Below are 72,089 nucleotides of genomic sequence, written 5' to 3' on the forward strand. Positions count from 1 at the left end.
ATCGATTAGAGGTTATATGATTTGAGATGCCACAGTCAAATAACCAAGTTGAAGGAATACATGTTGTGACATTTGGTATAGGAGTTCTTGAATCACGGATACTGATGGTAGTACTGTTGTCTTTCAGAAACTTGGATAATTACTAATAATCTTGATTCTAATGCCCTACAATGTTACATAACTGGCAAAAACTATTGTTGTAGGTGTGTCGGCCCCTATGTGCTTGAGATGTTGTCCAACATGAGCGATTTGTTCCTCTGTTGTTGCGTCTGCCACCTCTCTGTGAAGTAGAGGTTTCAGATGGGATACCGATAGTGTTTTCTAAATTTATTGAAAATCGCTAAATTTAAATAAGGATTAGTTGATTCTACTTTATTTCAAAATAAAGTAGGGGATCATTTGATGCTCGTTCAAATTTATGTCGATGATATTATCTTTGGTTCGAATGATCCTTCATTATCTAAGGCATTTGGGGAATTAATGAGAAGTCAATTCGAAATGATCACGCTGCATAAAATTAATAAATTTTTGGGTTAAGTATTCGTCAAAGCAGGGAACAAATCTCTATCAGTAAAGAGAAATATACACGAAACTTGCTTGAAAGGTTTGGCATGACAAATAGCACAAAAGTCAAAGTACCTATGGTTGTCGGCACGTGCTTAAGTCCTTCGTTGGATGAGCCTATTGTGGATCTCACGATGTATAGGTGCATGATTGATTCGCTTTTGTATTTAACTGCAAGTCGACCTGATATTATGTTTATTGTATCTAATTGTGTCAGGGAGGAATCGAATCCAAGAGAACCCCATTATAATGTAGTCAACAATATCTTATCTTACGTCAAACATATAGTTTCGTTAGGCTTGCGGTATCCATCGAAGACATGAATTTTTATCCAAGCGTTTTCTGATGTGGACCTAGGTCAATGTCAATTGGATCGAAAGAGCACAACTGGTGTCAATTTCTGGATGGGAAACTTGTGAGTCGGCAATTAAAAAAGAATACTTGTATTTCTATTTCGACATCTTAGGCAGAATATATCGGTATTGTTGCATGCACATCACACGTGATTTGATTTCAAAGCCAATTGCGAGACAATGCAATCAACATGAACAAAATACCTTTATACTCCGATTCTCAAAGTGAAATTCACATTTGTTATAATCTAGTCCAACATTTAAAAATGATACATATTGCTCTTCGTTATCATTTTACCAAAGACCACGCTGAAGATGGAGACATTGAAGTCCATTTTTTCAAAACAATAGATCAATTTGCTGACATTTTCACAAAACCTTTAGATGAAAAATCATTCTTAAGGATTTTGAATGGATTGGGAATAATGAAACATGTTATGTTCCATATTTTTCTTGAATTTCACTTGAACATTTGTTTTACTTACTTCCGATTTCCTTTATTACTTTCGTTTACTGGGTAAAACTTTCGTGTGTTTTATTCACTTTCGACTGTTGGTGTTCTATTTAGAGGTTACTGCTCATGTTAAGCGTTCGGCTGCATTTGCGTTCGACTTCATACTGAATCGTTCAGTATAGGATTTCAATTCACATCTGATGCAAGACCTTCGACGCACAACCTTTTTTTGATGACTATTAACTTATGGGTCGAAAGTATCTAGGTAACGTTTTAAAGTTCTTTTTTTTGGTTTTTCAAAAATCAAAAATGCAAAGAGAATTTCTTATTTTTGTTTTTGCTTTTTTCAAAAATAAAAAATCCAAAAAGATTTTCTTTTATTTTTGTTTCTATTTTTTTAAAAGAAAAAATCACAACTCCAAAAACATTTTCTTAAATTTGTTTTTTCTTTTAAAATGAAAATATATTTTCGTTGGAATCTCAATGACCAACATGATGCTCTTTCGCATGCTACATGAGAATAATCATGAAGGAAACATGTATCACTCAAAACTATGTACTAGTTAAGTGTCCCTAGAAGCATGATGCGTCATGTTGTCGTTAAAGCCTCAAAGACTTTTTGGAATGAGATTTTCATTTGATTATCTCCTCTGAACTTTTGTTACTTATAGTCATCACCAACCATACTTGTTTTTTACTACACTAGTCATCCAAGTAATTTTGCACAACAAAATCACACTTATGTTAAGTTGTGATCTTAAGTTAAATTAAATCCACCTTCGAAACCAAAAGAAAAAGAGTCCATTCGATACTCATCAACGAGTATTCGATTATAATTCAGGGGACACCAACAAGCAATTATTCATCTCTCTTCATGTCGAATGATACTCACTATTTTTTATTAATGCTTCTACCTCATTCTTTGACACACAAAAAAATAGAAATCCTTGAGGTTTTTCGTATTACCAACTCAAAACCTAGATTTCGCATTCTTTGGCACATGATTTCGCTTAACAATCCCATAAGCGAATACGCCCAGCCTCCATGCAGACAAAATTGCCTTTACTTGGTAACGAAACTTGTGAAGGTTCTTATCCAACTAAGAAAAGCAAAAGATCCATGTGTTTGGAGTTTCCTGTTTGGGATAGCTCTGAGATGTTTGACAGGAAGAAGCTCCGAGCTCGACAATGCCAAGCTTGAAATATATATTTTGTAGTGTTAGGGTTATACTATGGTCTTAATGTTGATTATGCATCACCCTTATAGGAAGAATTTGGAATCTCAATCTCTGACACGAAACTAGCAACAAGAGTATCAAGTGCTCAGTTTTGGGGACTTATTTTGAAAGAAATTTACAATTAGGAAAATATTCTCATTCCTGATGGAATTGAATCTGATGAATTTCCAAAAATAGCTGGTCCAAGGATTTCTATGGATGATGTTAATGTCTTTCCCAATGTTGTTCGAATTCCTAATTCGATGCTTAAGTTGGTTGACCCAACTGATCCTTTGTTGATCAATTACTTGCTTTCGATTGATTCCACCACTACAATGACTGTTTTACCACCACGGTTACTCAAAAAGAGTCAAAATATCAGAAGAAGAAACATGTTGAGAAACAACCCGAAGTAACAAAGGAGTTTGTAAAATACATCAAACCTACAAAAACAGGGGTTCTCAAAAGAACTAAGAAACCCTCAAAAACAACTTATGATTCTGCAATCCCAAAACCAACTCAAGAGCCTGAGCCAATGGATGAGACAGTTGCACACAAGGTGTCGAAACTTCTGTTCCAAGTGCAGAGACAATTCCACAGTAAAGTGAACAAGATGGGAAAAAGGGTGATTAAAAAAGATTTAAGAACTTATAGTGTATTCGAAAGGGAGTTATTATTCATGAGATTTCATGTCCCAGTTCACCAGCAATAAAGAAGCATCAAGCTATCGATGTTGAACAAAAGATAAAGAAGACAAAGAATGTTCGTGGTGGAGTTCTACATGAGGAAGTAGCAGTCGAGACTGAGAATGATAATGATACAGAAAGATCATACATTCGAATCGAGGATTCTTTTATAGATTCACCATGAAAATATACTCATGTCAAGTTGACTTTTGAGGAGACAAGGATTCCTAGTGTCACTGTAAACGTATCTGATACACATAACACACCAATTCGAGTGATTAGCAACAAAAAAACGTCCTTGAGAAGGCTTTAGTCAAACCATCCGGGGTTTCGAATACTGATTCTGGTCAGGAGGTGGTCGAAACTCCAGACATCACTATGCACTTATCTAATAGGACAGAAATGTCAACATAGACGAAGACATGATCAATAACGAATCTATTATCACAACTTCCATTACAATTTCAATAGTTTTAACTCCACTAACATCACCCATTCTTACCTCTGTTTTTGATTCTCCTGTCTCACTAACACATTTTGGTGTTATGCAAGAACCTGTCACCACTCTTTTCTCCTCTTAATCAACTGAGAAGTCCCTTTAAGGTGATGAAGCTGATGAAGAAGATGTCATGGTTTCGTTAGCCGATATTCAATTCAATCCAGAAGAAGAAGATATTCCTAATGAACTAATCATGTCATGTAAATAGGACAAAGTTTTAAACTCAAATATCAATTCTCTTCTCTAAATTACAATAGATACTAAAGGGAAGAGTTATGTGACTAGGTTCAAAATGTATTATTTGTTGAAAGCTCAAGAATCATGATTGTGAAATCTTATTGAGGGTGTAGAGCAGAAACAAGCAGTCTGATTGGTTGTTCATTCAATGTGTTTCGATTATGAAGTTCAAAATCTTTGTGATGTGGCATAGGAATGTCATGAACATTTTGTCGAAAATGTGAATGTAACGAAGGCGTCTCTTGAACTCAAAGTCGATGTGATTGTTGGTGCCGTGAGGTCGCTAAAGTTTGGCCTTGACTTTCTTGCAAGTCAAGCCCTGCTCCACAAACCATGCTATATCGCTTCATGCAAGGCCACCAACAATCTTAACAAAGATCCATATACATCTTCGTCACCCCGGGATGAATGGAGAATCTCGAATTGTGAGCCTCCACCATCAGAACTTGGTGCACCTTGCCCCAATATGGAACCCAGACCCTCCCGTGCAAGGTCAATAGTATACGGCTATCATAATCGAACGAAGCCACCTGAACAACAATTTGCTCACACTTCCGGTGCTCTTCCTTCATAGCCTCAACCTATGCCTCACGAGTCCGCTCCAACAACGGAGTAACCACGGTCATCCTCAAGCATAGATCTCGGATCGGAGCCGCGACTGTCTTGCGGTTGCGTGCATCAGCCACCACATTCGCCTTCCCAGGGTGGTACAAAATCTCACAATCATAATCCTTCATCATATACAACCAACGATGCTGCCTCATGTTCAGGTTCAGATGATGCATGAAATACCTTAGGCTCTTATGGTCCATCTAACTAGTACAACAAACCCCATAGAGGTAGTTGTTGGATTAGTGTCCAAGTCTATAACTATAATTGGTATATACTTCACCTACCCGACATGGTCCATTTGGGTTGCATGGAATCATGCATTTGGATAGACTAAAATGAGAGAAATAACACTTAATGTTTATTAATATATTATAAGGTATAATTTATTAAAAAGATTATTTAATTATTATTGATCAAGAACTAATCTAGAATTAATTAAGTGATCTAAAGAAGACTAATTAAATATATGGGTTGATTGTGTAAATCATCCATACTTGTATAGTGGGCTAATGCTCCATGGATTATCAAGTTGGGCTAAAACCCATAGGATGCTCCATGGATGCTCTATGGTGTATTTGAACCCATGGATCCAAGGAAATGGAAAGCCATGACAATTAGGGTTTATCCTATTTGTAACAACTATATAAGCATCATATTCTTGTGCAAAAATCGGCCACTATGTGTGTATGTAGAGGCCAAGCCGATTTCATGAAGTGTTGATTTCTCTCTAAGTTAGTCCAAGTGCATATGATGTTGTGTGACCCATTTGAGGTGTCACATTTGGGGCACTAGGCTCTTGAGCTCCATGGAATCAAGCACCAACAAAGAGGTGTTTATTTCTACTAGTTTCTATATTACTTGTACTTCATAATATGCTAGTTAGGATAAATACCTTGGAAATTTATAGTTGCATCTATAATAGAGAAAACATAGATCCAAGGTATTTAGGGTTGCACGTACACCATAGGAGTGTTAGAATGCTCAAAACCCAACAGTGGTATCAGAGCCTAGGCTTGTTTTCTTTATACTTGATGCAAATTGCTAAAAAAAATCGATTTTCTGCCCACTGCACAGTTGACTCGCCGAGTCTATCATGGAACTCGACGTGTCCATGCCTTTCTTTAACCAACCCGCCGAGTCAGTTCATGCACTCGACGAGTTGGCAGCCCAGAGTGCAGATTTTCGGGTTTTGGTGCTGAAATTGGTCTAGAATCATTACCTTTAACTGTTTTGGACTTATAAAACCCGTTTTTTTAATGTGGTAATGATTATGTTAAACCAATTTCAATGATGTAATCAAAGTTTCAAATTTTTATATATGTTTATGTAATTCTTGAAAATTGTTGATTAGGAATATTCATGCTTATGAGTTTTTGTTAGATCATAGGAATTATGTACAAATTGTTTTGTTAGTATAATTCTTGATCTTAATGAAATTGTATGGACTCCATAATTTGTCCTCAAATTATGGATTACCAAAAGTTTTTTTGTGTTACCTCGTTTATGAGTTGATTTAGATTAATAAAAAAAATGTGTGTTGGTTATTTTCAATCCATATTAATCTAAAAGGACTTCACAAAATATGTTTTGCTAATAATCATCATGTTAGTGGGAGCATGATTATTATGTTAAGTGTTGCGAGTTAGGAATGTTAATTATATAAAACAAAAGTTTCAATTCGGGTTTGAAAGGTTGTTTTTCTATAATTAAAGGAGATGATTTTATACTTCATTCCAATTCTACAAGCTTAGATTGAGATATTAATCAACTTTCATCAAGGATATATATGAATGTTATGTTGGAATGGTTCAACATAAGGACATTCCATATATGTTGCGTTCTCAAAATTCGATTATGATTACAGCATATCTCTTTATAGTTCGAATTCTGACAGCATGGCAAATAAAAATTTTATACCATGAATCATGTCCCATATGCTTTGGATATAGGTTCGACTACATGTGCTATAATATTTATCCATTCTAAATTTTCCAAATGCTTAAGGCATTAAGAGGGAAAAAGGAATAGAACTGGATATGACTAAAATGATTAAGCAATTGTCGAGGACAATCTGAGGTTTACCGAAGATTGGTTACTCATGGACAATTGGAAGTATAGAGTAAGGACCATATTGACAAATTCTAAAGGAGGCAACACTTATTCAGAAATGATAGTCAAAATGGCAATATGGAATTTTTTCAATAGGTGGAACTTATTCTTTGAATCTGTGCAACATTAAAGAACTTAATGCAAAGAAGTATGTTCAAAGGAATGTACTTTGAATTTGAGACTTCATTTCCATGGAATTGCTTTCCATTGGAATACTTTGTAATGTCTATTGCCAAGTCTTTGTGACTTCTATGCATAGTCATTACAAGGGGATCATTGCAAATAAGTTTAGAATCTAACATATTATAGTAGATGGCAAGAGTTTGGTATTCTTACATTTGCAATAAGGATTGGAATTTTGAAACAAACATCATTGAAATATTGACAATTGATCTATTTCACAAAGAGAAGACCATATGTAAACATTGTGTGCATACTTTGAGTATGTCATAGCCATTGTTTGGACGAACATAGTATGCATGCTTGGTACATGACATGACTATTGTTTCAATTCAAGTATTAAGTTGATAAATCGATACAATGAATAATGAGTAATCAATATGGTGCTTAGATAAAAGAGTTTTTATTTACACTCCAAGTGTTGAGGCCATACAAAATTAGTATTCTTTCTGTGTTTCACTTTGCATGTTTTGACATCCAGAATAATTAGATCATTCTTCCCGAATAATTAAGTAATTCAAATCATCCCCAGACGGTCATATGTTGGAAGTAGATATGAATCAAGACTGTCATGAATCTGGCTTGTAAGATTTGTCTAATGTGCATTAGACATAGCAAGAGTTGCTACAACATTCATGAGTGCTCGTAAGTTCTGAGTATTGGATTCTACCCACGCTCATTTGAATCACTTCATGGATTTTATCACGAGTGAATCATGAGACGATAATATCTTTTATTCTTCAAACCTAGAGATATGAGTTGTTGACTATGAGTTGGTTATACATTGATTGCACGAAAACAAATTGGTAACTTGATGTTATACAACGTGCCTTTGTGTATTATTCAACAAGTAGTCAGTACAACCATATGAGTCGAAGTTTATCTATTCCTTTTACCCTTAATGGGATAAAAGCGATATTTGTGGGCCCCTCGATGATTTAGTGATGGCACCCCTAAGTGCTTCGCCAAGCCTGGACTGATTTGATTTGTTCAATTAGTCGGTCATCATAAATCGGAAATCGGGAGACAACAAATGGACAGAGAGAATGATTATAATCCATGTCTCAGTCCATATCATATCTAGAATGGAAGAATATATGATAACTTATCTAATGGACGCGTCATTGATTTGTTCAGAATTTGGCAACAACTTTTAAGAGTTACGATTGTTGATCGGGTTGTGAAGGCGTACTTGCAATAATAGTTATTAGACTTATCCAAGTGGGAAACCGTTGGATTAGTGTCTAAGTCCATAACTATAATTGGTATATACTTGACCCGACCCGGCATGGTCCATTTGGGTTGCATGGCATCATGCATTTGGATAAACTAAAATGAGAGAAATAACACGTAAGGTTTATTAATATATTATAAGTTATAATATATTAATAAGATTATTTAATTAGTATTGATCAAGAATTAATCGAGAATTAATTAAGTGATAAAAAGAAGACTAATTAAATATATGGGTTGATTGTGTAAATCATACACACTTGTATAGTGGGCTAATGCTCCATGGATTATCAAGTTGGGCTAAAACCGATAGGATGCTCCATGGTGTATTTGAACCCATGGATCCAAGGAAATGGAAAGCCATGAAAATTAGGGTTTACCCTAATTGTAACAACTATATAAGCATCATATTCTTGTGTAAAAATTGGCCACTATGTGTGTATGAAGAGGGCAAGCCAATTTCATGAAGTGATGATTTCTCTCTAAGTTATTCCAAGTGCATATGATGTTGTGTGAACCATTTGAGGTGTCACATTTGGGGCAGTAGGCTCTTGAGCTCCATGGAATCAATCACCAACAAAGAGGTATGTATTTCTACTAGTTTCTATATTACTTGTAGTTCATAATATGCGAGTTAGGATAAATACCTTGGAAATTGATATGTGCATGTATAATAGAGAAAACATAGATCCAAGGTATTTAGGGTTGAATGTACACCATAGGAGTGTTAGAATGCTCAAAACCCAATAGTAATGCCACCAAATCTTTAGGGCGAAACCCCCCCCCCCCCCCCAACTGTAAATCATGCGTCGTAAAATTCACCTCATGCGTCTTCAGCTGCCTCAAAGCGTAAGTGATCATGCCACCCCGCTACATCAACACTGCACTAAAATCGTGATTGAAGCATCACAATAGACCACAAAATCATCGAGACCCACCAGCAAGGTAGGAAGCGGTGCTCTGGCCCCCAATGAAATGTCTCCGACTTCTTGCTCAGTTGGTTCAATGGAATAGCAATCTCGTAGAAACCATGGTTGAATCTCGGATAATAACCAGTCAAACCAAGAAAACTCCAAATCTCATATGGAGACCTTAGAACCTCCCACTACATCATGGCCTCGACCTTGGATGGATCGACTAGAATACCCTTCCAAATGCTTAGGGCATTAGGAGGGAAAAAGGAATAGAACTGGATATGACTAAAATGATAAAGCAATTGTTGAGGACAATCTGAGGTTTACCAAAGATTGGTTACTCATGGACAATTGGAAGTATAGAGTAAGGACCATATTGACATATTCTAAAGGAGGCAACTCTTATTCAGAAATGATAGTCAAAATGGCAATATGGAATTGTTTTCATAGGTGGAAGTTATTCTTTGAATTTGTGCAACATCAAAGAACTTAATGCAAAGAAGGATGTTCAAAGGAATGTACTTTGAATTTGAGACTTCATTTCTATGGAATTACTTTCCATTGGAATACTCTGTAATGTCTATTGCCAAGTATTTATGACTTCTGTGCATAGTCATTACAAGAGGATCATTACATATAAGTTCAGAATCTAACATATTATAGTAGATGGCAAGAGTTTGTATTTTTACATTTACAATAAGGATTGGAATTTTGAAAAAAACATCAATGAAATATTGTCAATTGATCTATTTCACAAAAAGAAGACCATATGTAAACATAGTGTGCATACCTGGAGTATGTCATAGCCATTGTTTGGACGAACATAGTATGCATGCTTGGTGCATGACATGACTATTGTTTCAATTCAAGTATGAAGTTGATAAATCGAAACAATGAATAATAAGTAATCAATATGGTGCTTAGATCAAATGGTTTTTATTTACACTCCAAGTGTTGAGGCCATACAAGATTAGTATTCTTTATGTGTTTCATTTTGCATGTTTTGACATCCAAAATAACTAGATCATTCTTCCTGAATAATTAAGTTATTCAAATCATCCCCAGTCAGTCATATGTTGGAAGTAGATATGAATCAAGACTGTCACGAATCTGGCTTGTAAGATTTGTCTAATGTGCATTAGACATAGCAAGAGTTGCTATAACATTCATGAGTGCTCATAAGTTCTGAGTATTGGATTCAACCCACGCTCATTTGAATCACTTCATGGATTTTATCACGAGTGAATCATGAGACGATAATATCTTTTATTCTTCAAACCTAGAGATATGAGTTGTTGACTATGAGTTGGTTATACATTGATTGCACGAAAACGCATTGGTAACTCGATGTTATAAAACGTGCCTTTGTGTACTATTCAACAAGTAGTAAGTACAACCATATGAGTCGAAGTTTATCCATTCCTTTTACCCTTAATGGGATAAAAGCGATGTCTGTGGGCCCCTCGATGATTTAGTGATGGCACCCCTAAGTGCTTGGCCAAGCCTGGACTAATTTGATTTGTTCAATTAGTCAGTCATCATAAATCGGAAATCGGGAAACAACAAATGGACAGTGAGAATGATTATAATCCATGTCTCAGTCCATATGATATCTAGAATGGAGGAATATATGATAACTTATCTAATGGACGCGTCATTGATTTGTTCAGAGTTTGGCAGCAGCTTTTAAGAGCTACAATTGTTGGTCGAGTTGTGAAGGCGTACTTCCAATAATAGTTATTAGACATATCCAAGTGGGAAACTATTGGATTAGTGTCTAAGTCCATAACTATAATTGGTATATACTTGACTCGACCCGACATGGTCCATTTAGGTTGCATGGCATCATGCATTTGGATAGACTAAAATGAAAGAAATAACACTTAAGGTTTATTAATATATTATAAGTTATAATATATTAATATGATTATTTAATTAGTATTGATCAAGAATTAATTAAGTGATCAAAAGAAGACTAATTAAATATATAGGTTGTTTGTGTAAATCATCCACACTTGTATAGTGGGCTAATGCTCCATGGATTATCAAGTTGGGCTATAACCGATAGGATGCTCCATGGTGTATTTGAACCCATGGATCCAAGGAATTGGAAATCCATGACAATTCGGGCTTACCCTAATTATAACAACTATATAAGCATCATATTCTTGTGCAAAAATTGGCCACTATGTGTGTATGAAGAGGGCAAGCCTATTTCATGAAGTGATGATTTCTCTCTAAGTTATTCCAAGTGCATATGATGTTGTGTGAACCATTTGAGGTGTCACATTTGGGGCACTAGGCTCTTGAGCTCCATGGAATCAAGCACCAACAAAGAGGTATGTATTTCTACTAGTTTCTATATTACTTGTACTTCATAATATGCTAGTTAGGATAAATACCTTGGAAATTGATATGTGCATGTATAATAGAGAAAATATAGATCCAAGGTATTTAGGGTTGCATGTACACCATAGGAGTCTTAGAATGCTCAAAAGCCAACAGTAATGCCGCCAAATCTTTAGGGCGAAACCCCCCCCCCCTAAATCTAAATCATGCGTCGTACAATTTGCTTCATGCGACTTGAGTTGCCTTGAAGCATAAGTGATCATGCCACCCCGCTTCATCAACACTTCACTAAAACTCGTGATTGAAACATCAAAATAGACCACAAAATCATCGAAACCCACCAGCAAGGTAGGAAGCAGTGCTCTGGCCCCCAACGTAATGTCTCCGACTTCTTGCTCAGTCGGTTCAATGGAATAGCAATCTTGTAGAAATCATGGTTGAATCTCGGATAATAACCAGTCAAACCAAGAAAACTCCAAATCTCATATGGAGACCTTAGAACCTCCCACTACATCATGGCCTCGACCTTGGATGGATCGACTAGAATACCCTTCTGATTGACAAGGTGCCCCAGGAACTGCACCTCGCACAACCAAATCTCGCACTTGGAGAACTTTGCAAAAAGTCTCTCCATCCTCAATGTCTCAAGCACCTCCCTCAAGTGTTCCTCATGCTACTCCTATATCTTGGAATAAACCATGATATCATCAGTAAAGACTATCACAGACCGATCCAACATCGGTCTGCACACGCGGTTCATGAGATCCATGAACACGGCATGAGCATTAGTGAGCCCAAATGGCATCACCACGAACTCACAGTGGCCACGACGAGTCCAGCAAGCTGTCTTCTACATAGGAATGTCAAATAGTCCTGTGGGACCCCGTTCCCATGGGGGCCCATCCCGTTTTGGGGATTTTTTTTTTAAATTGAGTGCGGTGACAGTGGCAGGGGCAAAGTTACCCCCGTTTTAATTTTGGCGAGCGGGGCGGGGGTAGTCAATCTCGTCCCGAAACCGCCATGAGGACCCCGTTAATAAATTACACATATATTTACATATACTTGTTATACAAGCATAATAAACAATAACATGATTTTGAGCTTCCAAAAGTCATCAGAAAACATGTTTTTATGTTGTTATTATATTATTTTTAAGATGACATAACTTTTTTATTTTCAATATGTAAAATTATGCTATAACTAATTATTTGTTACCTAAAAATAGCTTCTTTAGCCAAAAAAAGGCAACCCAATATCAATCGGGTGCGGGGGAACAGGGGAGGGGCGGGGGTAATAAACGGAATTCGGGGGCGGGGGCGAGGGTAGGAAGGCAGAACATTTCGGGGGCAGGGACGGGGGAAAGGGGAAATTTTGGGGGAGGGGGTCGGGGATGCAATCCCTCCCGTTTGCCCCCATTGACATTCTTACTTCTGCACATCCTTGTCCTTAACTCGCATCAGATGATAACCCGATCGCAAATCGATCTTGGAGAAACAAGATGCATCCTAAAGTTGGCTGAAAAGATCATCAATCCTCGTGACGGGATAACGGTTCTTCACCATTAACTTATTCAACTCCCAGTAGTTGATACACATCCAATGGGATTCGTCTGTCTTTTTACGAATAAAATCAGGGCTCCACAAGGCGAACTACTCAGCCTGATAAGTCCTTTGTCAATCAACTCCTCCAGTTGTGTAGATCAGTGCTCCATTAGGGATCAACCAGTCCGTGCCCATGATGACCTTTTTTCTACATATAGGAATGTGTAGCATATCAATCAGATACAAGTCACCGAACAACTGAAGAGAACAATCCCAATGAACCCTCATAACCCTAACTATTCTATCATCATCAATCTCCACATCAAGAGGACGATCTAGCTTCATTGGAGCTCCAACAAGTCTCTTGTTAAGCGCAAGAGATACAAAAGATCGGGTAGCCCCCAAATCAAATAATACCAAGGCAGAGATACCGTTCACGAGGAACGATCCTAAAATAAAACAAATAAACATAAGAAACAGTTTAATATAGATAAAGAGATAAGGAGAAGATACATAACTGTCACAGCATCGGGAGTTGCACGTGCCTCCTCCGTCGTTAGCTGGTAAACCCTGCTCTTTGCCGCTAGCGCATCTGCCCAACCCTGATGGCCATCAGTAATCCTCAATGTCGTAGGAATGAGTGCTAACACCGGTCCTATCACAACTAAACTCGGACAATGGGCCTTCTTGTGGCCTCTCCGATTGTGTTGAAAGCAAATTAGATCTGATACTAGAGTGATGGGGTGGTAGCAGTATAATATCTGCTGATATGACCAGTCCGACCGCACTTGAAGTAGCCAGAACCCACCCCTTTGCATGTGCCCTTGTGCGTCTTACTGCACTCTGCACAATGGCTACAGCCATGCTGGCCTCTCGGTCTATAATAATACACATTGGGCCTCTTACCTAAATCCTCAACACTCGCAGCAAAATCTAGCTTCCTCTTCCTCTCCATCTCTAAGTCAATCTCCCACTCCCTAGCCCTCGTTATCATGTCTTCCAACCTCTTGCAACTGGATCGGCAAACAAACTGTCGAATATCACTTCTATGCATCTCATGCTACCGAGCCATCTTCATCTCTTCGTCCTCCACATACTATGGAACCAGAAGTGTCCTCTCCCTGAATATAGCGGTGATCCCAATTACTGTCTTAGTAGTCTAACGGATATCCTGGAACTCTCATGCCAGTTCTTGCACCTCAAGCAGTGGTGCACACTCGGGTCGAAACCTAGTCGATAAATCACTCCATGTCATCGAATCAATATCCAAATCATCTCCTATAGCATTCCCTACCTCCTCCCACCAATCACGTGGCCAGTCCTTCAGGAGGCAGGATGCTAGTTTGACATTGTCCCCCTCGGGACAACGGCTAATACGGAAGGCTTTGGAAACATCTACCAACCACCTGCTGCTTGCAATGGGGTCCCTCACCTTGTGATATCTGGCGCTGCACATGCCCGAAACTCCCTAAAGTTCAGATAGCGCTTCCCAATCAAAGCCAAATCTCAGCACGAAAGGCCCTTAATCCCTCATCAATAATCTCCAGAATACCCTCCTTGACCGTGCCAAATATCACATGAGTCTGATCAAGGATACTACACATAAGGCTCCAGATCCTGAGCTCCAACCCTCCCCAACACCGAAACTGCTCCCTAGCCTGCCTCGCAATACCACCATACTGAAAATAGACCATAAAACTATCATAAAATCATCAATGTGAATATCAAGGAAATCAAAACTACACAAGCTCCCTACTTCAAATCAACCCTCCTTGAATCGAGTACAAATCCTCTACTTTGAGTAGTACGGGAACATAATACCTTCCACATCTATCTGTACATTCCAAGAAGTGCCTTTACTCAGCCAAGTTACTTCATATCCAACAATCTCTTCACACATAAGGCTCCCAACACTAAATCTCATCCTAGGTTTTCCTAAGACAAACTCCACAACACTCTCACTAACCTCCTCTATCTAGCTTACAAATACTACTACATATTGCAGAAACTAGATAATTCTTCGAATGAAAGGTCTCTCACTACAACAATTGGACTTAAACAAGAGTTGCGCAATAGAGCTAAACCTAACCTTCTAGAACTATTTACTTTTCATAATATGTAACTTAGCATATTCACTTACTAGCTAGTTGAAATTAGGAAGAACTCCTTTATGTCAAAAGAAGCCGAAAGACGGACTTAATGAATGCATGCAGCCCTTAAGAGCATAAAGTTGGCACCTTTATGCCAAAAGATCTCATGAAGATCATAGATCTGAAAGAATAAACACGTGGGACACTCTACTTCCCCAATAACCACGCAACCATACCTAGAACCATACAATCTAACCCAACAAGAGATCTAAGCAATTATTAAGCAATGTTAGAACTTAATACCTCAAAAGCATGGCAAATGAGCTAGTGATTCTAGATCCAAGACACTATATTCAAGCCAAGTAACTCCCAATTCCTTAGCTCATTCAACAAGCACCAAAAATGAATACTCAAGGTTCTCCCCGAGCTCACACACTCAATAATGGAAGGAAATGCTCGATTTTAGTGTTTCGGCATAGAAGAGGCTGGTAAGGAGGTCAATCAAGGGACTTAAGGTCTTTAAATAAGGTACAACACCCTAAAAATTAGGGTTTCCTTCCCAGCTGCCAACTCATCGATTTGAGACACCTCAACTCACCGAGTTGACTCATTAAACTTTGCGGCCAAAAATAACTCGACACACCAACTTGAGGCATACAACTCGCCGAGTTTTCCAAGACTGTATGCATAATTGGAAAAATAATTTAAACTGTAATCCAAGCGCTATATATATATATATATATATATATATATATATATATATATATATATATATATATATATATATATATATATATATATATATATATATATCAGTGCTGTAAAAATCGGTCTAGGCGGCCGATTACTCGGAGATTAATCGCTAGGCGGTCTTCAACCGAACATGAATCAGACTAATCGGTCGGCTTAATCGGTTTTGGTCAAAGGGGGTCAAATTCAGAGCTAGGCGGTCCTAATCAGTCCTAGGCAACCTAATCAGCCAAATTTTAAAATTTTTAAATATTAAACCAAAATTTTCAAAATTTCAAAAGTTCTTAGTATTCCAATGTTCAACTAATATATAAAAAAAATACAATTTAAAGTTTTTCTCAAAAATTTTCAAAATTTCTATGTTTTCAAATATACAAATACCCAAATTTACTTCTTTTCGTAAGATATATTAAAATTTGAATAAATTTTCTTATTAATTGGATGATAAATTGTTGTCCTTGTTAAACTTATTATTAATCTTCTATTCTTTTTTATTTATTTTCTTACAATTAAAGTTAGATTTATAATTTTTTTTAATAATTTTCTTAATAATTAATGGTTTCCGATTAATTCCCCGATTAATCACCGCCTAGCCGATTAATCCCTAGACCCCAGTCTGACTAGCTAACGTCTATTGTTTTCTAAAACCTTGATATATATATATATATATATATATATATATATATATATATATATAATGGTAAGGCGTAGATATGTAGTGATAATTAGGGAAAATAATTTCATGAGACAAATTTTAAAGAAAGAAAAGATAAAACAATAATCGTGCCTAAGATTCAATTAACACATGTTAGTGAGCCGGATTAAATTCGGGTATCCTTGAACCTAATATCGATGATGTTGCGAGAGCCAGTAAGATATGTACAAATCTATATGAGGCTAACACCCACATCTGCAATTGCTAGCTACAATCCCAGAAGGAAAAACTTATTAAGTATAAAAATAATATCATTTGACGTCCGATAAAGCGTCTTGCAAAACATATATAAGTCGATAGTGTCGATTATAAGGAATCATGGTAATTCTGTTTAGGAAAAATCATAACTTAAACTGCCTAGAGGGACACCTTCAAGTAGTTGTATGATTCATTAAAAAGGATACGATAATAATTATAAACGTTAGGTTAAGTAAGTATATCTTAAAAGAAAGAAAGATCTTAATGAAAAAAAGTTAGAATAGATACTACATCCTAAGGATAAGTTCAGGAAACGAAAATCATATTTTTCAAAAACATCGAATCTGAAACCTAGGAAAAAAGGAACTTATGAAAGAATAGCATATTAATAAACAAAGATGCTAAAAGTTTCCCAAGAATTTTATCAAAATTCATAAACCTGTGAACCCACCAATATCACGCTGACGTTTTGAAAATCATATATGTTCCTAGGATAAAGAGAAGTTCAACGCAAGGAAGGAATAGTTGCACGAATATATATAGGTTTTAATTTAGTCAATGTAATTGATATTATTAATATAAGATAATCTATGTTCTGAGAATTGTACCGTAGGTCAACCCGGGTGTGACATCCACTCGGCCCAACTTCCACACCTCTAAGAGCTCCTGTGACTGCACCAAGTGTATGAAATGGATATAATGTTACCGGCCACCCTTAAAGGATTTACTAAGATGTTTTTGAAAACCTTGGCATTCCTTATCAACCAAATATTCTAGAGAATAATCAATAAGATGGTGCTCGTGATCTTCTTTTTCTATTATCACCCGCATTCGCTAAGTCGAAGAACTCTAAGATGTTTGCGAAGTTTCTAGCAGGTACTTCACACCAGTTAAAGATCCATTGATGGATGGGTTGGATGAAATCGCATTGAAGCAGCAGGTGATCGGTTGTTTTTGACTTTTATTACATAATGATCACAACTGATTAACATTTCGATCTCCTCTATCAGGCAATAAGGCAGCCACCGATTTACAGTCCAGCGAAGCACTCAAAACAAAACACCTGACCTTCAACTGGACCATCTTTGACAAGCATACACCCCAAACTTTATAAGAAGTAGTCATGGAATCAATAAGGCACCTCATGAAGCTTACCTTGAATTCTCCATTTGTTGCCATATTGCAACCAAAACCATATACTGATGGAGCTTTGGAAGTATCCAATACACTAATGCCCTTATACAACTCTCATAATTCCTGCGATTCAGATGAAGTACATGGTGTGTGGTTCTATCGACATGAGAAACCACTAATATACAAACGATCTGTAAGGAGACAAAGTTTAGTGGATTCAAGCCTGTTCAAATGAGGAATTTTTTGTTGAAATGGAGTTGAGCCACACCAAACGTCTTTCCAGAACAATATCTTCACATTGGAACGAGCTGAAAAATCTGTTGTCTATCAACTCCAAGTTTCCCCTGGGCTATAACAACCTTATGAATATTGCACCACAATCCGTTTGAGGTCTTTCTAGCGATATATGTTGCAGGTTTTGTATTAGATTATGTGTGCAAATGATGACACTTTTCCAAAGACTGACCTTTTTATTAATAAATCACCACTACCACATATCAATAACGCAAAATTTTGTGATTTTAGGGTCGATTAGCCGAAACTTCCATCGGCAATTGAAATAGTGATTTTTAATCAAGGTGCCTAATGTATCTTTTTTTTTTTCCAATTCGCATCCTTCCAAGAGAAAATTATTACGGCTGATCTTATGTAGAGAATCAATTACACCTAAGGAGATTTGAAAATTGACATATAATACGTGGGTGTTTGACATTCCTTGAATAAACTGATTCTCTTCATAGAAAACTGAATAAAACGTGATCTATTATGTAGCAGAAAAAATGTATCTCTCCTTGGTAGGTAGAGGGAAATAACAAACAGATAAACTACACGCCTAATTAATTAAGATTTGTTAAATATCGTATTTCATTCATCGACCAAATGATTAATTAATTGTTATGATAGAAGAAGCAAATCAAATCCCTGTGGAATTATTACAACTCACATTTAAGCTAGAATACCGTTGTTAAATTAGTTATAATATTTTTCATTCTTATGTATTATACCTTTATACCTTGTGTACCCGAACAACAAACAAGTTGACTTTTTTTATACATTTCTTTTGGGAAAGTTCATTCATCTTAAATGAGCGACATATTATAAACTACTAGGATAAATTGGACGAAATACTGGCCTCGATTTCTTTAAAATTTTGGTCATTTTTATTATTTCCGTTCAAACATATATTTTGGTTCTAGGATGAGATGAAATCAAAGGGCACCTCAAAGACATCGGCATATAATGAACAAAAATCGACTAATTTAAAGAAGAAATTGTTATACTCTAGGTTTTAAATAACATTATACCTGATTTGACGGTTATAACATCCCAAAAATTACGAGTTAAAAATTTTATTTTTAATTCGATCAAAACACTAGTTATCTTTTAGCTAAACATCTATTATAGTTTTTTTTTCTAATTATTCAAAAGTATTTCATAAGAAAAACAAAAAAAACAATTATCAAAGTACACTCCCAAAATCATCATAAGGCGGAAACATGGATGGATACGTTGCGATCAGCCGGACCCTTCATTTTCTAACCGTAAGTACCTGAAAACATACCATTAAACCGTAACCACAAAACATATTGAGTTCCCCAAAATACCAGATACCAAATATACAACTGGGCCTAGCCTTACGGTATATTCCGACCCAATAAGCAAGTATGGGCCCCACCCCGGGGCCTCGCCGAGGGGTTTATTTCAACCCGATCGTATGATTGTGTGTCCCGCCCTGGGGTATATTTCACCCTGAACATGCCATAATAAGCCCCGCCCTAGGTTATCTTTCAACCCGACATGCCATATTGTGCCTCGCCCTGAGGTATATTTCAACTCAATCATACAAACACAAATATATATATATATATATATATATATATATATATATATATATCACAACAACTATCATTCTACATAACTGAATATTGGGCCGGCATTGGTACCTTCGATCCATGGATACAAGGAGGATACTCACCTCACCGACAAAATCCACAGCTAACAGCTCACACAACCAACAAACAACTAAAATACACCTCCTAACTAACCATACAAGGTAAACCCTTAGTCCACCTTCTAAAGCAAGCAAATCATCAAAAGTGAACACTCAAAGTCAATGGTCAAAGTCAACAGTGAACGGTTAACATTTCCATCCGTTGACACTCATGTTGTGACCAGTCCTTAGTCACGTCTTGAGAACGCACTCAACCAGATTCCAACTCAACTCGATTCAACTCGGTCAACTCGGTCCCGGATGACCCACTTAGCAAACCTCACGACGTGAACCTTCCTTGGTCATGTATTGAGGTCAGTCCATCGAAATAATCACGTAAAAACTACTCTCACGTAGTGACAATCCCTGTGTCACGTCGTGAGCCACGTGTAATGCTAAATCCTAATGCCTTAAGTCCTTAATCCAATAAGTCATCCATTCCAACTTTCTAAAGGGCTTTCATACATCAAAAACAACATAAAAATCTTTTCATTATGGACATTCATGTCCAATGCATGTCTTGAACTTGATTATGTCAAAAATGGTGAAAATGAGTTCCAAATCTCATTCATGGGACCAAAACTCAACAAAACCATAGATCTAGCACACCAAACCTCAAAGGGACCTCATGGATCCATAAAGTTTCCAACTTTATGGAATCAAACCAATCAAACCACCTCCAACATGAAGAAAACTACATAAAAGTCTAGATCTTAGAAGAATAAAACATATAGGTTGGAACTTGAGGACTTACCATGGACCAAGGTATGATCTTTAAGGTGGTGAGGGAACTTGCTTGCTGGATCAAAGCACAAAGAACATCTTCTTCTTCTTTAAAGCACAAAAATATTTATAAATGGATGAAAGAGTAGAGGGGAGGATCAAAATGGTGAAAGGGGGGGGGGTTAGGGTTTCTCTCAAGATGATCTAGAGATGAAGGAGGCTCATAAAATGCTCCAAAACACGGAACCAACCTTTATATATGTTTAAAACCCTAAAAACTCGAGGGCTTGGGTTGCACGGTTTTCATGTCGTGATCCCTTGATGCTCACGTCGTGAGCATAGTTTAAATCAATATTTCCATTTAATCGCTTCTCACGTCACGAGCTCCAACTGCTCATGTCGTGGGATCAGTTATTCCCCCAAATCCTCTCCAACTTCAAACAGCCATAAGTTCTTCATTTCAACTCGAATTTTGACGATCTTTATATCCATAGAAAGGTAATGAAAAGCTCTACACTTCTATCAACTTCCATTTACATAAAACTTTCTAAACTAAAATCCAAAATTCATAAAAGGCTCAAACCGCCACTTAAATATATACCCTTGGTCTCCAAACCACAAACCGAACTCCTAGATCATCTAAACAACATTACCCACACTCAAAGGGAAGTGAATCTCCTTCCCAAAGGACCTAATCCTTATGATAATCGGTCCTCGGGTTACGGCATCGAATTATGAAATGATCCGGAACAGAGCGTTACAACTCTCCCCCACTTAAAATAGATTTTTTGTCCTCGAAATCTTCCTTACTACGTCCTCCACTGCTACACCATTCTGCCCAAACTTCTTGAATTTTGATTAAGAATGAAGATTTATCCCATACAAATGGCTGCCTCCTAAATCTGCCATCTAAGCCCCGCGTTGGCCAAAAATTTGCTTATATGTTCGAAATAATGAACATTAACACTCTTCCCTCAGCTCAAAAGAAGGAAGTCCAACAACCCTACCTAAAACCTGAAACAACTACATTACTCTTGTTAACTTGAAGACCTTAACACAACGATAACCACCCAAAACAGTAACTTCCCGAAAATATACCGAAGATTACTCCATAGCACTATTGATCATTCATTCATCGTACTCATCCCTTGTCCTTGACTACAAATACCTTTCTATAATGTAGAAAGAAAGCTCAAAATATACTGATAACCTTACAATACTTCCATCCTATCTGCCGACCCAGTGAATGTTACAGCCACCCCACAGTTGTACGACATGACTATCCCACCATGATCTTACCACACCTCTACCATATCAACAACAATCATTCTGAGTCGAACCCGCATCTGACTGAATCCTAATCAGGTGTTCGAGTCATGCTTCGAACCCCAAATCCTTCATCAAACAAGAATAGGCAGCAAGGCTCTAACACAACCCTCAATCTGGATTGATCTACATGCATGTTATGGATCACAAAGAAAGTGACAACCAGCTGTTGGAAAGTTTCTTGAAGTACCATCTTAGAAAACTTTAATCCAGATATCCACTTGAGTCATCTTCCTTCCTGACTAAGATGTGAAACTCACCCTAGTTTCACACCTAATTCAGCTCCTGGAATTCTAAACAATTCTCCCCTACTTGGATTCATCAAAGCTCTCCCAGCCCACTAAATTAGATGGATTCCCAACCCATGTTACCTCTTATAACTCAAACCGTCAAAGACCTGGGCTTACCAATACTAGCGTTCCATTGGTAGCCAATCTCGATGATCGCACAAACTCTTAAAATTTAGATGAATACTTCTCGAAACTTCAACGAATCCGACAACCCCACTCACTTCCTATGATACTGCACCACCTCCTTAAGTCGTTTATGTCGGTGACAAAGACCATAACCCTTGCTCTGAACTGGTAAATCTTCATTCCAACTTCCCATCCTTAAAAGGATCTATAAATTCTAACCATCTTCAACCCTTGTGATTATAAAATTCCCCTACCACTTCCAATGACCAAAAAAACTCATGCGACTGCCATCACCATCTCCTTGCTATTGTTCCTTCCGTAGCAACGGTAGTGATTAGACCCAAAGTCCTTCCATAGAGGATGGTCGATGCTATCGGAATCAATGCTAACACGACAAAACTCTAACTTCATTGAGAACTAGAAAGATAATCCGACCACAGAACTTCCAAATGATACCCCTGAATTGACCCAATCAGAGATCTGGAACAACAACCGAACAACTTGAGTACCACTCAGCAAGATACGACCCATTAATAACTCTTGGCATGCAAAATGGCATATAACAATTCCTAATGATATAACCCAAGAAATAACAAGGAACTAAACAAAATATAATGCTTACCCATACCAAAACAAGATTCCAAAGCAATATAAATATGGATAATATTCAAAAAGAAAGCAAAGATTACGTACCCGCAATAGCACCTGATGAAACCCTGGCCTCCGCTACTGATACTGCAATACTCAGCTCCTCGCTGCTGGGGCTCCTTTCCTACCGTCACAAATGTTAGTGATCCTCAATGTAACTGGAGCAGGTGCACTTACTTTACCCATGAACATCAGACAATCGGCCTTCTTGTGGTCTACTTGGTTGTAGTGAAAACACATCGGATCCAACCCACAGGGGAAATCCCTACTAAAATGACCCATATGTCCACAACTAAAACATCCTCGGCCTGTATCCCGACATCCTCCGTCATGGGTCCTCCTACACTTGGCACAATGGCCCTGGCCCTGATGGCCTCCCAAACGTGAATCCAGAGTCCTAGGCCTCTTTACCTACCCCATTGAAATCTGAATCTGCTATGGCTTCCTATTTCGGAGGTGCTCCAAATAAATCTCATGCTCTCGAACTCTAGAAATCATATCATGCGGGGTCTCGCACCCTGGAAAAACTCACAAAATCCATGATGTCATCCCACCGCATGTCATGATACCTTACCTTCTTTATCTCCTCGTATGTTAGGTAGTCCTTTGCCAACTATTGCACCTCCAGTTGGTGAAAACTCGGCCATAAAACGGGTCACAACTCATCCCAAGTCATCGTATCTAGGGCTTCACCTCCCAAAGCAAAGTCTACATCCTCCCACTAATTCTCAGGCTTTGTCTTTCAGAAAATTGGAGGCAAATCTGACCTTCGACCCCTCGGGTTAGAAAATCTTTTGGAAGGCATTATCCATATCCGTTAAGCATCTCTTACTGGCACTGGAGTCCTTCTCCCCAGAGAAATCGGGAGCTTCACATGCACGAAAATCACGGAAAGAAAGAGTGTGAGCTCCAATAGTAGCCATAACCACGGTACGAAACGCACCCGGACACTCATCCAGAATCCCCTCATTGACCGTACCGAATATCACATGAGTCTGTTCCAAAATACCACGGGTAATCTCCGACGAGATCAACTCCCACATCCGCTCATCAATCGGTTCGGTACCTGCAGTTGATCTAGAATCCGAACTCGAACCTACTTCCTGAGTGCTCATCATCATACCGAAAAACAACATGAACATGATCAGGACATACCCAATAATACTCATCCATAGGCTTCCTAGATTCTCCGAAACTCTCCCCAATTCGAGTATGGATCCCGTGCTTTCAGTAGTACGGGCCTAATACTACCTTCCACTCCTGTCCATACTTTCCTCAATAATCATCCTGAATCCTCTAAGTCACCTTCTCAAACTGATACACCAAGTAATTGGTAAATAGCGCAACTAAACCCAACGAAGCACTTCCTAGGCTTTCCTAGGTTTCCGACCTCACCCTGCCATCAACTGCTAAAAAACTCCCCATAATGTCAATTAACCACCTCATGAATACAATCACATGCAACAAATCTTAGATAATCCTTTGTGTAAAAGAGTCATCCTTACAATGGTTAGACTCAAACGAGAGCTACACAATAGGGTCAAATCCATCACTCTAAGATTATTCAACCTTTGTCACATGTGACTTAACATATTCACATAGTAGCTAACTCACATCACTTAAGAGTTCCACAAAGCACGAAGCAAACAACATTTGTGCAGTAGCACTCCATTCCATATAATAACCAAAGAACATTGAAACTCACATACTACAAATCATGTTAGGAACTTCCACTCTCATTGTCGGTTTCCTTATGCATTGAAATTATACACAATATAGGATCAAATAGACCGTCAAATCAAAGACTCTACCTTTGGACCACAATCAAATGAGTAACAGGAAATAAGGCCAAATCAATCGTTCTAAGGCTATATGATCCTAACCGTATATAAATTTTAAAGCATATACTTAGCAATTACTGATACCAATACATATTCTCATTCTAGCATAGCATGCAGTTCTTCCTAGGCTATAAGGCCTCACATACCAGGCCAATCTATCATATAATTCCTGAAAGTATCCCTAGCCTTATCCTAGCATGAAATTCTCATAACATATAATCATAAAAAACATGTGGTGGTGGTGGTTGTGGTGAACCATGAAATGAGTAACGGATCCCGAAGGTAATTCGTAGGTAAGAAAAAATTGTGTCATGTCATAAATAGTCATCTTGATTCACATATAATAATAATAATAATAATAATAATAATCATAATAATAATAATAAAGAAGTGTATAAATTTAATAAGAGACCAAATATGTATGGATGTGGCATTCCCAACCTATTGGTAACTCTTTTGGTCAATTATGTTTGTGGAGTGAGTTCGAATCTACCCACAACATTTTTTTTGTCCATCATCCTGACGAAATTAGTTTTTGTGTCGATCCCCACGAAAAATTCGAATCTCCCTCCAATATACCTCACGAAAATTTTTAATCTCCCCCCACGAAAGCCCTATTTAACATTCTAAAATCCTTTTTTTTCTTATGGCTAAAGTCGACGAAGAGAACACCCATCTTCTGGCGCGCGCCTCCAACATTGATCCTAGAGACCTTCCACAACCTCCAACGCTCCATTCGTCACCATCTCCGTCATTCCAATCTTCGACTATCGCACACAAAGGTAAGCTTAAAATATGAAATCATTTTTTATGGCTGGAGTCGACGACGACTCTCAAACACTATGTCCTAATAGTTTAACTCGCTCAATAGAAATCGTGCATCTACTCCACATTGCAGCACACCCCTGGCCTCCCATCTTCGACACTCCCGTTTGTCACCATCTCTGGTTGTCTTTGATGATGTTAATAGCAATTTCGGGGTTGTGGAGACTGGGAAAACACGAAGTAACAACACAATCATTTTGTGGACACAAGATGTGAAGGTAATTTCTACGAGTATTATTTGTTTCCCAATTTGCACAAATAGAAACTGTATCAATAAGTATTGCTTGTTTCCCAATGTGCATAAATATTTAACAGACTATGATATAGTTCTCTCTTGTATTTGTTGCTTCAGGTTTTAGAAGTTACACACCATTTAATTGATTACTCTTATATGCACTAACTGTTGATGATGGCCAACCATCTTACGAAAAATGATGTTGCTGGTCATAAACTTGCTACTCATTCTAGCATGTTTAATTCACATCATGTAATCTAAATTTCAGAACAAAATTGTAGTTTTTTGTGAAACTTTATATATAAGCTAGATAAATTGTGGCGAAACAATGTTTCACCATGCAGGCTGTAGAAGCATGAAGAAGCAGGGCCAGCGAGCAGAAGCTTGCGGTTTCTAAGAATTATCATATCCTAACAACAATAGATGAGATACATACAGCTCAAAAAAGAGCACAGATTTTTGTAGGGCAAGATATTATGGTGGATAAAACAAAAGAAAAAAGAAACACACTCGACTCTTTTATCTATGACACTCTTAGCAAGGTAAATCTTTACACTTGATTTAGTAATTCATTATAGTTATTTGTGTTGTTTAAGTTTTGATTATATATATTGCTTACAATGTGATAGAATATTTGTACTTTAGCTTTTTAGTTCCTATCGGAACATTGCAACAAATTCAGAGGTAGAGATCATCTCTAAAAGTCTGCAAAAAACCGAAGATCGGCTATATGAAGATGGTGATGATGAATGTACACAAGTTTATATTGGAAAACTTGAGCATCTTGAATGGTTTTAAAAGTATATGAAAATTTTAAACTAATATTTTCCTTTCGAAATAGCTTGCTAACATCTAATTATGTATTATTGTGTAGTTTTTAGACCCCATTGAAAATAGATACATGGATGAAATGGTTAGAAAATAAGCAACAACAGCTCTGCAAACTTGTATACAAAAAGTCTATTTTGTTGCATTATTATTTCCTATAGTATATGTTGGAAATTTAGTAAAATTATTTATATTTTCTACTAACTTTGGACATATATAAATATATAAATATGTTGTATATATAACAAAATCTAAGTGGGTTTGTGTTCTCCTCCATGAGGGCTTCGAAAGGATATATTATATGTCCAAAATAGAGTATAAGTGAATGAGATACCGATACTCAAAGATGGGTATTTGAGAATAAGTTTAGCAAAAGAGAGGAATGTGGGAATGAGTCCCACATTGTTAGAGAGACCAAACTCAACAAGGTTTTTAAGCTTCATTGCATGGAAGGCTTACAAGCTTGTGTTTATGGTTATGCTACAATTCTACCCGCGCGCAGGGGGGGTGCAAATCTTGGTTCCGTAGACCAAAAACATCGAACTTGTGCATGGGCGCGACCTGCGGACACGAATGCAGCTCCGAAAACTCGGGCGAGCGCTACCCTCGTTTTTTGCTAAACTTGACAGTTTTGGTCCCTATTTTTGAATTTTGTAACGGATGCATTAATTGCGTAATTAATGACATTTATTGCCATTAAACGCTCAATCAATTTGTGATTTCTTTCCGTTTCATAATTCGACTATAAAAGAAGACCATTGCCTTCTCATTCAGGCACACGAATGAATTTACTACTCTTCTTCTTCCTTCTCTGCATTTCTGCTTCCGGCGATTCTTTCAGGCAAGTGGTTATCTCCGGCAGTTGTACCCTGGGAACAGACGGCGAATCTGTTTAAGGGAATTGAGTCCAACTCGAGCCTCAGCCACATCGTTTGCATCTAATCTTTCTTTACAGGAACCTCTCAAGGACGAAAATCGAAGACGTTTTACTAACAGTCTTAAACAGATTTTATTCTTTCTTCTAAAAATTTTCGATTTTCTGTTCTTTTATTCTAAAATCGAGTTTCTATCGATTTTTTTTTCCTGTAATAATATATTTGATTGTCGTTGCGATTCTTTTAGTATGTCTGCAACTCCCGTTGGTACTGGAACTCCTGCTGTTCGTGCTACCCCTGCTGTGAACCCAAATGCACCGGTTCCAAACATCATGGCTAACCATGCTGAAAGACCTAAAAAATTTTCTGGTCTGAACTTCAAGAGGTGGCAACAGAAGATGCTGTTCTACTTGACCACCTTGAACCTAGATCGGTTCCTAACAGAAACTACTCCTGTAATTGCTGAGGGGCAGGCTGATGCTCAATCTGTGACTGCTGTGGATGCATGGAAGCATTCAGAATTTTTGTGCCGCAACTATGTGTTGAATGGGCTAACAGATGCACTTTACAATGTTTATTGTAAAGTTGCAACTATGGGAGTTGTTGGAAAGGAAGGATAAGATAGAAGATGCTGGAACTAAGAAGCATGTTGTTGCTAAGTTCTTGGAATACAAAATGGTTGACTCAAAATCTGTTATGAGTCAAGTCCAAGACCTTCAGGTCATCATACATGATAACAATGCAGAAGGGATGAATCTTAATGAATCATTCCAAGTTGCATCAATGGTTGAAAAGCTTCCTCCTAGTTGGATAGACTTCAAAAATTACCTTAAGCATAAGCTAAAGGAGATGTCTGTGGAGGAACTGGTGGTGCGTCTTCGCATTGAAGAAGACAATAGAATGGCCTTGAAGAAAGGCAGTGAAGTTGAATCTTCTAAGGTTCATATGGTGGAAGCTGGTCAAACTTCCAAAAGCAAAGGCAAGGGACCTCACAAAGGGAAAGCAAAGGGCAAAAATCTAGGCCCAAAGGCAGGAACTTTCAAGAAGAAGTTCAAGTGCTACAATTGTGGCCAACCGGGTCACAAGGCTTCGGAGTGCCCTCAACCTAAGAGGGAAAACCGTCAAGCAAACATGGTGAATGATAACATGGAGTTGGTGGCCATGATAACTGATCTCACGGCTGTGGTTTCTGAAGTGAATCTTATGAACACAAATTCAAAGGAGTGGTGGATTGACACGGGAGCTACTCGTTATGTGTGTCATGACAAAAGTGTTTTCAACACTTACAAAGAAGTTGAAGATGGTGAAAAGCTCTACATGGGAAATGCTGCTACCGCGGATATCAAATGTGTTGGTGATGTCATTCTAAAAATGACTTCGGGGAAAGAAGTGAAGCTTAGGGATGTCTTGTATGTTCCTGAACTTCGTAAGAATCTAGTGTCGGGTGGTTTTTTGAACCAATTTGGTTTTAAGCTAGTGTTTGAGTCGGACAAGTTTGTTTTGTCCAAAAATGGTATGTTTGTGGGAAAAGGATATGCCTTGAATGGCATGTTCAAATTGAATGTAATGGTGACAAACAAAATGAATAATGAAAGTTCTAGTTCTGCTTATTTGCTTGAGTGTTCAAATGTTTGGCATGGTCGCTTAGGACATGTAAATTACAACTCAATTAAGCGATTAATTAAACAAGAATACATACCAAAACTTAATATTGACTCAAATCACAGATGCCCCACATGTGTTGAAGCTAAACAAACTAGATTGTCTTTCCAAACAATAAAAAGAAACACCGAACCTCTTGATTTAATTCACACTGATGTGTGTGATCTAAAGTCAATTCTACTCAAGGTGGGAACAAATACTTCATTACATTCATCGATGATAGCACGAAATATTGCTACATATATTTACTTAAGAGTAAAGATGAAGCAATAGACAAGTTTGTCTTGTACAAAAATGAAGTTGAGAATCAACTCAACAAGAGAATTAAAGTGGTTAGAAGTGATAGGGGTGGGGAATATGTTTCTCCCTATGCTGATTTTTGTGCTAAAAATGGAATTCGTGATGAATTCACATCACCCTATTCACCTCAATCCAATGGAATTGCTGAAAGAAAGAACCGTACCTTGAAAGAAATGGTCAATGCCATGATAATTAGTTCAGGTGTAAACCAGTCAATGTGGGGGGAAGCTATTTTGTCAGCTAACTATCTTTTAAATAAGATACCTCACAAAGAAAAGAATGAAACACCGTATGAACTTTGGATGGGTAGAAAGCCATCGTATAAGTACTTATGAGTATGGGGGTGCCTAGCTAAAGTGGTAGTGCCACCACCTAAGGTACAAAAGTTAGGGCCTAAAACAGTGGATTGTGTATTCATTGGGTATGCACAAAGTAGTAGTGCTTATCGGTTCCTTGTGCATGATTCTAAGAATCCTGAAATACACAAGAATACTATAATGGAATCAAGGAATGCTTCATTCTTTGAAGATGTGTTTCCTTGTTTGAAAAAGGAAGTTGAAAGCCCATCTTTACCAAATAACGAAGCTGTTCGAGAGGAAGAACACGCTCAATCCGAGGAGGAAGAGATAGAACCCAGAAGAAGTAAGAGGGCTAGAGTTGAAAAATCATATGCTGATGATTTTTTCACCTATGTGGTGGAAAGTGAACCTAAAACCTACCAAGAAGCGGTAACTTCTTCTGAGGGACCTCAATGGAAAGAAGCCATAAAAAAATGAGGTAGAATCTATCTTACAAAATCATACATGGGAACTAGTATATCTACCTCCAGGTAGCAAGCCACTAGGTTACCGTTGGATCTTTAAGAGAAAGATGAAAGCTGATGGCAGTATTGATAAATACAAGGCAAGACTAGTAATCAAAGGTTATAGACAAAAGGAAGGTCTAGACTACTTTGATACCTATTCGCCGGTAACACGGATAACATCCATTAGATTAGTTCTTGCCATTGCAGCTATCAGGAACTTGCAAGTTCATCAAATGGATGTGAAAACAGCTTTCCTAAATGGGGAGTTGGAAGAAGAAATTTATATGGAGCAACCTGAAGGATTCATTGCCTCAGGACAAGAGAAAAAGGTTTGTAAACTTGTTAAGTCTCTATATGGATTAAAACAAGCTCCTAAACAATGGCATCAAAAGTTTGATCAAGTCATGATGGAAAGTGGCTTTAGAATCAATGAGTGTGATAAGTGTATCTATGTGAAAAACACCACTCATGGATATGTCATATTGTGTTTGTATGTTGATGATATGCTTATCATTGGTAGTGATGACAAGATGATAAGATCCACGAAGGATATGTTGAAATCTAGGTTCGACATGAAAGATATGGGTTTAGCAGATGTGATTCTTGGAGTGAAGATCACAAGAACCCAAAGTGGTTTGATTTTGAGTCAAACACACTATGTGGATAAAATTCTTGAAAAATTTGCTAAGGAAGATACTAGCATAGCTAGAACTCCAATTGACACTAGTCAACATCTATGTAAAAATAGAGGTGATAATGTTAATCAAGTGGAATATTCAAGAATTATTGGCAGTCTGATGTATCTAATGAGTTGTACCAGACCTGACTTAGCATATGCTGTGAGTAGACTAAGTAGATACACTAGTAAACCCAGTTCTGAACACTGGAAGAGTATTACTAGGTTGCTGAGGTATGTGAGATACATGCAAGAATATGGACTGCATTACGACCGACATCCAACAGTTATCGAAGGATACACGGATGCAAATTGGATATCTGACATAAAAGATTCCAGATCTACAAGTGGATATGTGTTTACACTTGGAGGTGCTGCTGTAGCATGGAAATCATCCAAGCAAACAGTTATATCTAGATCTACGATGGAATCTGAATTTATCGCCTTAGATATTTGTGCTGAAGAGGCGGAGTGGCTACGTCAATTTGTAGAGAACATTCCCGAATGGCCTAAGCCGGTAACGGCCATAAGTATACATTGTGATAACCAATCAGCAATTGGTAGAGCTCAAAGTACAATGTATAATGGGAAATCAAGGCACATTAGACGTAGACATAAAACGATACGACAACTAATCTCTACGGGAGTTATCACGGTTAACTGGGTGAAGTCAAAGGATAACATTGCGGATCCGCTTACAAAAGGCTTGAGTAGAGATGTAGTTTATAAGTCGTCAAGAGGAATGGGACTAAAGCCCATGAATCAATAAATTCATACGAAGGAAACCTTACCCAAAAGACTGGAGATCCCAAGATCTGGGTTCAAAAGGATAACCTAATTGTATGAGTGGGGCAGGTCACTGTGGGGGGAGTTAACATTTCATCCTAGTCCATTCCTTTATGTAGTGACCAAATTAGGCTAAACATATGGTTTTTAATGATTCTTGGAATCACCTATGTGAGAGAGAAGTGGGGTCGCTTCGAAGGGAATTATAGGGGCAAAAATTCCTAATGCTCTTGCAGAACCAGGTTAGTGTTCATGACCAAAATGAACACGTCTATGAGGATATGACCTTGTCAGGGAGAGTCCTGTGAGATTTACATTGTCGTCTACATAAATGGCAGCTTAGTTCAAAGACATCGAGATCTACTAACTGCTAGGAGATTAAGTGTAACTTCTTAAGGGAAGGTTCAAAGGGTAATACCTACCTATCCTATGCAGGATTCAACTATCGAAAATTTCGTTTGGAAATTGGATGTGCAGAGATCGATCTCCATTCATGTGGGGGATTGTTGGAAATTTAGTAAAATTATTTATATTTTCTACTAGATTTGGACATATATAAATATATACATATGTTGTATATATAACAAACTCTAAGTGGGTTTGTGTTCTCCTCCATGAGGGCTTCGAAACGATATATTATATGTCCAAAATAGAGTATAAGTGAATGAGATATCGATACTCAAAGATGGGTATTTGAGAATAAGTTTAGCAAAAGAGAGGAATGTGGGAATGAGTCCCACATTGTTAGAGAGACCAAACTCAACAAGGTTTATAAGCTTCATTGCATGGAAGGCTTACAAGCTTGTGTCTATGGTTATGCTACAATTCCTACCCGCGCGCAGGGGGGGTGCAAATCTTGGTTCCGTAGACCATAAACACCGAAATCGTGCATGGGCGCGACCTGCGGACACGAATGCAGCTCCGAAAACTCGGGCGAGCGCTACCCTCGTTTTTGCTGAACTTGACAGTTTTGGTCCCTATTTTTGAATTTTGTAACGGATGCATTAATTGCGTAATTAATGACATTTATTGCCATTAAACGCTCAATCAATTAGTGATTTCTTTCCGTTTCATAATTCGACTATAAAAGAAGACCATTGCCTTCTCATTCAGACACACGAATGAATTTACTACTCTTCTTCTTCCTTCTCTGCATTTCTGTTTCCGGCGATTCTTTCAGGCAAGTGGTTATCTCCGGCAGCACACAATACTGTTTAGGTTGTTGTACCCTGGGAAAAGACGGCGAATCTGTTTAAGGGAATTGAGTCCAACTCGAGCCTCAGCCACATCGTTTGCATCTAATCTTTTTTTACAGGAACCTCTCAAGGACGAAAATCAAAGACGTTTTACTAACAGTATATATATATATATATATATATATATTATTCTTTTTATAGCATTGGTCTGTAGATAAGTGGAGAAAGAATTCAAAATTTGCTCAACCTCACGCACCCCCCGATAATCCACGTGAGGACAATTGATATGTATTTTGGAACAATTGAATTCGTAAACATTTGGTATTGCTTGTTTTCTTAATTATTGCTTAATTTTGTATAATATTTTGAACAATGGAATGAAATTTGTCAAACTTGGTATTAGAGACGTTTTTTTGGTATATTTTATATGGTATTTGGGTTTAATGTGAATTCAATGTGGTATTTGACAAAAAATTGAAATTTTTAAATTTTATTTTTTTTAAAATAAAACGAAGTTAGCTACGGGCTACAGATTTCCATAGGTATTCCGTAGGCATCTATTTTCGTAGCTATTACGTAGCTATTTGAATCCATAGCAATTCTGTAGCTATTTAGTTTTGTAGCTATTCTACAGCCATTTATTTCCGTAGCTGTGGTAGATATGGAAAATTTCGTAGATATTCCGTAGCGATTCCGTAGCTAATCCGTAGCTATAATTTAGCCACAGACCATTATGTTACAAACATTTTTCTTAGCAATTCAATAGCAATCCGCTTATAGCTATAGAATAGTTACGGATTGTGCTATAAATATTGCACCAGTTTTATAGTAGTGATTGGTTTTGTGCGAAAAAAAGACCCCAACGGTTGGATTAGATACTCCATCGGACGGCTAAGGTTTACCGGAAGGGGATAACGTTGATTCGGGCAACAAGGCTTTTGCGACGACATTGGTTTTTGGCGACGATTGTGCCGCCACTACAGCCTTGATTTCTTGTAGTGTAAGTTAATAACTAAGACAACACTAATATTTATTAATATTAATCTTGAAACAATAGTTATTCTCATGTCGATCCCCACGAAAAATTCCAATCGCCCTCCAATATACCTCACGCAAAATTTTAATCTCCCCCACGAAAGCCCTATTTAACATTCTGAAATCCTTTTTTTTCTTATGGATGAAGTCGACAAAGAGAACACCCATCTTCTGGCGCGCGCCTCCAACATTGATCCTAGAGACCTTCCACCACCTCCAACGCTCCGTTCGTCACCATCTCCGTCATTCCAATCTTCGACTATCGCACACAAAAGTAAGCTTAAAATCTGAAATCATTTTTTATGGCTGCAGTCGACGACGACTATCAAACACTATGTCCTAATAGTTTAACTCGCTCCATAGAAATCGTGCATCTACTCCACATTACAGCACACCCCTGACCTCCCATCTTCGACACTCCCGTTTGTCACCATCTCTGGTTGTCTTTGATGACTTTAATAGCAATTTCGGGGTTGTGGAGACTGGGAAAACATGAAGTAACAACACAATCATTTTGATTCTTAGCTTGTGGACACAAGATGTGAAGGTAATTTCTATGAGTATTTCTTGTTTCCCAATTTGCACAAATAGAAACTGTATCAGTAAGTATTGCTTGTTTCCCAATTTGCATAAATATTTAACATACTATGATATAGTTCTCTCTTATATTTGTTCCTTCAGTTTTTAGAAGTTACACACCATTTGATTGATTACTCTTGTATGCACTAACTGTTGATGATGGCCAACCATCTTATGAAGAATGATGTTGCTGGTCATAAACTTGCTACTCATTCTAGCATGTTTAATTCACATCATGTAATCTAAATTTCAGAACAAAATTGTAGTTTTTTGTGAAACTTTATGTTTAAGCTAGATAAATTGCGGTGAAACAATGTTTCACCATGCAGGCTGTAGAAGCAAGAAGAAGCAGGGCCAGGGAGCAGAAACTTGCAGTTTCTAAGAATTATCATATCCTAACAACAATAGATGAGATACATAAAGCTCAAAAAAGAGCACAGATTTTTGTAGGGCAAGATATTATGGTGGATAAAACAAAAGAAAAAAGAAACACACTCGACTCTTTTATCTATGACACTCTTAGCAAGGTAAATCTTTACACTTGATTTAGTAATTCATTATAGTTATTTGTGTTGTTTAAGTTTTGATTATATATATTGCTTACAATGTGATAGAATATTTGTACTTTAGCTTTTTAGTTCCTATCGGAACATTGCAACAAATTCAAAGGTAGAGATCATCTCTAAAAGTCTGCGAAAAACCGAAGAGCGGCTATATGAAGATGTTAGATGATGAATGTACACAAGTTTATATTGGAAAACTTGAGCATCTTGAAAGGTTTTAAAAGTATATGAAAATTTTAAACTAATATTTTCCTTCCGAAATAGCTTGCTAAAATCTAATTATATATTATTGTGTAGATTTTAGACCCCATTGAAAATAGATACATGGATGAAATGGTTAGAAAATAAGCAACAACAGCTCTGCAAACTTGTATACAAAAAGTCTATTTTGTTGCGTTATAATTTCCTATTATATTATTATTATTATTATCATTATTATTATTATTATTATTATTATATATATATTATTCTTTTTATAGCATTGGTCTACAGATAAGTGGAGAAAGAATTCAAAATTTGCTCAACCTCACGCTCCCCCCGATAATCAACGTGAGGACAATTGATATGTATTTTGGAACAATTGAATTTGTAAACATTTGGTATTGCTTGTTTTCTTAATTATTGCTTAATTTTGTATGATATTTTGAACAATGGAATAAAATCTGTCAAACTTGGTATTAGAGACGTTTTTTGGTGTATTTTATATGGTATTTGGGTTTAATGTGAATTCAATGTGGTATTTGACAAAAAATTGAAATTTTTAAATTTTATTTTTTTTTAAAATAAAACGAAGTTAGCTACGGGCTACAGATTTCCGTAGCTATCCCGTAGGCATTTATTTCGTAGCTATTACGTAGCTATTTGAATCCATAACAATTCTGTAGCTATTTAGTTTTGTAGCTATTTTGTAGCCATTTATTTTCGTAGCTGTGGTAGATATGGAAAATTTCGTAGATATTCCGTAGCTAATCCGTAGCTATAATTTAGCCACAGACCATTATGTTACAAACATTTTTCTTATCAATTCAATAGCTATCCGTTTATAGCTATGGAATAGTTACGGATTTTGCTATAAATATTGCACCAGTTTTATAGTAGTGATTGGTTTTGTGCGAAAAAAAGACCCCAACCGTTGGATTAGATACTCCATCGGACGGCTAAGGTTTACCGGAAGGGGATAACGTTGATTCGGGCAACAAGGCTTTTGTGACGACATTGGTTTTTAGCGACGATTGTGTCGCCACTACAGCCTTGATTTCTTGTAGTGTAAGTTAATAACTAAGACAACACTAATATTTATTAATGTTAATCTTGAAACAATAGTTGCTCTCATGTAGACCCACCGGCCAGTTTGTAGCAAGATGTATGAAAAAGCTTCAATAATAGCTTTTCTCAAATTTCATGAGTTTTTTCTTCGTGAGAATGCTAATTGAAAGCTAGAGCACGGAAAATATAAATTACAACTTGTGCACGGCATCACTAGGACTCCTGATCCAATTATACCAATTAATTTTGAGCGTGCTGCGTCTAGAACTAAAGCATAATAAAATCAGTGTTATATGAAAACTTTTGAAATGAATAAAATAGTCAGATAGCCAAAAGACGAATCGAATGGACAAACTAAGTAAAATAACATGGTCTCTGTAAATAGAATAAATTAAAACCGGTCCGGTTGACAAATGAGTGTACAATTAAAGATGAACGAAACAAAACAAAATAATGACCATTATTCTATATTTTGTCACTGCATTTGAACCCAAATACCAGGACTTGGGATCTCTTTGTGAACAACATATAAAAGATAATTCCCTGCCGGAGCAACATTACCAGAGGGCGGTGTGGTTACTACAACTTGATATCTTGACTTCCCCAAAATCTTGGCAGCCACACCACCATCGAGCACCAGCAATCTTTGATTCATGGAAAAGGAGTGTGTGTTGAACGGAGGTGCCATCATTGTCACTGAGACGGAGCTTGGATCCACAATGCCTGAAACTGTAAACACAATAACTAATTGCTTTCCGTACCCTATTTTAGTGTTTTTTACAGGCAATATTATTTTGGGGCGTAAATCGGACGAGTTTGAATCCAAATAAGAAGGAGAGTACGCCTCCAAACTCAGCTCAGTGGGATAAAGGACGTTTCCGAATTCATATTTGTCGTGGGGGTTACTTCCACCAACAAGAACTCGTCCATCTCTTAGTAAAACAGCTGTGGAATGGTAAACTCTTGGAATGGTGCTTGGATTCTGCACTTCAAATCGAGACCCGACCTGTTTATCAGGTTGGTAAACCACTGGGCTAAGAACAGGGTTCCTCCCAAGTTCCCAACCTGCAACTCCAGCAGATACACCATTGATGATTAAAACATGAGCATTGGGAAGCAACAACATGTCACCCATAACTCGAGCCAAAGGCATGGTCTCCATGACCCATTGAGGGTTAGGGTCAGATATTTTGATCCTTCCGCATGTATCCAAAGCTCCATCAAATATCCCTTTATTTGCATTAACAAATGCTCCTTTTGGTGCACCCCCACAAACCAATACTTCAACCGCATTTACTGTTCCCTTTGTTATGCGCAGAGGGAGAAGTACAGCAGATCCGGTACTCGGATAACTCCTTGGTTGACCATCGGGCATTGTAGGGTAAGTCTTGATAACTTGGTTGTTGGAATAGTCGAATAAAATAGCACGATTGTTGGCAAAAATGAAAAGATTCCCATCAGGATAGAGAAATACAAATGGGTATAAATTATTCTCAACGTTAGGGTCGTTCGTTTGAACCAAAAAAGGTAAACTAGGAGTGTTCTCAGTGGCCGACATCTTGGGGTAGAACTCATAGCTAAATGCCCGGCGGCCACCAATAATAATTTGTCTGCCATCTGGCAATATATGATTGGTCGCATACCATCTCTGTTGATTCAGGCCATTACGTATCTCTTGCCAGTCGCATGAATCACACGATTTATAAATTCTGACAACACGATAACCATCATCAAAGCCACCAGTTTGGACCAATCTTCCATCGGGCATTAATGTTCCAGACGAACACCAGACATTGCTGAGCACCATGAGTGGACGAACGGTGTTTGATGCAACATCATACTCGACTGAATGGGCAGAACAATCGGTTGTGTTAGGACGACATGCCCCGTTTGGAAGTGAGATATTGGAGACTCCAAAATCGGTGCGGTCATACATGACAACACGATCATTGGGAAGTAACTGTGCGTGCATGGCCGAAATTCCAATGCTTGGGAGGAGGACAGACCACGATCCACCTGCCGCCGGACATTGCTGGGCATTGAGCAGGAGCACCAGAAAGAAGAAGAAGAGGTGATGATATAGGTGGGAAGTGGAAGGAGCCATGGCTTTGGTTTATTTTATTTGCTCTTCTTCGAATTTGTTAGGTTTTTGTGTGTTTATGGAAGTGTGAATGGTGGCTTTATATACACTTTGAGGCGATGAAAAGAGTCTTCTATGATGGTTTTTCACTCGGGTATGGTTCATGAACTGCGTTGTGAATTAAATAACCCATTAGTCAACCTGAATGATAAGCGAATTTCATTCAATCATTTAACCATGAAATATTCATTCTTAATTTTATAAGGATAGACTCACAAGGTGGATTCTCCTTTGATCTTGTTTATTTGTCAATGCATGTTTTCTTTTATTGGATGTTATTATCAACCTTTTAGTTTTCTATTTTTCATATTACAACAAGCCTCCACATGCTTTCTCTTCATGTTTTTGGATATGACAAGATCGAGTTTTGTAAAAATATTAGGGTCATTTAAAAGAAAATATTGTAGAATTATGGTATTTTTAGATATGACAAGATCATACCTTGAACATCATTGCATATAGTGGACATTTTTTTACAAAGCAAATAGTTGTAAGTTAACGGAACTCGACCATCGGTTCAATGATAGATCATTGGAGTTACTTGATGTTTCAACAAATTTAGACCCTAACAGTTCTAGTGAGAGTTTCTCGAAACAATGATATAATGTATTTTGTTTGAAAGTTTTTCGTGAAGATTTTAATAACTTTGATAAAGTACATTCAAATATAGACCAACAATATTATGAGTTTGATCTCATTCAACATGCAAATAACAAAAGGTTGCCATCTATATCGTAGTTGAGTCAATAGTTCATAAAGGCTAGAAGAGTTTACACAATAACAAAGTGTTGTTCAATTTCCTAATTAAAGCAAAATATACTGGAGGCTAAATAGACCATGTACAACACAGAAAAGAAGAAGTTACATGAGTTATATAAGGAGAAATTACAGGGGCTAAAGTTAAAAGTAACCATAAATAAAATAATTTAAATGGTTTCACCAATTGGGCTATTGGTCGTAATACACTGGGCTATTGGTCGTAATACACCTCGAAATAAGGAGGATTTGTCGGATACTCCAATCTTGAAGTGAATATGAATGAAGGAGTTGATACTTAGGGGCTTTGTGAGTGCGTCTGCTGGTTCATATGCTGGGTTGATATAAAGAACTATTAACGAACCGCCTGCTACCTTTTGAAGTACAATGTGGCAACATGTTTCATCCGAGAACTATGTATTAGATTGGCGCTAGAGTATGTGGCAACCGTATTATCACAAAATAGCATAGGAGAAGACAAGTGTGTAACAACAAGGTCTGTAAGTAAATGTTAGACTCAGGAGATTTCATCCGCCATATTAGATAAGGCTTTGTATTCTGCCTCTATAGAAGACTGCGTGATAGATTGTTTACATGCTGATCGCCATGTGATGATGTTTGAGCCCAAATAAATGATAGGAGAAACCCCTCCACAATCTAAATCTGAGAATTCTTTGAGTTCAAGTGAGGATCAACGATTAAGATGTAGGCCATGATGAACTGTGCCTTTTAGTTAATGAAACATCTACGTTAATGTCTGCCAATGATGTTGGAACGGGGGAGTGCATGGACTGGGAAAGTTAATATATAGCAAAAGAGACATATGCTCTTCTGCAAGCCAAATTTTACAAAGATCCCACTGATTTCAGATAACGTATAGGATCAACACTTGCAGGGTGTTCTTAAGAGTCAGAACAATGGAAGGGTTGAGAGGAGTAGTAATCTTTTTGGTACCATCCATATTTAACTTGTTTGAATGTCTTGAATATGTCGATGTTTAGAGAGAAAAAGAGCTTGTTGGGAAGGAATTACTTCAATACCAAGGAAATGATGGAGGGGACCTAACTATTTGATGGAGAACTTGTTGGTTAAGGAATGAGTGAATTGGTTGTTGTCATGGTTAAGGGACAATATTATTGTCATGTGCCATAAAGAAACACAAATTGTTGTCATGATTATAGATAAATAGAAAGACATCTGCCCTGGACTTCGTAAACCATAAGTATGATGAAAAGATGTGTGTTCCATGTACCATGCTCTCGGTGGTTTGTTTAATGCCATACTGAGACTTTCTAAGTTTGCATATGTGGTTTGGGAATTTAGGTTAAATGAATCTGGGTGGTTGAGACATGAAGACTTCTTTATATAGAGTTCCATGAAGAAAGGCACTGTTCACGTCAAGTTGTTTTAAAGGTTAGTTTTGAGAGAGAGAGAGAGAGAGAGAGAGAGAGAGAGAGAGAAATAGAGATGATGGTTCGATAGTGATTGGTTTCGTTACCGAAATGAATGTGTTGAAATAATCGTTCCCGTATTGTTAAAGGAACCCCTTAACAACCCAATATGCTTTGTATTTTGAAATTGTACCATTGGGAGTCCTTTTGACTAGGAATAAACATTTTCATCTAATTGGGTTGTAAGAAGCTTATGGAACTAATTCCCACGTTCTATTTTGCATTAGTGCATTGAACTCTTGATCCATGGCATGTCGTCATTTGGGAATTTTGTGAGCTTGAGTGTGGGTGTTTGGTTCAATGTTAGAAGGGATAACATGAAGATGATGGAGTTGATGAAAGACGAAAAAAAGTATTTTGAGTTTTTTATTTCTGGTTCGTTGTGGTGGAGAGAAGGTGGGTGGAGAAATAGAATTATCATCTTAAGAAATGAAGCCAATTAGGGTAGGACAGGAGTTGGTGCAATCTTAGACAGGATTGGATATATGAACTAATAGTGTGGATGGAAGGGTATGTGGATTAGAATGATGTATAGGCTGAGGAGATATAGTTGACATTGGTGAGGTTGGTTGAGAGGTAGGGTTAGCGGGTAGGATGGTGAATCTGGACATGGTATTTGGTGTGGCAGGACATGAGGTGTAGGAGTCACAAAGGTGTTGTTTGTTTTTTTGAAGCCAAAATGTCTGCAGTCTGCGGATCACATCTACAAGCCTTTGCAACAGAAGAGGTGGACCACATGTCTGCCGTCTGCAATAAGAAGATTGTTTGTTTTTAACGTCTGCAGCTGTTGAAATAAATTATTTTTTCAAACATAATTTCCCGTTATAAATATTAAAAATGCATTTTCAGCAAAAAGAGAAAGAAAAAAAACTGGTGGTTTTTTTTTAAGGTAAAAATGTGGTCTGAAGACCTTTGAAGACAGTGGTCCAGGTCTGCGTAAAGAAGACCTCGCGCAGACGTTTTTTGATATGCACACTTCCAAAAAACAAACACTCTACGAGGGCATATGTCTGCGCGTTGTCTGCGCGGCGCAGACAAAAGTGGTTGCCCAGATCTTCGCATAAAAAACAAACACCCCCTAAGATGAAGATATTTTTGATGAATTGATTGCTGAAAAGGAGTTTGATGTATTAGTAATTTGTGAGATTTTAAAGAAATCATGGGCAGTTGGTAAGGTAGGGGAAGAAGAATGGGAAGAAAAATAAGATTCAATAAACTGAATATGATGAGAGTTGTATAGGCAGCATGTGGTAGGCTCAAAACCTTTGTAAGAGGATTTTAAAGTGGATTAACCTTGGAAAAGACATAGGGCTGATCGTGGCGGAAGCTTGGAGTTAGTGTAAGGCCTTAGCCATGGATTGCAAAGAAAACCAACGCATTTGAGTTTGGTATAGTTTGGTGGTTGGTTATAATATAGACAATCGTTTGAAATGCAAGAGACCAAAAGGTAAGTGGTAATTTGGCATAGTGAAAGAGAGGAAGTCAAGTCTAAACCACATGACAGTATCGTTGTTCGGCTACACCATTCTATTCATGAGTATGTGGTGGGGTGGTGAAGTGAGAGAGGTCATGAGCATGTAGAAACTGTGCAAAACCTTGGTATTCACTACCATTGTCAATGAATATTGATACCAGTAGTGTTTGGAAGAAACTCTCAACAAGGAGTTTGGATTTAGGTAATAGTGTTGCAACATCATATTTCCATTTCATAGGATAGAGCCAAACATATTTAAAGTAGTAATCTACAAAAATGACGTAATAACTGAAATTGTCAATTAAAGTTTGAACAAGAACTACACATCAAAATATGTTAATTCAAGTTGTTTTGTAGCAAAAAATGAATTTGGACCAAAAGGTAGCATATGGATTTTGTCGATTGAACAAGAAGAAAAATGCATACAAGAATAGGAAATTTGATTAGAACTAAAACCTATCTTTGTGACAAGAGACTTTGATGGATGCATAACCTAACTTAGTGTGTCAGGAGAGTGGATAGATTTTTGTGGTTACATTGATTTGAAAAAATGGATGGCAGATTAGCATAGTAAAAATCTTCAAGGTTCTTGCCTCCTAAAAGACCCCCTACTCCCTTGTGCGAAGATCCTTCACAAAAAAAAAATAAAAAAATAAAATGGGAAAAATTCAATAGAAACCCGATTGTTCTTGCACAACTTAACAATATATAAAAGGTTTCAATCTAAATTTGGAACACATAACACAATTGGTAAATATAAGGTTTTGATTGGTGTGTTAATGTGTTTAATGCCAGCATGAGATATTTTAAAACCTTTACCATCACCAAGTATTATTTCATCAGTTCCTTCATATTTAGAGATGTTATGAAATGTAGATCGATTAGAGGTTATATGATTTGAGATGCCACAGTCAAATAACCAAGTTGAAGGAATACATGTTGTGACATTTGGTATAGGAGTCCTTGAATCACTGTTACTGATGGTAGTACTGTTGTCTTTCAGAAACTTGGATAATTACTAATAATCTTGATTCTAATGCCCTACAATGTTACATAACTTGCAAAAACTATTGTTGTAGTTGTGTCGGCCCCTATGTGCTTGAGATGTTGTCCAACATGAGCGATTTGTTCCTCTGTTGTTGCGTCTGCCACCTCTCTGTGAAGTAGAGGTTTCAGATGGGATACCGATAGTGTTTTCTAAATTTATTGAAAATCGCTAAATTTAAATAAGGATTAGTTGATTCTACTTTATTTCAAAATAAAGTAGGGGATCATCTGATGCTCGTTCAAATTTATGTCGATGACATTATCTTTGGTTCGAATGATCCTTCATTATCTAAGGCATTTGGGGAATTAATGAGAAGTCAATTCGAAATGATCACGCTGCATAAAATTAATAAATTTTTGGGTTAAGTATTCGTCAAAGCAGGGAACAAATCTCTATCAGTAAAGAGAAATATACACGAAACTTGCTTGAAAGGTTTGGCATGACAAATAGCACAAAAGTCAAAGTACCTATGGTTGTCGGCACGTGCTTAAGTCCTTCGTTGGATGAGCCTATTGTGGATCTCACGATGTATAGGTGCATGATTGATTCGCTTTTGTATTTAACTGCATGTCGACCTGATATTATGTTTATTGTATCTAATTGTGTCAGGGAGGAATCGAATCCAAGAGAACCCCATTATAATGTAGTCAACAATATCTTATCTTACGTCAAACATATAGTTTCGTTAGGCTTGCGGTATCCATCGAAGACATGAATTTTTATCCAAGCATTTTCTGATGCGGACCTAGGTCAATGTCAATTGGATCAAAAGAGCACAACTGGTGTCAATTTCTGGATGAGAAACTTGTGAGTTGGCAATTAAAAAAGAATACTTGTATTTCTATTTCGACATCTTAGGCAAATATATCGTTGTTGTTGCATGCACATCACACGTGATTTGATTTCAAAGCCAATTGCGAGACAATGCAATCAACATGAACAAAATACCTTTATACTCCGATTCTCAAAGTGAAATTCATATTTGTTATAATCTAGTCCAACATTTAAAAATGATACATATTGCTCTTCGTTATCATTTTACCAAAGACCACGCTGAAGATGGAGACATTGATGTCCATTTTGTCAAAACAATAGATCAATTTGCTGACATTTTCACAAAACCTTTAGATGAAAAATCATTCTTAAGGATTTTGAATGGATTGGGAATAATGAAACATGCTATGTTCCATATTTTTCTTGAATTTCACTTGAACATTTGTTTTACTTACTTCCGATTTCCTTTATTACTTTCGTTTACTGGGTAAAACTTTCGTGTGTTTTATTCACTTTCGACTGTTGGTGTTCTATTTAGAGGTTACTGCTCATGTTAAGCGTTCGGCTGCATTTGCGTTCGACTTCATACTGAATCGTTCAATATAGGATTTCAATTCACATCTGATGCAAGACCTTCGACGCACAACCTTTTTTTGATGACTATTAACTTATGGGTCGAAAGTATCTAGGTAACGTTTTAAAGTTCTTTTTTTTGGTTTTTCAAAAATCAAAAATGCAAAGAGAATTTCTTATTTTTGTTTTTGCTTTTTCAAAAATAAAAAATCCAAAAAGATTTTCTTTTATTTTTGTTTCTATTTTTTTAAAAGAAAAAATCACAACTCCAAAAACATTTTCTTAAATTTGTTTTTTCTTTTAAAATGAAAATATATTTTCGTTGGAATCTCAATGACCAACATGATGCTCTTTCGCATGCTACATGAGAATAATCATGAAGGAAACATGTATCACTCAAAACTATGTACTAGTTAAGTGTCCCTAGAAGCATGATGCGTCATGTTGTCGTTAAAGCCTCAAAGACTTTTTGGAATGAGATTTTCATTTGATTATCTCCTCTGAACTTTTGTTACTTATAGTCATCACCAACCATACTTGTTTTTTACTACACTAGTCATCCAAGTAATTTTGCACAACAAAATCACACTTATGTTAAGTTGTGATCTTAAGTTAAATTAAATCCACCTTCGAAACCAAAAGAAAAAGAGTCCATTCGATACTCATCAACGAGTATTCGATTATAATTCAGGGGACACCAACAAGCAATTATTCATCTCTCTTCATGTCGAATGATACTCACTATTTTTTATTAATGCTTCTACCTCATTCTTTGACACACAAAAAAATAGAAATCCTTGAGGTTTTTCGTATTACCAACTCAAAACCTAGATTTCGCATTCTTTGGCACATGATTTCGCTTAACAATCCCATAAGCGAATACGCCCAGCCTCCTTGCAGACAAAATTGCCTTTACTTGGTAACGAAACTTGTGAAGGTTCTTATCCAACTAAGAAAAGCAAAAGATCCATGTGTTTGGAGTTTCCTGTTTGGGATAGCTCTGAGATGTTTGACAGGAAGAAGCTCCGAGCTCGACAATGCCAAGCTTGAAATATATATTTTGTAGTGTTAGGGTTATACTATGGTCTTAATGTTGATTATGCATCACCCTTATAGGAAGAATTTGGAATCTCAATCTCTCACACGAAACTAGCAACAAGAGTATCAAGTGTTCAGTTTTGGGGACTTATTTTGAAAGAAATTTACAATTAGGAAAATATTCTCATTCCTGATGGAATTGAATCTGATGAATTTCCAACAATAGCTGGTCCAAGGATTTCTATGGATGATGTTAATGTCTTTCCCAATGTTGTTCGAATTCCTAATTCGATGCTTAAGTTGGTTGACCCAACTGATCCTTTGTTGATCAATTACTTGCTTTCGATTGATTCCACCACTACAATGAGTGTTTTACCACCACGGTTACTCAAAAAGAGTCAAAATATCAGAAGAAGAAACATGTTGAGAAACAACCCGAAGTAACAAAGGAGTTTGTAAAATACATCAAACCTACAAAAACAGGGGTTCTCAAAAGAACTAAGAAACCCTCAAAAACAACTTATGATTCTGCAATCCCAAAACCAACTCAAGAGCCTGAGCCAATGGATGAGACAGTTGCACACAAGGTGTCGAAACTTCTGTTCCAAGTGCAGAGACAATTCCACAGTAAAGTGAACAAGATGGGAAAAAGGGTGATTAAAAAAGATTTAAGAACTTATAGTGTATTCGAAAGGGAGTTATTATTCGTGAGATTTCATGTCCCAGTTCACCAGCAATAAAGAAGCATCAAGCTATCGATGTTGAACAAAAGATAAAGAAGACAAAGAATGTTTGTGGTGGAGTTCTACATGAGGAAGTAACAGTCGAGACTGAGAATGATAATGATACAGAAAGATCATACATTCGAATCGAGGATTCTTTTATAGATTCACCACAAAAATATACTCATGTCAAGTTGACTTTTGAGGAGACAAGGATTCCTAGTGTCATTGTAAACGTATCTGATACACATAACACACCAATTCGAGTGATTAGCAACAAAAAAACGTCCCTGAGAAGGCTTTAGTCAAACCATCCGGGGTTTCGAATACTGATTCTGTTCAGGAGGTGGTCGAAACTCCAGACATCACTATGCACTTATCTAATAGGACAGAAATGTCAACATAGACGAAGACATGATCAATAACGAATCTATTATCACAACTTCCATTACAACTTCAATAGTTTTAACTCCACTAACATCACCCATTCTTACCTCTGTTTTTGATTCTCCTGTCTCACTAACACATTTTGGTGTTATGCAATAACCTTTCACCACTCTTTTCTCCTCTTAATCAACTGAGAAGTCCCTTTAAGGTGATGAAGCTGATGAAGAAGATGTCATGGTTTCGTTAGCCGATATTCAATTCAATCCAGAAGAAGAAGATATTCCTAATGAACTAATCATGTCATGTAAATAGGACAAAGTTTTAAACTCAAATATCAATTCTCTTCTTTAAATTACAATAGATACTAAAGGGAAGAGTTATGTGACTAGGTTCAAAATGTATTATTTGTTGAAAGCTCAAGAATCATGATTGTGAAATCTTATTGAGGGTGTAGAGCAGAAACAAGCAGTCTGATTGGTTGTTCATTCAATGTGTTTCGATTATGAAGTTCAAAATCTTTGTGATGTGGCATAGGAATGTCATGAACATTTTGTCGAAAATGTGAATGTAACGAAGGCATCTCTTGAACTCAAAGTCGATGTGATTGTTGGTGCCGTGAGGTCGCTAAAGTTTGGCCTTGACTTTCTTGCAAGTCAAGCCCTGCTCCACAAACCATGCTATATCGCTTCATGCAAGGCCACCAACAATCTTAACAAAGATCCATATACATCTTCGTCACCCCGGGATGAATGGAGAATCTCGAATTGTGAGCCTCCACCATCAGAACTTGGTGCACCTTACCCCAATATGGAACCCATACCCTCCCGTGCAAGGTCAATAGTATACGGCTATCATAATCGAACGAAGCCACCTGAACAACAATTTGCTCACACTTCCGGTGCTCTTCCTTCATAGCCTCAACCTATGCCTCACGAGTCCCCTCCAACAACGGAGTAACCACGGTCATCCTCAAGCATAGATCTCGAATCGGAGCCGCGACTGTCTTGCGGTTGCGTGCATCAGCCACCACATTCGCCTTCCCAGGGTGGTACAAAATCTCACAATCATAATCCTTCATCATATACAACCAACGATGTTGCCTCATGTTCAGGTTCAGATGGTGCGTGAAATACCTTAGGCTCTTATGGTCCGTCTAACTAGTACAACCAACCCCATAGAGGTAGTTGTTGGATTAGTGTCCAAGTCCATAACTATAATTGGTATATACTTCACCCACCCGACATGGTCCATTTGGGTTGCATGGAATCATGCATTTGGATAGACTAAAATGAGAGAAATAACACTTAATGTTTATTAATATATTATAAGGTATAATTTATTAATAAGATTATTTAATTATTATTGATCAAGAACTAATCTAGAATTAATTAAGTGATCTAAAGAAGACTAATTAAATATATGGGTTGATTGTGTAAATCATCCATACTTGTATAGTGGGCTAATGCTCCATGGATTATCAAGTTGGGCTAAAACCCATAGGATGCTCCATGGATGCTCTATGGTGTATTTGAACCCATGGATCCAAGGAAATGGAAAGCCATGACAATTAGGGTTTATCCTAATTGTAACAACCATATAAGCATCATATTCTTGTGCAAAAATCGGCCACTATGTGTGTATGTAGAGGCCAAGCTGATTTCATGAAGTGATGATTTCTCTCTAAGTTATTCCAAGTGCATATGATGTTGTGTGACCCATTTGAGGTGTCACATTTGGGGCACTAGGCTGTTGAGCTCGATGGAATCAAGCACCAACAAAGAGGTATGTATTTCTACTAATTTCTATATTACTTGTACTTCATAATATGCTAGTTAGGATAAATACCTTGGAAATTGATATTTGCATGTATAATAGAGAAAAAATAGATCCAAGGTATTTAGGGTTGCATGTACACCATAGGAGTGTTAGAATGCTCAAAACCCAACAGTGGTATTAAAGTATAGGCTTGTTTTCTTTATACTTGATGCAACTTGCTAAAAAAATCGATTTTCTGCTCACTGCCCAGTTGACTGGCCGAGTCCATCATGGAACTCGACGTGTCCATGCCTTTCTTTAACCAACACGTCGAGTCAGTTCATGCACTCGACGAGTTGGCAGCCCAGAGTGCATATTTTCGGGTTTTGGTGCTGAAATTGGTCTACAATCATTACCTTTAACTGTTTTGGACTTATAAAACCTGTTTTTTTTTTTAATGTGGTAATGATTATGTTAAACCAATTTCAATGATGTAATCAAAGTTTCAAGTTTTTATATATGTTTATGTAATTCTTGAAAATTGTTGATTATGAATATTCATGCTTATGAGTTTTTGTTATATCATAGGAATGATGTACAAATTGTTTTGTTAGTATAATTCTGGATGTTAATGAAATTGTATGGACTCTATAATTTGTCCTCAAATTATGGATTACCAAAAGTTTTTTGTGGTACCTAGTTTATGAGTTGATTTAGATTAATAAAAAAAATTTGTGTTGGTTATTTTCAATCCATATTAATCTAAAAGAAGTTCATAAAATATGTTTTTGTAACTTGTCTTCAAGTTATGTGAAAAGTCATATTTATGAATCTTAAAATTCATAAATGTGTCATAAGTTACACTAAAATGAAGAGTCTTTTTAATTAAATTGTTTTATAACTCCATAACTTGTCCTCAAGTTATGGATATTTAAGAGTCACTTCTTTCAAATTGTTATTAAAGAATAAGGAGTTACATAAAATGAAGAGTCTTCATTTTAACGTATATTAAACTCATAAGTTATGAAATGAAAAGTCTTCAAATAGTTTCAAAACCTGCCCTCAAGTGTTGGAATAGTTTCATAAATGTGTCATAAGTTACACTAAAATGAAGAGTCTTTTTAATTAAATTGTTTTATAACTCCATAACTTGTCCTCAAGTTATGGATATTTAAGAGTCACTTCTTTCAAATTGTTATTAAAGAATAAGGAGTTACATAAAATGAAGAGTCTTCATTTTAACGTATATTAAACTCATAAGTTATGAAATGAAAAGTCTTCAAATAGTTTCAAAACCTGCCCTCAAGTGTTGGAATTTGTAAAGTCTTATACTCTAATACTTTAATTCCAAATTAAAACCTTAGAATTCTAAAAGTTTAAAATTCAACCCTTATACTATTATTATAATTTAATTATATAGATATGTATAAGATAAAGTCAGTCTTACCATTAGTAGGCCTCATTCACGAAGCCGGTCTATAAGGGGGGTATAAGGTTATTGCCTATAAAATGACAGTTTAATGGGTGTCCACTCTCACCCACCGCTTCCTTGACTGGTGGAGGGTCGTTAGCCGAACGGGTGGTTAACCGGCACATCGATTAGGTAATAAAGTTAAGGGTACCAAGTCAATTTTCATGGTTATTCACACCTTGTTTGTGATCCTCGGCATCCCAGTCAAAACTTGAGAGGGCACAATCGAGATTCAAACATGCCATTGAAAGTTCAATGTATCTCAAAAGATCTAGGAGTTTCAAATCCAATTAAAACTTAATTATATTTAGGTTTGATGGTGGAAATTGGTAAATCATCATTTACCTACCTTCAACTATTTTATAGCTTGGATTACGGCATCCCTCTTCCGGTTATAAATAGGTTGTTGCATCCTAGCCTTAATATTTCATGTTGGGTCTTATGTTAAGGATTTAATTCAACTAACTTGAATTTCTCCCATTATAGATGTCTTGTTAATACATCTATGGTCTTCCCAAATCCTTAGGAACAAGCTTTCCTAAAGAAGATGATATCCCAAATGGAAATCAAGGTGAAAGATCAATCCCTTTGTGTGCATTAGTGGGACTTGAAATCATAATTCACTTTCTCCACCCCTCCAATAAATCTCCCTATCCCACAAGTTTCATGACTTGATAAGTTCTAAGTCACTCAATCCCTATTGGCAGGCAAAGTCTATATGTGCTTAATCTTATAGGTTAAGTCACATATTGACAAGCTGGGAGAGTCGGGTGTCGAAGTCTCAAGGTAGTTGCCTGTTGACTTGGTTCTTCAGTCACTCCCTGATGACAAATCACGACATGACCCTTAATGATCTTACATATTTTCTTGATGATGTTGAATCATCAATGATTTGGAGCATTGGTAAAGCAAATTATATTGGAAGATCTACTTCCCAAACTTTCATGGACATTAACAATGATAACACTAGAAGTCCAGAAAAACATTCTCTTCCCAATGGAAAGGGATCGACCATGATCAAGTTGTTTGACCTAATGGTAAAGCGAAAGGCTAAGTCCGTGATAGTCTCGTGTACCATTTCTAAAGAGTCCATATGTTTCTTTTGCCAAAGGAAGTGGCATTAGTTGCGAAGCTGCCGAATTTACCTAAAAGTCCATAAGGATAGTAAAGTCAAATGTTTGACTCTACTTAAGGTAAAGCCCATTATCTAACTCTATTAAGATCCTGTTTGGAGATTCTTAATACATAATCCAATGTAATTGCATTTTGATGTTTTGGAAGAATCAAAGGAAGCTTAAAGAAAGAGTGTGCTGATTCTGATCGCATGGTTTGATGATCAGAATTTTGAGCCGCTGCATAAGAGTTATGAAATATTGCTATGAATAGATAACATCAAGTTTTCATATGCATTTGCATTGTTAGGATATGTTTTTCTGCAAGTTTTAAAATAAAAGAAAATTTTTGTTCTTATTTATTTTTTTTAAGTATCCTTACAATGGCATTTGTGGAAAAATTGTTGATTATATGTTTCAATTGATAATCAATATTGGTAAATGGATTTGATTCTTTCATTTGTGGTAGTGTCATAATTTAACAAATAAGGAAATATTTTCATCACCCAAGGTTTCAGTTGGATAGAAACTTGGAAATCATGCAAGTTGCATAGTATGATGAATGAGAATATATATCTTTTGAAAATTAAGACTAATCCTTTGTTCGAATGTATATGTGCGTCAAGTGAAGGACTAAGGGATCGAGTACACATTCTTGTGCACTGGTCAAGCCCACCACAAAAGATCGATAAGATTATTCGTCATGATTTACTAACGTTTAGTAAATATGGTTATACTTACAAGTTTAAGTATAATTCTGAAGCTTTGGAAAAGTTTCAGTGTATGACAGAATGGAGAAGAAGAATCAAATAAGGCAGGAAGATAAAAGTTTCTCCAATCTGAAGAGATGGGAGAGTGCTTGAGTATCTTGTTTATGATTATCTTAGTGATTATGAAACCATATCACAATTGATCCTCTAAGGATACCTTAGTTCATTTGTTTGGCTAAGGAGAGGAATCATGAATTGGTTAAATGGTTAAATCAAAAGATAAATCATACTTCGTTCCAAAAAAAATTCTTAGAGTCATACTCCAAGATTGTAAGTTGAGTGACATATCTCAAAGAAGGTTATTAACACTAGTCAAATGTAAGAGTAAAAGGTTTTCTACTCTTGTACATTTGAAGTTGGTAAGTTGTGATTTTTGGATAAAACAAAGACCAACTTAGGCCAATTGTATGAAGTGTTTGTCATGATAAAGAGTTTGCACTATCTCATGAATATTTGGCGAGAGAGTCTTATATGTCAAGAGGACAGTGGGAGTCTTAAAGGTCTTGAAAGTTTCAAGAAGTAATCAAGAATAAAACATGTATTTCATCACTAGCACACAACTAGAGGTTTATAACCTATCGTGTTGACATTTTTGTGTCCATTCTAGTTAAGTTGGCAATAGATTTGAGTTATACATGTTCTCAATTGTTTGCATAACAACCTGGAAGCAATACTAGGCCCTTGTGCTGACGGGTGGCAAGAAAATGAGATTGAACAAGTTCATTCCATTTGAGTTTGGATTTGTCACTAATGTTGTCTTTTGACTATTGTTTTGACAAATCCACATGGATAGGAACACATACACCATAAAATCTAAGTGTTATAAGGTTTCTCTTGGATTCATGAGAGTGATGGTGAGGAAACGCTTTCACTAAGAAGATTTTAAGTAGATAGCAGTTGTGACATTTGCATTCTCATATAGTTAGTGGAGCGTGTGTGGTTAACCGACACACTAACTAGTGAGAATTGAAAAAGGTCTAGAGAAACATGTGAACTATCTAAGGAAATGTGTATGATTTTGATCAAGTCTTATCAAAGCATCTCCATTCAAAAATCTGAACTTTGGTAAGAAAGTCAATAAAGTATTGATTTGAAGAAGTCCAGTTGATTTCTGGATACACGCCAGAGCTAGTAGGAGCATAAGTGTTATGCTAATAATCATCATGTTAGTGGGAGCATGATTATTATGTTAAGTGTTGCAAGCTAGCAATGTTAATTATAGAAAACAAAAGTTTCAATTCGGGTTTTAAAGGTTGTTTTGCTATAATTAAGGGAGAGGATTTTATACTTCATTCCAATTCTACAAGCTTAGATTGATATTTTAATCAACTTTCGTCAAGGATATATATGAATGTTATATTGGAATGGTTCAACATAAGGAAACTCCATATATGTTGCGTTCTCAAAATTCAATTATGATTACGGCATATCTCTTTATAGTTCGAATTGTGAGAGCATGGCAAATAAAAATTTTATAGCATGAATCATGTCCCATATGCTTTGGATATAGGTTCGACTACATGTGCTATAATATTTATCCATTCTAAATTTTCCAAATGCTTAAGGCATTAAGAGGGAAAAAGGAATAGAACTGGATATGACTAAAATGATTAAGCAATTGTCGAGGACAATCTGAGGTTTACCGAAGATTGGTTACTCATGGACAATTGGAAGTATAGAGTAAGGACCATATTGACAAATTCTAAAGGAGGCAACACTTATTCAGAAATGATAGTCAAAATGGCAATATGGAATTTTTTCAATAGGTGGAACTTATTCTTTGAATCTGTGCAACATTAAAGAACTTAATGCAAAGAAGTATGTTCAAAGGAATGTACTTTGAATTTGAGACTTCATTTCCATGGAATTGCTTTCCATTGGAATACTTTGTAATGTCTATTGCCAAGTCTTTGTGACTTCTATGCATAGTCATTACAAGGGGATCATTGCAAATAAGTTTAGAATCTAACATATTATAGTAGATGGCAAGAGTTTGGTATTCTTACATTTGCAATAAGGATTGGAATTTTGAAACAAACATCATTGAAATATTGACAATTGATCTATTTCACAAAGAGAAGACCATATGTAAACATTGTGTGCATACTTTGAGTATGTCATAGCCATTGTTTGGACGAACATAGTATGCATGCTTGGTACATGACATGACTATTGTTTCAATTCAAGTATTAAGTTGATAAATCGATACAATGAATAATGAGTAATCAATATGGTGCTTAGATAAAAGAGTTTTTATTTACACTCCAAGTGTTGAGGCCATACAAAATTAGTATTCTTTCTGTGTTTCACTTTGCATGTTTTGACATCCAGAATAATTAGATCATTCTTCCCGAATAATTAAGTAATTCAAATCATCCCCAGACGGTCATATGTTGGAAGTAGATATGAATCAAGACTGTCATGAATCTGGCTTGTAAGATTTGTCTAATGTGCATTAGACATAGCAAGAGTTGCTACAACATTCATGAGTGCTCGTAAGTTCTGAGTATTGGATTCTACCCACGCTCATTTGAATCACTTCATGGATTTTATCACGAGTGAATCATGAGACGATAATATCTTTTATTCTTCAAACCTAGAGATATGAGTTGTTGACTATGAGTTGGTTATACATTGATTGCACGAAAACAAATTGGTAACTTGATGTTATACAACGTGCCTTTGTGTATTATTCAACAAGTAGTCAGTACAACCATATGAGTCGAAGTTTATCTATTCCTTTTACCCTTAATGGGATAAAAGCGATATTTGTGGGCCCCTCGATGATTTAGTGATGGCACCCCTAAGTGCTTCGCCAAGCCTGGACTGATTTGATTTGTTCAATTAGTCGGTCATCATAAATCGGAAATCGGGAGACAACAAATGGACAGAGAGAATGATTATAATCCATGTCTCAGTCCATATCATATCTAGAATGGAAGAATATATGATAACTTATCTAATGGACGCGTCATTGATTTGTTCAGAATTTGGCAACAACTTTTAAGAGTTACGATTGTTGATCGGGTTGTGAAGGCGTACTTGCAATAATAGTTATTAGACTTATCCAAGTGGGAAACCGTTGGATTAGTGTCTAAGTCCATAACTATAAATGGTATATACTTGACCCGACCCGGCATGGTCCATTTGGGTTGCATGGCATCATGCATTTGGATAAACTAAAATGAGAGAAATAACACGTAAGGTTTATTAATATATTATAAGTTATAATATATTAATAAGATTATTTAATTAGTATTGATCAAGAATTAATCGAGAATTAATTAAGTGATAAAAAGAAGACTAATTAAATATATGGGTTGATTGTGTAAATCATACACACTTGTATAGTGGGCTAATGCTCCATGGATTATCAAGTTGGGCTAAAACCGATAGGATGCTCCATGGTGTATTTGAACCCATGGATCCAAGGAAATGGAAAGCCATGAAAATTAGGGTTTACCCTAATTGTAACAACTATATAAGCATCATATTCTTGTGTAAAAATTGGCCACTATGTGTGTATGAAGAGGGCAAGCCAATTTCATGAAGTGATGATTTCTCTCTAAGTTATTCCAAGTGCATATGATGTTGTGTGAACCATTTGAGGTGTCACATTTGGGGCAGTAGGCTCTTGAGCTCCATGGAATCAATCACCAACAAAGAGGTATGTATTTCTACTAGTTTCTATATTACTTGTAGTTCATAATATGCGAGTTAGGATAAATACCTTGGAAATTGATATGTGCATGTATAATAGAGAAAACATAGATCCAAGGTATTTAGGGTTGAATGTACACCATAGGAGTGTTAGAATGCTTAAAACCCAATAGTAATGCCACCAAATCTTTAGGGCGAAACCCCCCCCCCCCCCAACTGTAAATCATGCGTCGTAAAATTCACCTCATGCGTCTTCAGCTGCCTCAAAGCGTAAGTGATCATGCCACCCCGCTACATCAACACTGCACTAAAATCGTGATTGAAGCATCACAATAGACCACAAAATCATCGAGACCCACCAGCAAGGTAGGAAGCGGTGCTCTGGCCCCCAATGAAATGTCTCCGACTTCTTGCTCAGTTGGTTCAATGGAATAGCAATCTCGTAGAAACCATGGTTGAATCTCGGATAATAACCAGTCAAACCAAGAAAACTCCAAATCTCATATGGAGACCTTAGAACCTCCCACTACATCATGGCCTCGACCTTGGATGGATCGACTAGAATACCCTTCTGGTTGACAAGGTGCCCTAGGAACTGCACCTCGCACAACCAAATCTCGCACTTGGAGAACTTTGCAAAAAGTCTCTCCATCCTCAATGTCTCAAGCACCTCCCTCAAGTGTTCCTCATGCTACTCCTGTATCTTGGAATAAACCATGATATCATCAATAAAGACTATCACAGACCGATCCAACATCGGTCTGCACACGCGGTTCATGAGATCCATGAACACGTCAGGAGCATTAGTGAGCCCAAATGGCATCACCACGAACTCATAATGGCCACGACGAGTCCAGAAAGTTGTCTTCAACATAGGAATGTCAAAAAGTCTTGTGGGACCCCGTTCCCATGGGGGCCCGTCCCGTTCTGGGGATTTTTTTTTAAATTGAGCGTGGTGACGGTGGCGGGGGCAAAGTTAACCCCCGTTTTAATTTTGGCGAGCAGGGCGGGGGTAGTCAATCTCGTCCCGAAACCGCCATGAGGACCTCGTTAATAAATTACACATAAATTTACATATACTAGTTATATAAGCATAATAAACAATAACATGATTTTGAGCTTCCAAAAGTCAGCAGAAAACATGTTTTTATGTTGTTATTATATTGTTTTTAAGATGACATAACTTTTTTATTTTCAATATGTAAAATTATGCTATAAATAATTATTTGTTACCTAAAATAGCTTCTTTAGCCAATAAAAGGCAACCCAAAATCAATCGGGTGCGGGGGAACATGGGAGGGGCGGGGGTCATAAAGGGAATTCGGGGGCGGGGGCGAGGGTAGGAAGGCAAAACATTTTGGGGGCAGGGACAGGGGAAAGGGGAAATTTTGGGGGAGTGGGTCGGGGATGCAATCCCTCCCGTTTTCCCCCATTGACATTCTTACTTCTGCACATCCTTGTCCTTAACGCGCAGCTGATGATAACCCGATCGCAAATCGATCTTGGAGAACTAAGATGCATCCTGAAGTTGGTTGAAAAGATCATCAATCCTCGAGAGGGGATAATGGTTCTCCACCATTAACTTATTAACTCCCGGTAGTTGATACACATCCAATGGGATCCGTCTGTCTTTTTTATGAATAAAATCGGGGCTCCACAAGGCGAACTACTCAGCCTGATAAGTCCTTTGTCTATCAGCTCCTCCAGTTGTGTATATAAGTCTTACATCTCGAGACGAGCCAATTGATATGGTGCTTTGGCTATCGGAGCCACTCCTGAAATCAAATCAATCTTGAACTCCACCTGCCTCTCTGGAGGTATCCCAGGAAGATCCTTTGCAAACAACTCCAAATACTCCCACACAATCGGCACATCGCCCAAGGTCACCTTACCCAAATCTCAGCTATCCATGACATAAGCGAAAAAAACCCGAACAACCCTGATGAAGATTGCGTATGGATCTTGCTGCTGAACACATAATCGGCCCACATTGCGGTCTCTCGCCCAGAATCACCAACTCTCCTCACTTGGTGTACGAACCCGCACTAACTGCTGCTCGTAGTCGATCAGTGCCCCAATAGGGATCAACCAGTCCGTGCCCATGATGACCTTCTTCCTACACATAGGAATGTGTAGCATATCAATCAGATACAACTCACTGAACAACTGAAGGGAACAATCCCGATGAACCCTCGCAACCCTGACCATCTTATCATTAGCAATCTCTACATCAAGAGGACGATCCGGCTCCACTAGAGCTCCAGCAAGTCTCTTGTTAAGCGCAAGAGATACAAAAAATCAGGTATCCCCGAATCAAATAATACTAAGGCAGAGATACCGTTCACGGGGAACGATCCTAAAATAAAACACATAAACATAAGAAACAGTTTGATATAGATAAAGAGATAAGGAGAAGATACATACATGTCACAACATCGGAAGTTGCACGCGCCTCCTCCGCCGTTAGCTGGTAAACCCTGCTCTTTGCCGCTAGCGCATCTGCCCAACCCTGATGGCCATCAATAATCCTCAATGTCGCAGGAACGAGTGCTAACACCGGTCCTATCACAACTAGACTCGAAGAATGGGCCTTCTTGTGGCCTCTCTGATTGTTTTGAAAGCAAATCAGATCTGATACCAGAGTGATGGGGTGGTAGCACTATAATATCTGCTGATATGACCAGTTCGACCGCACTTGAAGTAGCCAGAACCCACCCCTTTGCATGTGCCCTTGTGCGTCTTGCTGCACTTTCCACAATGGCTACGGCCATGCTAGCCTCTCGGTCTATAATAATATACATTGGGCCTCTTACCCAAACCCTCAACACTCGCAGCAAAATTTGGATTGCTCTTCCTCTCCATCTCTAAGTCAATCTCCCACTCCCTAGCCCTCGTTATAATGTATTCCAACCTCTTGCAACTGGATCGGCAAACAAACTGCCGAATATCACTTCTCTGCATCTCATGGTACCGAGCCATCTTCATCTCTTCATCCTCCACATACTATGGAACCAGAAATGTCTTCTCCTTGAATATAGCGGCGATCTCAATTACTGTCTTAGTACTCTGACAGATATCCTGGAACTCTCATGCCAGTTCTTGCACCTCAATCACTGGTGCACACTCGGGTCGGAACCTGGTTGATAAATCACTCCATGTCATCGAATCAATATCCAAATCATCTCCTATAGCATTCCCTACCTCCTCCCACCAATCACGTGGCCAGTCCTTCAAGAGGCAGGATGCTAGTTTGACATTGTCGCCCTTGGGACAACGGCTGATACGGAAGGCTTTGGCAACATCTACCAACCACCTACTGCTTGCAATGGGGTACCTCACCCCGTGATATCTAGTGCTGCACATGCCCGAAACTCCCTGAAGTTCAGAGAGCGCGTCCCAATCAAAGCCAAATCTCAGCACGAAAGGCCCTCAATCCCTCATCAACAATCTCCAGACTACCCTCCTTCACCGTGCCAAATATCACATGAGTCTGATCAAGGATACTACACATAATCTCAGACAAGATGAAGTCCCTCGTCTGGTCATCAAGCTGCTCGACTCCAGATCCTGAGCCCCACCCCTCGCCAACACCGGAACTGCTCCCTAGCCTGCCTCGCAATACCACCATACTAAAAATAGACCATAAAACTATCATAAAATCATCAATGCGCATATCAGGGAAATCATAAATACACAAGCTCCCTACTTCATTACTACCCTCCTTGAATCCAGTACGAATCCTCTACTTTGAGTAGTACGGGAACATAATAGCTTCCACATCTATCCGTACATTCCAAGAAGTGCCTTTACTCAGTCAAGTTACTTCATATCCAACAATCTATTCACACATAAGGCTCCCAACACTAAATCTCATCCTAGGTTTTCCTAAGACAAACTCCACAACACTCTCACTAACCTCCTCTATCTAGCTTACAATACTATTACATATTGCAGATTCTAGATAATTCTTCGAATGAAAGGTCTCTCACTACAACAATTGGACTTAAACAAGAGTTGCGCAATAGAGCTAAACCTAACCTTCTAGAACTATTTACTTTTCATAATATGTAACTTAGCATATTCACTTACTAGCTACTTGAAATTAGGAAGAACTCCTTTATGTCAAAAGAAGCCAAAAGACGGACTTAATGAATGCATGAAGCCCTTAAGAGCATAAAGTTGGCACCTTTATGCCAAAAGATCTCATGAAGATCATAGATCTAAAAGAATAAACACGTGGGACACTCTACTTCCCCAACAACCACACAACCATGCCTAGAACCATACAATCTAACCCAAGAAGAGATCTAAGTAAATATTAAGCAAGGTTAGAACTTGATACCTCAAAAGCATGGCAAATGAGCTAGTGATTCTAGATCCAAGACACCATATTCAAGCCAAGTAACTCCCAATTCCTTAGCTCCTTCAACAAGCACCAAAAATGAACACTCAAGGTTCTCCCCGAGCTCACACACTCAATAATGGAAGGAAATGCTCGATTTTAGGGTTTCAGCATAGAAGAGGCTGGTAAGGAGACCAATCAAGGGACTTAAGGTCTTTAAATAAGGTGCAACACCCTAAAAATTAGGGTTTCCTTCCCAGCTGCCAACTCGTCGAGTTGAGACACCTCAACTCGTCGAGTTGACTCATTAAACTTTGCGGCCAAAAATAACTCGACACACCAACTTCAGGCATACAACTCGTCGAGTCTTCCAAGACTGAATGCATAAATGGAAAAATAATTCAAACCGGAACCCAGGCGCTATATATATATATATATATATATATATATATATATATATATATATATATATATATATATATATATATATATATATATCAGTGCTGTAAAAATCGGTCTAGGCGGCCGATTACTCGGGGATTAATCGCTAGGCGGTCCTAATCGGTCCTAGGCAACCTAATCAGCCAAATTTTAAAATTTTTAAATATTAAACCAAAATTTTTAAAATTTCGAAAGTTCTTAGTATTTCAGTGTTCAACTAATATATAAAAAAAAAAAAAAAAAAAAACATTTTAAAGTTTTTCTCAAAAATTTTCAAAATTTCTATGTTTTCAAATATACAAATACCCAAAGTTACTTCTTTTCGTAAGATATATTAAAATTTGAATAAATTTTCTTATTAATTGGATGATAAATTGTTGTGCTTGTTAAACTTATTATTAATATTCTATTCTTTTTTATTTATGTTCTTACGATTAAAGTTAAATTTATAATTTTTTTAATAATTTTCTTAATAATTAATGGTTTCCGATTAATCCCCCGATTAATCACCTCCTAGCCGATGAATTCCAAGACCCCAATCCGACTAGCTAACGTCTATTGTTTTCTAAAAGCTTGATATATATATATATATATATATATATATATATATATATATATATATATATATATATATATATATAATGGTAAGGCGTAGATATGTAGTGATAATTAGGGAAAATAATTTGATCAGACAAAGATTAAAGAAAGAAAAGATAAAACAATAATCGTCCTTAAGATTAAATAAACACATGTTAGTGAGCCGGATTAAATTCGGGTATCTTGACCCTAATACCGATGATGTTGCGAGAGCCAGTAAGATATGTACAAATATATATGGGGCTGACACCCATATCCGCAATTGCTAGCTACAATCCCAGAAGGAAAATTTTATTAAGTATGAAAATAATATCATTTGACGTCCGATGAAGCGTCTTACGAAACATATATATGTCGATAGTGTCGATTATAGGTAATCATGGTAATTCTGTTTAGGAAAAATCATAACTTAAACAGCCTAGAGGGACACCTTCAAGTACTTCTATGATTCATTAAAAAGGATTCGATAAGAATTATAAACGTTAGGTTAAGTAATACTCCCTCCGTCCCAAAATTATAGTCTATCTTTCCTTTTTGGTTTGTCCCAAAATAATAGTCCACTTCTAAAAATAAATAACATTTTTACCAAAATACCTCATCATTATTACTTAACCAAGTAAGAATTTAATGGAACATTAAACACAAAGTATGGACAAAACTGTCATTTTATTAAATAAAGTTAGTGGTAATTAATGTTTTTCTTAATCTGTGTGTTTTTTATCTGTGGACAATACTATTGGGACGGAGGGAGTATATCCTAAACGAAAGAAAGATCTTAATGAAAAAAAAACTAGAATAGATACTACATCCTAAGGATAAGGTTAAGAAACAAAAATAAGATTTTTCAAAAACGTCAATCTGAAACCTAGGAAAAAAGGAACTTATGAAAGAATAGCATATTAATAAACAAAGATGATAAAAGTTTTCCAAGAATTTCATCAAAATTCATAAACCTGTGAACCCACCAATATCACGCTGGCGTTTTGAAAATCGTATACGTTCCTAGGATAAAGAGAAGTTCAACGCAAGGAAGGAATAGTTGCACGAAGACATATAGGTTTTAATTTAGTCAATGTAATTGATATTATTAATATAAGATAATCTATGTTCTAGGAATTGTACCGTAGGTCAACCCGCGTGTGACATCCACTCAGCCCAACTTCCACACCTCTAAGAGCTCCTGTGACTGCACCAAGTGTATGAAATGGATATAATGTTACCGGCCACCCTTAAAGGATTTACTAAGATGTTTTTGAAAACCTTGGCATTCCTTATCAACCAAATATTCTAGAGAATAATCAATAAGATGGTGCTCGTGATCTTCTTTTTCTATTATCACCCGCATTCGCTAAGTCAAAGAACTCTAAGATGTTTGCGAAGTTTCTAGCAGGTAGTTCACACCAGTTAAGATCCATTGATGGATGGGTTGTATGAAATCGCATTGAAGCAGGAGGTGATCGGTTGTTTTTGACTTTTATTACATGATGATCACAACTGATTAACATTTCGATCTCCTCTATCAGGCAATAAGGCAGCCACTGATTTACAGTCCAGCGAAGCACTCAAAACAAAACACCTGACCTTCAACTGGACCATCTTTGACAAGCATACACCCCAAACTTTATAAGAAGTAGTCATGGAATCAATAAGGCAACTCATGAAGCTTACCTTGAATTCTCCATTTGTTGCCATATTGCAACGAAAACCATATACTGATGGAGCTGTGGAAGTATCCAATACACTAATGTCCTTATACAACTCTCATAAGTCCTGCGATTCAGATGAAGTAGATGGTGTGTGGTTCTATCGCCATGAGAAACCACTAATATACAAACGATCTGTAAGGAGACAAAGTTTAGTGGATTCATGCCTGTACAAATGAGGAATTTTTTGTTGAAATGGAGTTGAGCCACACCAAACGTCTTTCCAGAACAATATCTTCACATTGGAACGAGCTGAAAAATCTGTTCTCTATCAACTGCAAGTTTCCCCAGGGCTATAACAACCTTATGAATATTGCACCATAATCCGTTTGAGGTCTTTCTAGCGATATATGTTGCAGGTTTTGTATTAGATTATGTGTGCAAATGATGACACTTTTCCAAAGACTGACCTTTTCATTAATAAATCACCACTACCACTTATCAATAACGCAAAATTTTGTGATTTTATGGTCGATTAGCCGAAACTTCCATCGGGCAATTGAAATAGTGATTTTTAACCAAGATGCCTAATGTATCTTTTTTTTCCAATTCGCATCCTTCCAAGAGAAAATTATTACGGCTGATCTTATGTAGAGAATCAATTACACCTAAGGAGATTTGAAAATTGACATATAATACGTGGGTGTTTCACATTCCTTGAATAAACTGATTCTCTTCATAGAAAACTGAATAAAACGTGATCTATTATGTAGCAGAAAAAATGTATCTCTCCTTGGTAGGTAGAGGGAAATAACAAACAGATAAACTACACGCCTAATTAATTAAGATTTGTTAAATATCGTATTTCATTCATCGACCAAATGATTAGTTAATTGTTATGATAGAAGAAGCAAATCAAATCCCTGTGGAATTATTACAACGCACATTTAAGCTAGAATACCGTTATTAAATTAATTATAATATTTTTCATTCTTATGTATTATACCTTTATACCTTGTGTACCCGAACAACAAACAAGTTGACTTTTTTATACATTTCTTTTGGGAAAGTTCATTCATCTGAAATGAGGGACATATTATAAACTACTAGGATAAATTGGACGAACTACTGGCCTCGGTTTCTTTAAAATTTTGGTCATTTTTATTATTTCGGTTCAAACATATATTTTGGTTCTAGGATGAGATGAAATCAAAGGGCCCCTCAAAGACACTGGTTTGGCATATAATGAACAAAAATCTACTAATTTGAAGAAAAAATTGTTATACTCTAGGTTTTAAATAACATTATATCTGACTTGACGGTTATAATATCCCAACAATTACGAGTTAAAAATTTTATTTTTAATTCGATCAGAACACTAGTTATCTTTTAGCCAAACATCCATTATCGTTTTTTTTTTCTAATTATTCAAAAGTATTTCACAAAAAAAAATCAATTATCAGAGTACACTTCCAAAATTATCATAAGGCGGAAACACGGATGGATACGTTGCGATGAACTCGGACCCTTCCTTTTCTAACCGTAAGTACCTGAAAACATACCATAAAACCGTAACCACAAAACATATCGAGTACCCCAAAATACCAGATACCAAACATACAACTAGGCCTAGCCTTATGGTATATTCCGACCCAATAAGCAAGTATGGGCCCCGCCCCGGGGCCTCGCCGTGGGGTATATTTCAACCCGATCATATGATTGTGTGCCCCGCCCTGGGGTATATTTCACCCTGAACATGCCATAATAGGCCCCGCCCTAGGTTATCTTTCAACCCAATTATACAAACACAAATATATATATATACATATATATATATATATATATATATATATATATATATATATATATATATATATATATCACAACAACTATCATTCTACATAACCGAATATTGGGCCGACATTGGTACCTTCGATCCATGGATACAAGGAGGATACTCACCTCACCGACAAAATCCACAGCTAACAGCTCACACAGCCAACAAACAAGTAAAATACACCTCCTAACAAACCATACAAGGTAAACCCTTAGTCCACCTTCTAAAGCAAGCAAATCACCAAAAGTGAACACTCAAAGTCAACGGTCAAAGTCGACAGTCAACGGTTAACATTTCCATCCGTTAACACTCATGTTGTGACCAGTCCTTAGTCACGTCATGAGAACGCACTCAGCCAGATTCTAACTCAATCGACTCAACTCAGTCAACTCGGTCCCGGATGACCCACTTAGCAAACCTCACGACGTGAACCTTCCTTGGTCACATATTGAGGTGAGTCCATTGAAATAATAATGTAAAAACTACTCTCACGTAGTGACACTCCCTGTGTCACGTCGTGAGCCACGTCTAATGCTAAATCCTAATGCCTTAAGTCCTTAATCCAATAAGTCATCCATTCCAACTTTCTAAAGGGCTTTCATACAGCAAAAAACAATATAAAAATCTTTTCATTATGGACATTCATGTCCAATGCATGTCTTGAACTTGATTAGGTCAAAAATGGTGAAAATGAGTTCCAAATCTCATTCATGGGACTAAAACTGAACAAAACCATAGATCTACCACAACAAACCTCAAAGGGACCTCATGGATCCATAAAGTTGCCAACTTTATGGAATCAAACCAATCAAACCACCTCCAACATGAAGAAAAATACATAAAAGTCTAGATCTTAGAAGAATAAAACATAAAGGTTGGAACTTGACGACTTACCATGGACCAAGGTATGATCTTTAAGGTAGTGAGGGAACTTGCTTGCTGGATCAAAGCAGAAAGAACATCTTCTTCTTCTTTAAAGCATAAATATATTTATAGATGGATGAAAGATGAGAGGGGAGGATCAAAATGGTGAAAGGGGGGGTTAGGGTTTCTCTCAAGATGATCTAGAGATGAAGGAGGCTCATAAAATGCTCCAAAACACGAAACCAACCTTTATATATGTTTAAAACCCTAAAAACTTGAGGGCTTGGGCTGCACGGTTTTCATGTCGTGAATCCTTGATACTCACGTCGTGAGCATAGTTTAAATCGATATTTCCATTTAATCACTTCTCACATCATGAGCTCCAAATGCTCATGTCATGGGATCAGTTATTCCCCCAAATCCTCTCCAACTTCAAACAACCATAAGTTCTTCGTTTCAACTCAAATTTTGACGATCTTTATATCCACAGAAAGGTAATGAAAAGCTCTACACTTCTATCAACTTCCATTTCCATAAATATTTCTAAACTAAAATCCAAAATTCATAAAAGGCCTGAACTGCCACTTAATTATATACCCTTGGTCTCCAAACCACAAACCGAACTCCTAGATCATCTAAACAACATTACCTACACTCAAAGGGAAGTGAGTCTCTTTCCCAAAGGACCTAAGCCTTATGAAAACCGGTCCTCGAGTTACGGCGTCGAATTATGAAATGATCCGGAACAGGGCATTACAACTCTTCCCCACTTAAAATAGATTTCGTCCTCGAAATCTTCCTTACTACGTCCTCCACCGCTACACGATTCTGCCCAAACTTCTTGAATTTTGATTAAGAATGAAGATTTATCCCATACAAATGGCTGCCTCCCAAATCTGCCATTTAAGCCCCGTGTTGGCCAAAAATTGCTTATACCTTCGAAATAATGAACATTAACACTCTTCCCTTAGCTCAAAAGAAGGAAATCCAGCAACCCTACCTAAAACCTGAAACAACTACATTACTCTTGTTAACTGGAAGACCTTAACACAACGATAACCACCTAAAGCAGGAACTTCCCGAAAATATACCGAAGATTACTCCATAGGACAATTGATCATTCATTCATCGTACTCATCCCTAGTTTTTGACTATAAATACCTTTCTATAAGTAGAAAGAAAGCTCAAAATATACTGATAAACTTACAATACTTCAATCCTATCTGTCGACCCAGTGAATGCTACGGCCACCCCACAGTTGTACGACATGACTATCCCATCATGGTCTTACCACACCTCTACCATATCAACAACAATCATTCTAAGTCGAACCTGCATCTAATTGAATCCTAATCAGGTGTTCGGGTCATGCTTCGAACCCCAAAGCCTTCATCAAACAAGAACAGGCAGCGAGGCTCTAACACAACCCTCAATCTGGATTGATCTACATGCCTGTTATGGATCACAAAGAAAGCGACAACCAGCTATTGGAAAGTTTCTTGATTTCCCAGCTTAGAAAACTTTAATCCAGATGTCCACTTGAGTCATCTTACTTCCTGACTAAGATGTGAAACTCACCCTAGTTTCACACCTAATTCAGCTCCTGGAATTCTGAAAAATTCTCCCCTACTTGGATTCATCGAAGCTCTCCCAACCCACAAAATTTGATGGATTCCCAACACATGTTACCTCTTATAACTCCAACCGTCAAAGACCTGGGCTTACTAATACTAGCGTTCCATTGGTAGCCACTATCGATGATCACACAAACTCTTAAAATTTAGATGAATACTTCCCGAAACTTCAACGAATCCGACAACCCCACTCACTTCCTATGATACTGCACCACCTCCTTAAGTCCTTTATGTTGTTGACAAAGACCATAACCCTTTCTCTGAACTGGTAAATCTTCACTCCAACTTCCCATCCTTAAAAGGATCTCTAAATTCTAACCATCTTCAACCCTTGTGATTATAAAGTTCCCCTACCACTTCCAATGACCAAAACAACTCATGCAACTGCCATCACCATCTCCTTTCTATTGTTCCTTCTGTAGCAACGGTAGTGATTAGACCCGAAGTCCTTCCATGGAGGATGGTCGATGTTATCAGAATCAATGCTAACACGACTAAACTCTGACTTTATTGAGAACTAGACAGATAATCTGACCACAGAACATCCAAATGATACCCCTGAATTGACCCAATCAAAGATCTGGAACAACAACCGAACAACCTGAGTACCGCTCAGCAAGATATGACCCATTAATAACTGTTGGCGTGCAAAATGGCATATAACAATTCCTAAAGATATAACCAAAGAAGTAACATGGAACTAGACCAAATATAATGCTTACCCATACCAAAACAAGATTCCAAAGCAATATAAATATGGATAATATTCTAAAAGAAAGCAAAGATTACATACCCGCAATAGCACCTGATGAAACCCTGGCCTCCGCTACTGACACTCCAACGCTCAGCTCCTTGCTGCTGGGGCTCCTTTCCTACCGTCACAAACGTCAGTGATCCTCAAAGTAACTGGAGCAGGTGCACTCACTTTACCCCTAAACATCAGACAATCGGCCTTCTTATGGTCCACTTGGTTGTAGTGAAAACACATCGGATCCGGCCCACAGGGGCAATCCCTACTAAAAGGACCCATATGTCCACAACTGAAACATCCTCGGCCTGTATCCTGACATCCTCCATCATGGGTCCTCCTACACTTGGCACAACAGCCCTGGCCCTGATGGCCTCCCAAACGTGAATCCTGAGTCGTAGGCCTCTTTACCTGCCCCATTGAAATCTGAATCTGCTATGGCTTCCTGTTTCGGAGGTGCTCCAAATAAATCTCATGCTCTCGACCTCTAGAAATCATATCATTTAGGGTCTCGCACCTTGTAAAACTCACAAACTCCATGATGTCATCCCTCCGCATGTCATGATACCTTACCTTCTTTATCTCCTCGTACGTTGGGTACTGCGGAACCATCAAAGCTCTCTCCCGAGACTTTGTAGTGATCTCTGCCACTATTTCAGTCATCTAGCGAAGGTCCTGAAACTCCTTCGCCAACTACTGCACCTCCAGTTGGTGAAAACTCGGCCATAAAACGGGTCACAACTCCTCCCACTAATTCTCAGGTTTTGTCTTTCAGAAAATTGGAGGCAAATCTGACCTTTGACCCCTCGGGTTAGACACTCTTTTGGAAAACATTATCCATATCCGTTAACCATCTCTTATTGGCACTGGAGTCCTTCTCTCCAAAGAAATCGGGAGCTTCACATGCACGGAAATCAGAGAAAGAAAGAATGTGAGCTCTAATACTAGCCATAACCACGATCCGAAATGCACCCAGACACTCATCCAGAATCCCCTCATTGACCGTACCAAATATCACATGAGTCTGTTCCAAAATACCACAGGTAATCTCCGACGAGATCAACTCCCACATCCGCTCATCAATCGGTTCGGTACCTGCACTTGATCTAGAATCCGAACTCGAACCTACTTCCTGAGTGCTCATCACCATACCGAAAAACAACATGAACATGATCAGGACATACCCAATAATACTCATCCACAGGCTTCCTAGATTCTCCAAAATTCTCCCCAATTCGAGTATGGATCCTGTGCTTTCAGTAGTACGGGCCTAATACTACCTTCCACACCTGTCCATACTTTCCTCAATAATCATCCTGAATCCTCTAAGTCACCTTCTCAAACTGATACACCAAGTAATTGGTAAATAGCGCAACTAAACCCAATGAAGCACTTCCTAGGCTTTCCTAGGTTTCCGACCTCACCCTGCCTTCAACTGCTGAAAAACTCCCCATAATGTCAATTAACCACCTCATGAATACAATCACATGCAACAAAGCTTAGATAATCCTTTGAGTAAAAGACTCATCCTTACAATGGTTAGACTCAAACGAGAGCTACACAATAGGGTCAAATCCATCACTCTGAGATTATTCAACCTTTGTCACATGTGACTTAACATATTCACTTAGTAGCTAACTCACATCACTTAAGAGTTCCACAAAGCACGAAGCAAACAACATTTGTGCAGTAGCACTCCATTCCATATAATAACCAAAGAACATTGAAACTCACATACTACAAATCATGTTAGGAACTTCCACTCTCATTGTCAGTTTCCTTATGCATGGAAATTATACACAATATAGGATCAAATAGACCGTCCAATCAAAGACTCTACCTTTGGACCACAATCAAATGAGTAACAGGAAATATGGCCAAATCAATCGTTCTAAGGCTATATGATCCTAACCGTATACAAATTTTAAAGCATATACTTAGCAATTACTGATACCAATATATATTCTCATTCTAGCATAGCATCCAATTCTTCCTAGGCTATAAGGCATCACATATCAGGCCAATCTATCATGTGATTCCTGAAAGTATCCCTAGCCTTATCCTAGCATGAAATTCACATAACATATAATCATAACAAACATGTGGTGGTGGTGGTGGTAAACCATGAAATGAGTAACGGATCCCGAAGGTAATCCGTAGGTAAGAAAAATTTGTGTGATGTCATAAATAGTAATCTTGATTCACATATAATAATAATAATAATAATAATAATAATAATAATAATAATAATAATAAACAAGTGTATAAATTTAATAAGAGACCAAATATGTATGGATGTGGCATTCCCAACCTATTAGTAACTCTTTTGGTTAATTCTGTTTGTGGAGTGAGTTCGAATCCTACCCACAACATTTTTTTTGTCCATCATCCTCAAGAAATCAGTTTTTGTGTCGATCCCCACGAAAAATTCCAATCGCCCTCCAATATACCTCATGCAAATTTTTAATCTCCCCCACGAAAGCCCTATTTAACATTCTGAAATCCTTTTTTTTTTCTTATGGATGAAGTCGACGAAGAGAACACCCATCTTCTGGCGTGCGCCTCCAACATTGATCCTAGAGACCTTCCACCACCTCCAATGCTCCGTTCGTCACCATCTCCGTCATTCCAATCTGCGACTATCGCACACAAAGGTAAGCTTAAAATCTGAAATCATTTTTTATGGCTGGAGTCGACGACGACTATCAAACACTATGTCCTAATAGTTTAACTCGCTCCATAGAAATCGTGCATCTACTCCACATTACAGCACACCCCTGACCTCCCATCTTCGACACTCCCGTTTGTCACCATCTCTGGTTGTCTTTGATGACTTTAATAGCAATTTCGGGGTTGTGGAGACTGGGAAAACATGAAGTAACAACACAATCATTTTGATTCTTAGCTTGTGGACACAAGATGTGAAGGTAATTTCTATGAGTATTTCTTGTTTCCCAATTTGCACAAATAGAAACTGTATCAGTAAGTATTGCTTGTTTCCCAATTTGCATTAATATTTAACATACTATGATATAGTTCTCTCTTATATTTGTTGCTTCAGTTTTTAGAAGTTACACACCATTTGATTGATTACTCTTGTATGCACTAACTGTTGATGATGGCCAACCATCTTACGAAGAAAGATGTTGCTGGTCATAAACTTGTTACTCATTCTAGCATGTTTAATTCACATCATGTAATCTAAATTTCAGAACAAAATTGTAGTTTTTTGTGAAACTTTATGTTTAAGCTAGATAAATTGCGGTGAAACAATGTTTCACCATGCAGGCTGTAGAAGCAAGAAGAAGCAGGGCCAGGGAGCAAAAACTTGCAGTTTCTAAGAATTATCATATCCTAACAACAATATATGAGGTACATAAAGCTCAAAAAAGAGCAAAGATTTTTGTAGGGCAAGATATTATGGTGGATAAAACAAAAGAAAAAAGAAACACACTCGACTCTTTTATCTATGACACTCTTAGCAAGGTAAATCTTTACACTTGATTTAGTAATTCATTATAGTTATTTGTGTTGTTTAAGTTTTGATTATATATATTGCTTACAATGTGATAGAATATTTGTACTTTAGCTTTTTAGTTCCTATCGGAACATTGCAACAAATTCAAAGGTAGAGATCATCTCTAAAAGTCTGCAAAAAACCGAAGAGCGGCTATATGAAGATGTTGATGATGAATGTACACAAGTTTATATTGGAAAACTTGAGCATCTTGAAAGGTTTTAAAAGTATATGAAAATTTTAAACTAATATTTTCCTTCCGAAATAGCTTGCTAAAATCTAATTATATATTATTGTGTAGATTTTAGACCCCATTGAAAATAGATACATGGATGAAATGGTTAGAAAATAAGCAACAACAGCTCTGCAAACTTGTATACAAAAAGTCTATTTTGTTGCGTTATAATTTCCTATTGTATTATTATTATTATTATCATTATTATTATTATTATTATTATATATATATTATTCTTTTTATAGCATTGGTCTACAGATAAGTGGAGAAAGAATTCAAAATTTGCTCAACCTCACGCTCCCCCCGATAATCAACGTGAGGACAATTGATATGTATTTTGGAACAATTGAATTTGTAAACATTTGGTATTGCTTGTTTTCTTAATTATTGCTTAATTTTGTATGATATTTTGAACAATGGAATAAAATCTGTCAAACTTGGTATTAGAGACGTTTTTTGGTGTATTTTATATGGTATTTGGGTTTAATGTGAATTCAATGTGGTATTTGACAAAAAATTGAAATTTTTAAATTTTATTTTTTTTTAAAATAAAACGAAGTTAGCTACGGGCTACAGATTTCCGTAGCTATCCCGTAGGCATTTATTTCGTAGCTATTACGTAGCTATTTGAATCCATAACAATTCTGTAGCTATTTAGTTTTGTAGCTATTTTGTAGCCATTTATTTCCGT

General features: G+C 37.2%; 1 pseudogene; it reads right to left on the bottom strand.

Annotated features, from left to right (window-relative positions):
• Positions 1-36,768: 36,768 nt before the first annotated feature.
• On the bottom strand, positions 36,769-38,568 carry LOC145103267 (aldehyde oxidase GLOX pseudogene; annotated as a pseudogene).
• Positions 38,569-72,089: the final 33,521 nt, after the last annotated feature.

Source organism: Lactuca serriola, chromosome 4 (assembly GCF_051521515.1).
Source record: "Lactuca serriola cultivar US96UC23 chromosome 4, Lser_US96UC23_V15, whole genome shotgun sequence".
NCBI lineage: Eukaryota > Viridiplantae > Streptophyta > Magnoliopsida > Asterales > Asteraceae > Lactuca > Lactuca serriola.